This window comes from Rissa tridactyla, chromosome 14 (assembly GCF_028500815.1).
Source record: "Rissa tridactyla isolate bRisTri1 chromosome 14, bRisTri1.patW.cur.20221130, whole genome shotgun sequence".
In the NCBI taxonomy this organism is placed as follows: domain Eukaryota; kingdom Metazoa; phylum Chordata; class Aves; order Charadriiformes; family Laridae; genus Rissa; species Rissa tridactyla.
Genome location: NC_071479.1, coordinates 12,323,146 through 12,390,401, shown reverse-complemented (window position 1 = coordinate 12,390,401; position 67,256 = coordinate 12,323,146). Strand labels below are relative to the sequence as shown.

Genomic DNA, 67,256 nt, shown 5'->3' with positions numbered 1-67,256 from the left:
TTTATCCCAGAAGAAAAGGAAGGTGGGATGAGATGAGATGAGATGAGATGAGATGAGATGAGATGAGATGAGATGAGATGAGAGATGAGATGAGAGATGAGATGAGATGAGATGAGGTGAGATGAGACGGAGCCTTTATGGAAGCATGGACCACGTTTCTGACTTTGGATGTTCAATTTGCCTTCTGTCTTTGAGACCATCAGATAAACCCAAACAATACACCCTCAGGAGAGACAGCCGGGGTGCTGCAGAGCCTTCCATGCCCTCACGCTGGCAGACCCATCAGGGACCTGCCTGTCTGTTGGCAACCGTGGTCAGATCCAGCATCCTATGAAGCACACTGTCACCAAGTGCCTGCAGCCATGCACTAACAGTCTGGCACTCATGGAGTTCTTCCACAGCCGGGCTGGCTCTCCACGGCCCCACGTGCCAGCTGGTGGGATGGAGACCAGGTCTGTAAGAGACACAGAGGTGTAAGGAGGCAGATAGGCACGGGTGGGGTTCCTGTGGTGTATAGCTGATCCCAGCTGGTGTGGAGCTCCTCTGGAAACCTCATGTGGTGCCTATCCGCATGTTGGGGGCAGTCCCGTGGGAGGCCAGACATTGATTCTTCAGTGCTGTAGAGGTTAAGGTGCTCAGCGTCGTTGAATGAGCCTCAGGCTGCCAGCCCTGCTGGGGGAAGCGCAGGGCACCGCGGTGCAGACAGCCCTCCAGCCCTGACGTGCTCCTGCCACGCTCCCAAACACAGCCGGGTTCTTACACCCACAGGACCAGGAGCAGGGCAACCAGTCCCAAGGCAAGGGTGAGGATGATGAAGGTGACGGCTGCAGCCCACAAGGAAGGAACGTGCCCCTTCACCCGCGCCAGAGCCTCTGCCGGGATCATGTTGGTGAGGTTCAGCATGTACCCCAGCGTCCAGCCGATGCTGGCGCTCCCCGCCTGCCCGAGGAGAGAGGGGACGGTGAGTTAGCCCTGCAGGAAAGCCACACTGACGATGCAGGGCCACCTACTCCTGCACGGCCCGCCCAGTGCCACGCTGGGATGTGGGGCAGGCAGGGCTTTCCGACCATGGCTCTCAGCACCCCAGCGTGGGAAGCTGGCTCTTTTCCCCGGTGCTGCCTCTACTCCTGCCCACAGGCTGGGTTTGCTGCCTACCTTCATCTGGAAGAAGATGTTGTTCCAGCTGGTCTCGTTGAACTTGTAGGCATCGAGGAGGAGTGTGAGGATGTAATTGGCGTTGGCGCAGTATTTAGGCAGTCGCTCAGGGTTCTCTTCAGGGTAGCTAGAAGAGAGCTGGGGTGGGGACATGTTTGGGAAGGGAAGTTATTTGCAGGCAATTTCCATGCAGGGACAATGCCCTGACGACTGCTGCACAAGGGGCAATGGCTCCGCAGTCACTGGCATCCAGAAAAAGACTTCTGGACCAGGCAGGTATTTTGGACCTGTCCACACAGTGCAACTCCTTTGAGGAGGATTTATGCTCCACATGGAAACAGAGAGACGTATTGGAGATCCTCCTGGCCCAGGTTCTCCCATCTCAGCCTCCTCATGCAAGGGGCTCCTGCTCTCTGCCCCATGGTGCTCCTAGCACGCCTCTTGGCTTTACCCATCCCCATTTGACTTGTCTCCAGAATGGTGCCAGCAGCTGGCTCCCCTCTCACCCTCCTCCAGTGCTACAGATGCCCCTGCATGCCCAGCTCCTGTGCTGGAGAGGAGATTTTGCTGCCTTCACCTGCCCTGGCTGCCCCTTCCCCAATGTTGCATGAGCAAGGAGGGCCCCCAGGAGGGCCCCCAAGCGTGGGTGCAGGATGGTGCTGGCTCCCACTCCTCTTCCCCCACCCCAGGACGCCTTTGCTTGTGCAGCTTCCCCACAGCCTCCCATCCTGGGGAACGTACGTCTTCCCAGCTTCTCGTGCAGAAATGCTCAACGGTCTCCCTGACAGCGGCCAGCGACTGCCCCTCCGTCAGGTTGAGGAACTTGAAGTTATAGTAAAAGGCAGAGAAGGCCTGAAAGGCAAGAGGCAGAATGTTGTTGAGTTGCAGTGGGGACCCCTCCCACTCCCCGCCACACAGCTGCCCCCGCCTCCCTTGAAGCAGGAGGTAGGGTTTGTCCCTCACTGGGTTTGTCCCACCCTTGTATAGTCCCAGGGCATCATAGTCCCTGTCCCAGCAGAGATGACGTGCTGGGGCTGTAGGTGCCTGCTCATCACGTGCAGGCGGAGCCTTGTCTGAAGTCTGCTGGCTAAGCTGGTATTTTTTTGCTGAAAACTTGGTTTTTGACTAAGCACCTGTTTTATTAACATTTGGAGAGCTGGCAGGAAAATCAGATGGCAGCAATCCCTGGTGTGCCCCGGGGCGGTGGTAGTTTGGGAGCTTCTTGCCCCCGTTCTGCTGCAGGGAGGTGACAGTGCCATGGGACACACGGGGACACCACAGCACCGGGGGACACGCTGTGCCCAGGAGGTGGGAGGACGGGATTTGCCTTACAATGAAGTGCCCGCTGACTGGGGGCTGGTAGACGCCGTCGAAGGTGCAGTCCTGGCTCTGGCCACACGCCGAGAAGTTGAACAGCTTCTTGATGGCAGCCAGGCACCCGCTGGCATTGCCCCTGCCCTCCAGGGTCACGTTCCTGTCACTGAGGGTCAGGCGTGCGTCGCTCCGGTTGGTGCAGGGGCTGGTGCGGAAGGAAGACAGCGAGACGGTTTCATTGTAGTCTTTTGGGTAGCAAGGGTGATCGACTCGCGTGCTGGGGGACGACTCCTGGGAATAGCAAAATCGCAGGCTGCAGCCTCCTCCAAGCCCTCTTGGTGGGATTGCCGGGCAGCAGGGTTCACCCAGCGCTCCCCCAAAGCCACGGGCACAGGCATCTCCCACCTCCTCAGCAGGGAAAGACCCTCCTGCTGTTTAATCCTGGTCTTGTGGGCCATCTGCAGTCCCAGCCTGAGCTCAACAACTCTCGCTCTGCTTTGTCTCATTCCCTCTCCCATGGAGGCAGACCAATTTCAGGGACCCAGCATGTCTCTCCCCTGGCCAGCAGGATCATGATCTGGGGCATGGAAAGCCCTCTCCACCCCAGCTCTAGCTCTGTCTCCAGCTCCAGCCCCAGCCGGGGACACCACCTGGGACCTTCCTGGCTGTGCAGCATGAGCAAACCCTTCTGGCTCACCAAGGCTGCTTCCCCTGGCAAGGGGCAGCTCCACGAAGACCCTCTTCCACTCTGACCTTCCAAAAAATGGCCTGAGAAAGGTCTGTTGTTCACTTTTCTCAGGTCCATACAGTCAGAGAGTAGTTGAGGTTCGGGGGGAGCTATCGGGTCCCTCTGCCAAACCCCTCCTTAAAGCATGACCAGCTAGATCGGGTTGCTCAGAGCCTTGTCCCCTCAGGTTCTGAATATCTTCAAGGATGGTGACTCCACAGCATTTTTGGATCCTATTCTGATATTTCACCATCCTTATTGGGAAAAACCTTTCCCTTGCACCTGGTTGGAAAATTGCACATTCCAGCTTGTGACCGTTGCCTCTTGTCCTGTCACTTTGCACTTCTGAGAAGAGCCTGGTGCTGCCTTTTCTACACCCTGTGCGAGGAGCTGTGTACAGCCAGAAGATCTCTCCCAAACTTCTCCTTCTGATGCTTCCCATACTCCTCTCTGCATCTGCCTACCCGTGCTCCAAGGAATCTGTACCTGCTCTCAGTCCCTGCTGATGCCTCTCTGGAAGAGCGCTGCCTGTTCTTATTTTATGTATTAACAAGTCTGTGATTGGCATCATGAGAGCGGAGTCCAATTACCCCCCCAGTTCCCCTCTCACCACAATTAATTCCTTGGCCAGTCGCTTCAGCATCTCGTTCTGCCCGTAGCAGAGGTAGCTGTGCGTGTAGATGTTGTAGTCATAGCCATACAGCATGAACTTGGAGGCTTCATTCCAGTTTACCACTGAACTTTCAGGCATAAAGCTGATTTGAGTGGATGCTCCTCCAAGATCCAGCGCCCCAAAAATGTTGGCTGCCTCTGGACGAACCCAGGTGCGTGCTTTGGGGGAGTACTGCCAAGGGGAGACAGGAGAGGAAGAGGAGTAGTACATGGCTGGGCTTACTCGCCCTGAGCAAAATTCTCATCCCATTGAAGTCGATAGGGTTTTGTTACTAAATTCCACCGGTATTCCATTCAATTATTGCCATACGTGAGCCCCCTCCTGCCCTTCCCTGCCCAACCAGCCTGGCCATTTATCAGAGCCAGAAAAAACAGAAAAAAAGCCAGAAAAAAACTGTCTGATGGTGCCAACATGCTGTGGGCTCATGTGGCTCTGAGTCACCAGTCCCCAGATGGAAGTGCTGGTGGGCACCCAGCTTGGAGGGGCTGCCCTTCCAGATGAGCAGGCTGCAGAGGCCGCTGCAAGGGGAAGGACAGGAATCCTCCATCAGCCTGCGCAGGAGCCCAACGGCGCCAGCACCGCTCGGAGCTGTGGCAGTGCTGGGACAGAGGGTGGCAGGAAAGAGGTTTGGTTCAAGCTTCCTTCAGACTGGCACCATAAACCAAAACGGGGGCCTCACAGCGCCACACGGAGATGAGATGGAGCTTCTCAGGGCAGCGAGACAAAGCCTGGCAGGAGCACACCGTCCCCACTGGGCCGCACGGCCAACCTCGCTGTCCCCAAGAGACCCCGTGTCCACATGGCGTGGAGATGTGCCCTTAGCTCTTAACAAGGACACCTCCATTCCTGATTTCTCCCTCCTCTTTCACTGCAGGCAAGCCAGAGGATAACTGTCTGCTCGCCCTGGATCATTCCCAAAAGCTGTTAGCCCAGACCTTTCCTTCTGTGCTAAGTTAACTTGAGAAAAATCAGAAAAACTGTATTAGCAAAGGAGGAGTGGGTGTTTCACCGTTCTCCCACCTTAGTGAAGGAGTCCAGCAGGTAGTTGATGGTGATCCAGCCATAAGCCCCCTCCTCCTCTCCTGTAAGGATTCGTGCCCCTTTGAAAGCCACAGGGTACTCTTGCATGGTTTTAGCAACTTCGGCCAGGACTTGGTCTGCCGCTGAGCTGTTCTGTTCCCTAAGAAGGACTCAAAGGTGAGGACACACACCCAGGTACATCAATACTACAGAGGAAACCGAAGGAAACAGCCTGGTTTTTTTTCCCAGTTCCACATACTCCAGTTCTTGGCAACAAGCAGTTTGTGAGAAATGATGTCTCCTGCTACATAACTCGTCAAAGCTGGTCGTAAATCCCCGCTTGGCATCACAAATGTCTTCCCTCCAGTGCGGGCCGATCCCAGTCACATAAAGGTTTGCCAGGCCACCTTTCCCTACCTAAGTACCTTCATAGTGCTGGAGGCCAGAGGGCATTGTGCTGCAAACCCCAGGGTTGAACATCACCCACTGACGGCAGCAAGGCCAGGGCTGGCTGCTCAGCTCGAGTGGGTCTTTCGGGAAGGCGCCAGCCTGGTTCCAGACCTCTGAGTGGGAGAAGATATCTCGGGGCTGCTGGCATGTGCTCGCTCTCTGAAGCGAGTCACCTTCAGGCTATGACCCGGCTCCTTCCCAGGGAAAGGCTCAGATTGCCAGGGCACAGAAATGATGTTAGATATCTGCAACCATAAAACCGAGAACCATGAAATGAAGGCTGATATTTGAAGGGAGCTAATGTGGGCTGGAGAAAGGTAAGGGCAGGTCCCGCAGCACCCCATTGCCTCCCACCTCTGCTCCGCTCCCCCACCAGCACCCATCCGTCTGGGCAGATGACACATGCCCCGGTGGCATCTCAACTCCCTTGTGTTTAAGAAATAATGAAGAGCAAACAAAGAGCTCTGAGAAGCATTTCTTGCTTGGAACTGGGCATGCAGCACCGTCCTGGGACGTGGGGTCCCAGGATGCCAACAGACACCTCTGAGCAGCCTCTCTGCCACGGGGCCAACCACTCAAGACAGCTCAGCCACCTGGGTGTCCCCACCGGGCTGCCTTCTCCCCGCTCCGCAGTCCCTTGCTCAGGGCAGCATGAGAGAGCTGGGAGCTCCTGGCAGCCTGGCCCCGTGCAAGGACGCTGTGTCCTGGCAGTGGCTGCTGCTTGCAGCTTGGTCACTGCTCTGTCACCTCCGCACCCCACAGTGGTACCTCAGCAGCCTCATGCCTGCTGTCGCTCCAAGATAAGCTGGGATATCCCTCTGTTTTGCAGCAGGAACAGCCTTCAGGGCTTTATCCAGGCACTCCCTTAGGGAATCACCGGCTTTCGTGGGATTGTTGGCATAGCTTGATATGCCTTGCCCTGGAAGAGAGTGAGGCTGGAACAAGCTGACAGGAATGTCTGGGGACAGGGACGTTGGAGCAAGAGGCCACATGGCAATCAAGTCTGTCATGTCTTAGAAACAAAGGATGCTTTTCCAGGGTCCCCCTGAGACCTGACTGACCCATGCTTACGTTCCTCTCCTGTGGCTTCCCCGCGTCTCCCATGCTTTCAGCAGTGTTCCCAGCTCTATGGGTGAGACCTTTCTCGGCCAGGACAGTCGCTTGGGCAGCTGGGGGCGGTCCAGGGTGGAGGAATGAAAATCCAGAGCAACACCAAGGTGCTTAAATCCTACCAAACGTGTGGACACTACATGGTGCTGAGGGCCCTCCAACCATGAGCAAAGCCAGCGGGGAGTCAAGGACCACCCTGCCTGCAGCCGAGGCTCCCACCGTGCCAGCAGTGACAGCCCAATGGACGGAGCTCCCCAGCGTGGGCAGACCAACAAGAGGAAGGACCAGGTCATCCAACTCACCACACAAACACGTAGGGCAGCACCGAGCCCATGGCAGGGGGATACTTACCCTGGACATCACAGGACAAGGTCTGGCTGACCACACCAGTGTCATTCTCCTTGTCTGAGTCCCACTCATAGACAAACAGAGAGGTGTGGGATGAGCCTGCGTCAAACACCATCCCGTACTGGAAGGGAAAACCAAGACATCACACTAGTGGGAGGAGCAGCAGCCTGCCCCTGGCCCCACCATGGTCCTGCCAGGGTCATGGGACCAGAGGATGCCCCAAAAACCATCTCTCTAAGGCACAGCTATCTGCACCATGGCAGAGCAGAGCAGCGACAGTGCGTCGTCTCAGCATGGGCATTTCTCCCGGTAACTGAGGGACTTTTTCTTTCCCTCTCCAGAGGTCTGTGCCGCAATGCCAGCTCGCATAAACATTTTCTTGGTTGTTTCCTTATGCTGTTTTATTTTCTTTCTTGGTTACATACCTTTTGTGTCTACACTGGCTCCACCTTGGGGCCAGCAACTCTCCCGTCTCCAGTGCTCTCTGCTACCCCCATGGCTGCACCCAGCCTGGGCAGAGACTGGCAGGGCCACGCCAGCCCCAGTCCAGGAGCACCTAACCGAATGCCTCTCCCCCGTAGAGCCCTCCACCTCACCCTAAAACCTTGCCAACCCTCTTCCAGCAGCTGGGGTGGGATGCCAAGCTGCAGGGGAGGGACAGGGAGGGCTCCCTTGTGGCTCACAAGGCTTGTGCTGTCCTGTAAGCGAGTCAGGACAGGCTGGTGGGAGCTGGCAGGAACAAAGGCCATGTGGAGGTGTATCACTCTGCGGTGCGGTGCCTGGAGGGGCAGAGGGAGTGGGGCAGGGCTTTGCCCTACCCATCTGCCCCAAGGTAACCTCAAAAACCTGTCAAATGCTAGTGGCTAGTTTCAGAGGAGGCTTCCCTCCCTGACTTTGAGGTGGCTGGGCTGTATCTCTTCTGCCTGCACCTTGAGATGGGAAGAAAACACCCACCCAGCTACTACAAGACAGGTCCTACCGAACCCCGCTTCACCTCCTAACCCCGAAGAGAAGCCACTGTCTCTGAGCACCTGCCCAAGATGACTGATCTCTGCAGTGGTGCTCAGGTACCTCCTTTTGGGCTCACCTTGACCGTGGGTGGCAGAGTGACATCTTCAATCTTCACCAGGCTGAGAACAAGGGCAATGATGGAGAGTGCGACCAGCACCCCAACTGTGGCAGCGGTGAAGTGCTTCTTGTTAGCTAACATCATGGTGAAAGCTCCTGCAAACCCAAGCCCAGGAGAAAGGTGGTTGGACACGGCCAGCTGGACACAACACTAGTCAGTGAGAGCTGCAAGGACATCAGCTCCGAAAGCTGTCCCCAGGCTGACACTATCTCAAGCTGCATAACTCAGAAATCCCGGTGGATAATCAAATCTTTCCCTGGGAAAAGCAATATTAGGATAAAATAGGAGGGGTGGCTAGAGGAAAGGGGGGATGGTTGCCCAGCAGCCTGGCACAGCCGTGATGGAACTGCAACAGTCCTCCAGGTCCTGCACCCACTCCTGCTTGGCTCACCACTAATGGGAAGGATGAGGTCCAGGAGGAGCAAAAGGAACACTGCACCAAACAGAAGAGGGCGAAACCCCTCAACGTGAGATATTGTAGAAGGAGAAAGTGATTTTGGTTTACAAGATGTAAGTAAGGTCAGCTCACCTGCTGGCACTCCCAGACCTGTGCACCTAGCAGCGCGTGCCCAGGTGGGATGGCTCGGAGGTGGCTTGCAGGTCCTTGCTGTGGCTCTGGGCTCTTCCACTGCCTGCAGGAAATCCAGCTGGGACTTGCCGTCTAGATCCTTTTGAAGTGGATACTTCGTGTAAATCTTTTTTCCAGTATTTTACCTCAGACTTCATCAGCACTAGGCAAAAACTCTTGAATATCAGTTCTCTTATTCATCTTACAGGTGTATTTATGACTCAGCTTGGCATCTTCCTGACACCTTATCTTTGGCCAGTTACTTCCTCCTCCTCATTTGAATGAAATCAGACATAGGAGCCCTGCAGCAATTAGCACACACCTCTCCTTTTAACCCTTGTCTCCCTGCTTCTTTGTGCTTTCACACACATATATATTTCTGTTCTCTCTTTGCTTTCACCGGTCTTAATATTTCCATTACAAGTCTCTACAAAGTCTATAGGAGGTGAGAGTGATATTTCCAGTGTCCGATGGCCTGAAATCACACACAGAGTTGTAGGTGCCTTGATAATAAGTTTTATTCCAATGAGAAGAACCATCACATCAGAGGAGGAGGATGGCCCTGCCGAAAGGATCTCAGCAACACTTGCTGAGCTTTGCCAGAGGAGACAGGAGAGGCCACGAGGGCCAAGAAATCTTCACCGCCCGGCTGGGACTTTGGTCACTTCTTCCCCATGTGTGACCCAGCTTCCAGCTGCTCCTGGGCTGGGGATCCCTGCAGACACGGGGCCCTGAGGAGAACTGGGGGTGTGGGGAGGACACCAGACCCACAGCCCCCAGCTTTGCCAGCAGCCTCCCATCGCTCTGGGTGCCCTCGGTGGCTCAGCAGCGTGGGCAGGGTATCCCACCCCAGCCACAGAGCCCAGCAGCCCTGCCCTGGGACGGGGAGGAGAGGAGAGGAGAGGAGAGGAGAGGAGAGGAGAGGAGAGGAGAGGAGAGGAGAGGAGAGGAGAGGAGAGGGCTGGGGGACTGGTGGAGATGGGGACCTGCTCTCTCTGGGCAATACAGCAAAGCTACTTTCTGCTGATTCACATCCCTGATAAGAGGCTGCCAGGGCTACCACAAGGTCATCTCCATGCCTTATCTCAGCTGAGTCAAACGCAGTGATGCCAGAAGGGAAACGCATGCTGGGGAGCCCTCCTTAAATGTGACCTTCCCAGAGCACCTGTCTCCGCGTCCGGAGGGACAGTGGTTTCAGAGGTCCTGCTGTGTGCACTGCAAGTACCACCCTGTGAAATCGGGGGTGCAGCAGTCCCCTGGGGGCTCTCTCTCTCAGGTCACATCTGCCTGCAGCTCACACCGAGCCGGGTCCCTGTGCCATACCCTGCTGCCGGCCTGGGCTCAGACCTCCAGGCCACTCCCTCTCCCCATAGCAATCTTCTTTGCAGGGTCTCATGTGCTGGTGGGGTGGATGCCTGGAGCCCAGAGGGTGCCACCACTCCTGCATTCCCACCTCCACGCAACATGTAACCTTTGAACACCCATGGCTTTGCTGGAAGGGGGTGAATCAGTGTCTGCTACCTTCCCAGGTCTGGAAATGCCCTGCTGACTGCACAGTAGCTGGGGCAGGGCAGTCCTGAGCAAGGGGGACTCATCCCCAGGGGGACAGAGAGGCACCAACTGGCCCCGGTCCTGGACATGTGGCACTGCCCAGTGGCTGTGTGCACCCAGAGCTGACCAAACCCTTTGGCTCCTGCCTCCAAACCTGGGCTGAACAACTCTTCAAGTCCCTCAGGGATCCGTACTGGGACCGGTGCTGTTCAATATCTTCATCAATGACAGAGACAGTGGGATCAAGTGCACCCCCAGCAAGTTTGCCGATGACACCAAGCTGAGTGGTGCAGCCGATGTGCCAGAGGGACGGGATGTCATCCAGAGGGACCTGGACGAGCTGGAGAGGTGGGCCTGAGCAAACCTTATGAAGTTCAGCAAGGCCAAGTGCAAGGTCCTACCCTTGGGTCGGGACAATCCCCGCTATCGATACAGGCTGGGGGATGGCGGGACAGAGAGCAGCCCTGCGGAAAAGGGCTTGGGGGCACTGGTGGGTGAAAAGCTGGACAGGAGCCAACAATGTGCACTCGCAGCCCAGAGGGCAAATCGCTTCCTGGGCTGCATCAAAAGCAGCGTGGCCAGCAGATCCAGAGAGGGGATTCTGCCCCTCTGCTCTGCTCTGGTGAGACCCCACCTGGAGTGCTGTGTCCAGCTCTGGAGCCCTCAGCACAAGAAGGACATGGACCTGTTGGAGCGGGGCCAGAGGAGGCCACGAAGATGCTGGGAGGGCTGGAGGCCCTCTGCTGTGAGGACAGGCTGAGAGAGCTGGGGGGGTTCAGCCTGGAGAAGAGAAGGCTCCAGGGAGACCTTAGAGCCCCCTCCAGTCCCTAAAGGGGCTCCAGGAAAGCTGGGGAGGGGCTGTTTGCAAGGGCAGGTAGCGATAGGACGGGGGGCAATGGTTTAAACTGGAGCGGGGCAGGGTTAGATTAGCCATGAGGAAGAAGTTCTTTACACTGAGGGTGGTGAGACACTGGCCCAGGTTGCCCAGAGAGGGGGTGGAGGCCCCATCCCTGGAGACATTCAAGGCCAGGCTGGATGAGGCTCTGAGCGACCTGATCTAGTTGAAGATGTCCCTGCTGACTGCAGGGGGGTTGGACTAGATGGCCTTTAGAGGTCCCTTCCAACCCAACACGTTCTATGATTCTATGATTCAATGATTCAGTGATTCAATGATTCAATGATTCAATGATTCTATGATGCAGTTTCCTTTTCCTGATCCTTCTGTAGTAAAGAAGTAGTTCCAGAGGTTACGTGATAATATCTTAATTGCCTCTCCAGCCAGAAGGACAGATAATGATTTCCTAGCTGGGGGGGAGCTGCGATTTCCCTTGGCTTGCAGTGACTCCATCCGCTCATCCCAGGCAGCAGGACTGTCTGAGCTGCTGTTTCTGTCTCTGTTCCCAGGAATTTGGGTCTCTTTGCCAGGCTCAGCCATTTGCTAAACCTGCTGCGACCAGCCTGGGGCAAGCCCTGCTGGGAACAGCCCTGGTCCATGTGAGCACAAGGACAGTGAAGGTCAGACCTCGCTGGGACTAAGCTGACAGAGCAGCGACTGGCCATGGCCCATGGCAAGATCTCCTGGGCTACCAAAAGAAGGGATGGATGGGAGTGCCCCAGGTCTGCACCCGGCCTGGAGCTTGTCCCAGTAGGGAACTGGGGTGCAGCTTGAGCCACATGCCAAATACAAGCTTTGCAATGCTTTCAGGTCCACCACTGCAGCTTCTGAGAGCAAGGGACCCGTCATGAACATGATGAGTGGGACAACACACTCAGGACATGTGCCATCACAGGGACACGTGGCCCCATGGTCCCACCCATGGTCTGTGGCCCCATCAGGGGGGCCCGTCAGGGCCATCAGGACATCAGGGCATCCCCTGACCATCAGGTCAGATGCCCATCAGGGCATTCCCTCAGGGATACGGTCCCTCAAGGAGCTGTGTTCACTCCAAAGGGGCCTTGGAGCAGCCCCAGTGCTCTGGAGCTGCAGGAGCCCTCAGCTACCCATCTTCCACGGCCCTTGGCTGAGCAAGGGTGGCAGGGCCAGACTAAGTCCTGCTGCTGAGATGGGCACAGACCCAGATGGGCCAAAGAGAGCACCCTGTGGACACCACTGAGCAGAGCACAGACAACCATGCCCAGGGGTGCTTTTCTGGCTGTGAAAGCAGTGTTTGTGGTGCACCAGTTCCTTTTAATGTGGGCCGCTGTGTCCATTCCCTGCACAGCAGCCGCACACCTCGCAGCCATGAGCACGGCCAGGAGACATCCCCCATCCACTGGAGCCCTTCAACAACCTCCAGGGGTGCTGTACGTCCACCTTCCTCTTGGGAGGAAATGTGGATGTGCAAAAGCAGGAGAACCAGTTTTGCCAGCACTTTCCTTGAGCAAACAGCTCGTCTGGGTGCCGAAGGCATGGCAGGACTCGGGGCAGAGCTGCAGGATGGGGCTGTGCTCAGGCAGAGGGCATGTGGCACTGCTGGCTCTGGGCTGATGGCTCGAAGAAACTCTGGTTTCAAGGGAGCTCCTCCATCTGCTCCCCATGCCTGAAACCCAGTGGGAGCTGCAGGGCTCTGAGCTGCCCTGACCATTCTCCCAGCACCATCTTTCCTGGGGCTGGTCTGCATCCTACAGAGCCCACGGGCTGAGCTGGCAGACGAAGGCGGATACAGGGGTGGGAGCCAGGACAGAGGCTTTGCTGCGAGAGGTAATATTATCTATAAACAATTCAGCTAAAAAATCCGACAGAAGTTACTACTACTTCAGTTTACGCTAGATATTCCTGAGTCAAGTCACAGGTAACGGCTCAATAATTTTGTTGACAACATCCTCCCTGCAAAAACTTTAGGGCAACAGAAGGATAGCGCTGGCAGGAGGCCTGGCAAGCTGGGGGCAGGCAGAGCCCGTGAGCACTAACAGGACCAGGCGAAATGCTCACTGGAGAACATCTTCCCAAACCTCCATCGCGTCCCCAGCACACGGCATCGCACACAGCCCCTCTTGCACCTGCACTCGCTCCCTTCTTGGGCTCCCACAGGGGCCCCTTGATTAGCTAATTAGATAATTACCTTTTACCTCCTCCTGCTGAACCAGCTGAGCCACGTCCCCGTCTGCTTCCACCTTGGCACTCCAGCGGGGAGAAATCTGTTCCCCCTCGTGCCCGCGCCTGCCCCACGTGCAGCGCCCTGCACATCTCCCAGGTGATGCTGCCCCGGCTGGGCTCTGGCATGGTGACAGCACCCTGGCTCCCTGCCACACACAGCCCGGCTCTCAATTTTCTTCAGATAACCCCACCCAAAGGTGCGTCCGTCCATTAAAAGGCGGGCCGGGTCTCAGGGCGACGCGGTTGCCCGAGCGTGGAGCATCGCAGGACCTGGAAGGGCCACGGGGTGCCGGGCCCACGGGACCGCCCGCTCTCACGTGGCTCCCCTCGGGTCCTCGGTGCGGCCAGCCCCAGCCCTGTTTGCCTTCAGGGACGTGCTCTGGTGAGAGCTAAATGTGCTGTTTGCTCATAACTGAAAAAGGGACATAACTGTCTCATTCTTCTGACTGCAGGTGGACAAATCTGCTATGGAGAAGTATGGCTAGAGTACACACACACCCCTATTTGATTTGCTTTTGACATACGTTTCTTCATCTGTGGCCCTTGAAATGACCCTTTGAGACCCAGAGGGAAGTTGCCAGGCTGGTGCGGAGACTCTGCGGGGTGCGAGCCCAGCCATTACTGCCCGTCACTGAGATGATTGGTGTTTGTGAAATGAGATCACCTCCATTGCTAACATCTTCCCTGTGCCTTCTGGAAGGAAAGCACCCTGACTCAGGGCCAAAAGGGAGTCTCTCATTTTGCTGCCATTTAATTTCTGCACCAGGAGGTCACCCCAGCTCTGGCCGCGGGAGGTGCAGGCGGTGGCTCTGTGCAAGTCCCGTGTCTCTGGGTGAGCTGCACCGCGTGCTCCTACCTCCCGTTCCCCTTCCAGATGCACCCCGGGTCTTGCTGCGACTTGTCCCAGCAGGGACCAGCTCCAGCCCTCCCTTCCACTCCAATTCCAGCAAGACTGGTGGAATTGGGGCCATTTAAAGCTGCCTTTGGGATGCCCATTCCTGCTGTTGCAGCTGGCAAAAAGCACACCTGACCTTTCCTCCTCCCTACTGTGTTTCCCAGTGTGTATCATCAAACATGAGCCAGTTGCCCTGACTGTGACTGTCTCGGTGCCACCTCTCGGCTGTGGGTGCCCTGGGTCAGGGAGATGTACCTGGAGCCAGACCCCGTGCCAGCCACAGACACCCCTGTCCGTTCCCCTTCCCTGTGCACAGCTACAGCGCAGGGGGTGTTGGCCCTGGGGCAGCTCCATCTCCGACAGCGCTCGGATGGGGCTTAGCGCAACACCTGCATCCTCACAAGCTCCGTGAGATTAATGACATCCATAAAAAATACCAGTATTTTGATAGCAGCAGAGCGCCACACAGCAGGGAGCCTGGGGAATGAGCACCAGCTCCCTGCTGGGAGGGGGATGTGCTGCCCGATGCTGCGGTGATGGGCTCCGTGCGTGCTGGGATGGAGGGATGTGGTGGAGGGATGCTCCAGGAGGTTGAGGCTGTTAGCTGCTCACCCACCAGCGGTGTTGCCTGGGGGTGAGAGTGCCAACGTGGCAGGCGAGGTCAGGGTGTCTCGGATCGGGCTGGCAAGAGCCCCAGGCATGGGCTGTTCTCTGTCCTGGGCATCCTGAAGGTTTTTTCTTCCTGAGATCAGGGATCACAGGGAAAGGAGGATGAAGCACCCTTAGGGCAGGATTTTCTGGTGTCACGAGTGCTTGGGGACAGCACAGGAGCGAGACTGAGGTGAGCAGCTCTGGAGATGCTTTTTGCCTCCAATGCAATCAACAGGGCCATAAGGAAACAAGGCAGAATGTGAAACGGTGATTGGATGGAGGTGTCCCTCAGCAAATGCTGGAGGATATTTGCAGGAGACCAGGAAACCCTTTGGCTATGGGAGATCTCCCTTGAGCTGCCAAACTGGTTTGGACAAGGGCAGCTAGCACCGTGATGGAGCCAGCTCCTCTGCCTCAGCAGTGGGCGAGCTGTGGACAACCAGACATCCCATATTCCCTCATCCCTGGCTAGGTCATCTCATGTCACTGAGCTGTGGCACTCTGCAACACCTCTCTCTCCTCAAGGTCTCAGCAAAGCTTCTGAGAAGCTGCTCCAGGGCGGTCACTGCTGCTGCAGCCTCCCTTCCTTCAGCCTTTCCTCCTCCTTGTGCCCCCGCCATCCTGGCTGCTCCCCTCTGGGCTTTCAGCTCTTGCCCCACACTTCTCATCCCATCTTTCTGAGAGAGGTGACTCAAAATGGACCTGCACTTTCAACCACAGCCTTGCCAACTCTCTGTAAAAGTTACAGATGAAGCCCTGGGAACACCAGTCCTGAAAATGGGGGCTGCAGCAGCTCAGGGCACCTGTGTCAGGACACAGACTCATGTGCTGCGAAGGTGACATTTTCTTTTGCACGCATTGGCCATTAGCCAGGGATAACCCCAAACCACCTCTCTGATGAAGAAAGGCTGAGGGATTTGGGTCTCTTCAGTCTGGAAAAAAGACGACTGAGGGAGGATCTTATCAACGCTGATAAATACTGAAAGGGGGGGTGTCAGGAGGATGGGGCCAGGCTCTTTTCAGTGGTGCCCAGGGACAGGACAAGGGGCAACGGGCACAAACTTGAGCATGGGAAGTTCCACCTCAACATGAGGAGGAACTTCTTTGCTGTGAGGGTGGCAGAGCCCTGGCACAGGCTGCCCAGAGAGGTGGGGGAGTCTGCATCTCTGGAGACATTCCAACCCCGCCTGGACGCGTTCCTGTGCCACCTGCTCTGGGTGACCCTGCTCTGGCCGGGGGTGGGACTGGGTGATCTCCAGAGGGCCCTGCCAACCCTGGCCAGTCTGGGATTCTGTGATCCCACCTACCCAGCAGCTGGCCAGGCCACTCTGTGACCCTTCCTAAGCATGATACCTTGTGCTTGCTCTCTCTCATCTCCAGAGTGGCTGTCACCCGTAAAAGAAAGGTGTTTGATTGGGGTAGCATGGTTTCTTGACAAATCTAGACGAAGCACTACCTGCCTCGTCATTTTCTAGGTGCTCTCCAATAACTTTTTGACTGCTTGTCCCATTGTTGCCAGCAATTAGAAGCTGAGCCAAGAGGGCTGCAGTTTGCCATTGCCGACATGCAAGTGAGACATCCCTCTGACACGGGAGTTTATTGGGAAAAAAAAAACCCAAACCCAAAGCTAAATTATGAGGACTCAGGAAGAGCTGGGAAGCTGAACTGCTGGCAGGTCCACAGCTCCGAGGGGAGAACGTGCAGAGGCAGCCCCAGGCAGGGGTGACCCACCGCTCCCCTCCCCACGGGCCAGGCTAGTGGCAAGAAGGGCTAGTGGTTCTTCTTGGCAGGGCTGCCAGGCTGCTTTCGTTTTCCCAGCAGGAACAGCCTGGCACAGGCGGCCAAACCTCTTATCTTGGTCAAGGGAATTAGCTTCTGTGTGAGATAACCAGACCACGCTGTTACCACATCCCAGACCATGATTTGATGTCGGCACTCACCACATGAATCCTGTGTACTGCTGCTGGAGGAAGTCACCAGGGGACCTGCTCTACTGCAAACATTGCTTTTACCACCTCAAATCACCAGCCGGGCTCTCCCAGGACCAGGGATGCACCAGCTTTGGAAAATGGCATGGGATTGGCATTCCCATTGCTGTTCGGGAGCCCTAAATAAAAACACAAGAAAAGCAGCAAGGCACTGAGAGCACCGGGTGGCATGAGGACCATGCCAGCAATGGACGTGGTGGAGGTGGCCAGGGTGGTGGTCTGGGGGCAGAAGAGGAACTATGGAGGGAGACTTCTCCCTTCAAGGCACAAATACGCTGCTTGAAAAGCCCCATCCAGGGCTGCCAGGACGCTGCTGAGCCGCAACAGCCGCCTTCCAGCCCAGCCTTGCGATCAGGCTCACCCACCGCCCCCAGCAGCCCCAGCAGCCCCCAGCAGGGCTGAGGCACCGGGGGGCAGCTGCAAGGGGCAGGGACCCCGGCTACAGAGGGGTTTAGGGGTCTTGCACCACAAGGTACTTCGTAAGTCGTTGGAGTGATCCCAGTGTTAGAACCAGCAGAGAGGAGGCTCTCAGGCAGCAGTCATTTGAAACACGCTTCAGCCACTTTTTCAGCGCTAAAAATCTAACTTTCACTTGCGTGACTCAGGCTGTTTCCTAAAAGACGTGCCTGGGCGAGAGCTGGCTGCGGAGTTGGTGTTTTGGCTGTGAATCCTTACGGCACGTGGAAGTTATCAAAGACACATGGGCATGGGCAGCCTCGGCCCCTGGCGTGGCTGGAGCCCCACCTGCAGCTAGCAGCTTCCCAGCGGTCGCAGCCTCTCAGCCCCACCTCAAAGAAGGCTGCAGAAGCCCGCGCAGCTCATGTGAGACGTATTCTGGGCTTGCTAAAGTCAGCCACTGCTCAGGATGTCGTGTAATTCCCGATCCTGACACCTATATGTTGACTCTATGTCTGGCACAAATAGTAAACCAGAACGATCTTTTCTGATCTTGGTGTCTCACTGTTGACTCTACAGCCCTCTGAAAAATGCTGCATTCCCCCAGGTTTCCTTCCCTGCGTGTCTTGGGCACAGTCCCTGGGCAAAGACACAGGGCTGCAGCTGAAGGCACAGGCTGGTGAAGGGGGTGTAGGTGCTTAGAAAGCCCCAGGCGTGAGCTGGCAGGAGACCCAGGTGCCCAGCACACCCCACAGACATGCTGCATGGCCTTGGCACCATCCCTGGAGCCTGGCCAGGAGAAATACACTGTTTTCAGTCCTTGCTCAGCACTAAGAACTCCCTCTCTCCAGCTGCGCGACCTGGGAGATGGCAGCACGTCATGCCCTGTGCCCTCGGCACCGCTGGGTGGGTACCATGAGGTGACCACCTTTGCGAGACAGAGGGTTCTCAAAGCACAAACCCGGGCTCTGTGCAGAATTTCGGGGCAACCGAGGACAAATCTGCCTGTCTCCGCATTCAGTCTCCTCACAGGGACGGGTTACAGCAGATGATGTGCAGATATTTAAGATGGTCGTGCTCAGCCTTAAAGCCCAACTGAAATGAAGCCATTGGCTGGGGAGGTGTCGGGCGGCTCAAGTCCCTGGCACACAAACATGGCATGAAGGGACCTGGACTTCAACCTGCACCTTACAAAGCCTCATCTGAACCGAGTGACAGCTGCCAGTCATGACAACAGCAACAGCCAGTCCCCACAGCTGAAACGGGGCTGTGGCTGGCGTCTGTCTTGAGGGGCGTTTGGAGGCACCTTCCCAGTTCGGCAGGTTGTGACGGGCGCGCTCAGCCCTCGACCAAACCAGCACAGTTTGGTACGGGCTCCAAAGGAGGTAAACCTGAAAGGTTCCAAAGGAGGTAAAACTGAAGTATCCTCAGAAAACGAATGGAGTTAGTATAAAAATGAAACTGATGTTGATAAAGTTCTCCCAGGGAACAGCAGGAAAAAAAATTAAAATAGGATGCCAGGTGATCAGGGAATCCACCCATGAGAACGCAACAGAGATTTCTGTGCACAACATCACATCAAACACCGCAGACACGAAACGTGCCTCTGAAAGATTGGGCTGTCGGTACAATTTTACCTTAGTACAACCTGGTTTTGTAATCTGCCTCTGGGCTCACCGGGACTGTCATTTAAATTTAAAAAAGACATTACTGGGCCTAGCGCCGCAACATCCACCACTCCCCGCTTAACACCCGCCCCGCCTGTAAGGGTGTGGTGCCGCAACCCCCCGCTCTTAGGCCACTTGGTGCTTGGTGTGACGCCCCCCACCTGGGCCACACGGCAACCCGACATAGCTCGGGCATGAATTGCGAAAGGCAACGGACCAGAACGTTACGGCAACCCCTTAACGCACCTGGCTCCTGCGTCCCCCCCGCTTGGGAACTGTATCGATAATCAATCACCCCCTGATGGGACCTGGATCGTGGCCCAAAGGTGGCGATACCAGAACTTCAAAATCTAGTGAGCTCTGGGCAACCGGTGGAAAGTACCGGAGTATCCCATTGTCCGAGTTGGGCCAGGGTGGAAAAGTACCTGCTGAAAGTCAGTTATCTCGGACCCTATAAACAGAGACTCTAGCGAGACCCTTGGAGCTCTCCTGGATGGCAGCGGGCTGTGACCAGCATCTCCCCTGAGCTGGGACGCTGCGCAGGTAAATACCTGGAGGGTTAAAGGGCCGGGGCGAGTCAACGCTCTCGAGGCTCAGTTATCACCCGTTGAGGAATGCCAACACATTGAGTATTTACTCTCAACTCGAGAAGAGGGAAACTTTTAACTATAGGCTAGCCTCTCTCATCCACCTCTCTACCTATCTATGTGTTTGAAGGTACACATTTGCCTACATGCGTGTGTGTACCTATATATTTTACTGGCCCCAAATATTTCTGTCTGTCCAAAGGGACACCTGCCGGCTCACTGGAGTCACCCCTGAAAAGGGACCCTGGTCCGAGCAGCTGGAGGCTCCGGTGGTGTCTGCAACTCTTTGAATGGTGTCTGTCTGTATGTTTTGTGTTTATACATATATACACGTATCTGTTTTGATTTAGAATACTTTGTAGTAAAATAGTGTGAATCTTCTTTTTTTTGAATCCGCATTTAAGTCACTGTTTTAATTATATCTTACCGAATCACCTTGTTCATCTTTAAATTGTTTAATGATTAATTGCTGCTAAAATTTAACCTTTTGATCTACCTCAAATCATTAATAAATCTTAAGTTGTTGCTGAATCGTAACCACATCGAACATGTTTTCATCTGCGACAAAAGGGTAAGCAAACTCTGTCCTCGCAAACTTCTGAAATTGGACCGTATGTGATCAAAGATACAGGCCAGCAACGAGTGTTGTTTAATCCACCCTGGTCCCTCAAATGAGTGGGACTATCCATGCGGATCAATATCTCTGCAATCAAACCTACTTGCTCACTATTCTGAAGTACGGCCTAAGCAGGACGGTCAGCGTGGTTGCGTGGATGAACCCTCACCTCTCCAAAACCGTCAAGAAGGGATGCGACTGGTATCTCAGGAAGAGGATTAGAAGTATCAAACAGCACGAACACTGGAGTTTTAGCAAACAAATTATAAGCTCAGCAACAAGTAATTTCCACAAATTAAAACGTCCATTTACAATCTCCTCCATCGGCATTGGGAACTAATCAATGGCGCTTATCTGACATATCACCCCAATGGCAAAGAATTAATGAAAATGACCACCAACTAATTGTGAATGCACTACTTGCAGCCCAAATTAATGTCTCTCACTCTTCGTTATATTCACGTTCAACTGCGGGTACAATCTACTGTGGTGGTGATTATAAGAGAAGGTGAAAAGGGCACCTTACACACTGAAATTTGAAAGGTAATCTGGGGTAATGCAACTGCGTTTGAAAGGGAATTCCAATCCTGGTGGCATCTAGTTAATCCCTCTTATAAGCCCACTGACGGTAAAGCCACAGTTTTTGTTTGGCAACACGCGATGCTTCGGTGTACGCCATATACCCCATCATTGCGCTGGGATTAAATCCCCGTGGAACTGTCCTTTATCTCTCAGAACAATAAAAATGGGAACAAATGGCAAACTATTGATGTTGATGCTTGATGTTGATGTTGATGTTGATGCTTGTTGTATGGGAACAACAGGGATTTGTTTGTGAAAATAATACCATTAAGGCCCAAGACATCTGTCTTGACACTGAACAAAATGTTTGGCATTTTGAAATACATCCTGATGAAACCCTTGAAACTGCACTTGTGTATGTTGGAAATAGATGTGTTTGTGTGAGAACCCTTCTGTATCTACAGGCGACACCCCTATAGAGACATATAATCACTCAAAATCTGTATTGGTAATTTTACCAAAATTATGGGACGCAACTTTAACCAGTCAGCTCCTGTCACATCCCACCAACTGCTACAATCTCTGCGCTGTACCAAGATTTATTGCCTACCCCCAGTGGAGTGAATCTCTGATGTGTAAAGAAACTGTTGCAACATGATGACCTGAGTCAATTGAGAATTTGGCATAACGGCCAAAGAACCTTGATTACCATCCGTCAGGACGCAGAGTAGGTACACTGTGTCCTGGAAAGAGGGAAGAAAGATGGAGAACATCACTGGTGGGAAACTCTTTTTGGATGGTCACCAACAGCAGCTGGAATTTTGAATTTGATGCTGCATCCAATTGTAGTTTTGTTAGTTTTGACCTCATTAGGTTTATTGCTTATAATCATTCTGCATATCAAAGTTTGGCAAAAGACGAAACAAATTATGTCAATCCAACATGTAAAACACATACAATCAATTGACTCTGTATGTGAACTCACATGTAACTAACATTAATCCTGACACTTAAACTAAACATCCTATCAAATAATTGGACTCTTACCACTGGTCTGCAACATGCCACGTATTTATGACGTAGAGGCAAGAGGTAACCGTACTACCCACTCTATGAGTGATAAAGCGGATTGATTGTAGTCACGGGGTGGAGTGTGATGGGTGCGTTCAGCCCTTGACCAAACCAGCGCAGTTTGGTACGGGCTCCAAAGGAGGTAAAGGCCTGAGCCATAGCCGGGCCAAGAGCTCCCCTAGTTTCAATCTGTTCTCTGAAAACCCACAAAGGAACAGAGTGACACGGTGAGCATCGATGCATGAGCTTGGGACACGGATCATGCAATTAACGCACGAACAGGGGGTGGCTTTTCCAAGCCTCATTTGTCGAGGAACAAAGCAAGCTGTGGGTACAAGGAGCCTCATGCATACCTTTCCCATCGCATGTACTTTGACTACAAGCCAACCACTTCATTCCATAAATATGACAGCCTAAGTCAGCCTTCTTTGAGCTCTCCCTGCTAAGGCAGTGTGGCTGCACGGCGGTGACCTCCCCGTGAGCTGGGACACCTTCCACCAGTGATCCTTGAGGCAGAGACCTTTTACCAATGGCAGATCTTCAGTGAGCGACCAATACCGTGCATAACCCTGTAGTGTGGTAACTTGTGGCTCGGTAACTTTGATTTTGTCCCGGTGACTTTGATTTGTGCCTTGGTAGTTTTGGATCATCGTTGAAATTATTGTGCCATATAGTGACAGGGTGAACCTTCCCATCGAACTCTGTTAAGTCGCACTTTTACAACATCATATTGAAAGCACTTTTGCTAATACCTTTGACAGTGGTTCTTTCAGTGACCTAAATCACCCATTCACGACACAGGTTTTTAGTCCCAGTAGGAGAATTTGAGGCAGGCACAGGCTGACCAACTGCCCATCGTCGTTCCCTGCCCCCCTGACCCTTCCACCTGGACTTGTGGGTGGTGAGCTGCTGCTCCCAGTTAGGGCTTGCAAGACTTGGCTTTATTGTTGAGGCATTTCCAGCTATCTCTGCATGACAGCACCACTCTGGAGACACAGCCCACCCCCAGGTCCCAGGGCTCAGCTGCCAAGCCATGGCACCAACTGTGCCACCCAGTCCAGTCGCTCCACATCTCCCAGCAGCAGCTTGTCTGTGCTGGACAAACAGAAACCCCCAGCCACGTCCTTTTCTCGTTCTCGCCCACCATCCTTTTCTCAGCCACCCCTGGGGATGTGTGGATGTTTTTCTCACAGCCGTACCCTCAGCCAGTGGCTTCTGTTCCCACGAGCCCTGGGCAAAGCAGGACACTGCCCGAACTGTGACGCCAGGGTCCTTTCATTGATGCAGCTCCCATTTCCTCACTGGGAGCCACCTACTGCATCAGGATGCTAAAGCCACCACCATGCCGAGCAGGTCGCATGGTCGCCAGGTGCTGCCCGCGTCAAGATGCAGGTGGAGATGGAAGTCCCTGGGACCTCCTTTAGGAGCCCTCATGTCCCTGTGGTAGCTCAGGTCATGCTAGATCCTTGTCATTCCCGTGCATGAAGCCCAAGCTGAGCTGTCCCCGGCTGGGCTCTGCGCTGGAGGTGCCATATGGACATGGCAGCACCAGTTTAATCTCCCTCCAGTGTAGCCATCCCCAAATTCAGATGTCTCTCCAAGAGCTGCCCCTGTCCCAGCAGGAGCTGGGACACACGGAGTGGGGTGACAGTGGGTACCGACCCAGGGCGATGCTGGTTCGGCACCTCCAGTTCCATGCACGGGGCCGGGAGGAGGCCGGGCTGTGGGGAGGCTCATTCCCCACGGCCCCGGGGGTTTGGAGGGGCATGGGGCTGGGCACCTACTGGGCTCCATGGTGCCAGCACAGGGAATCCACGCTGCTCCCCCAGCATGTCCGCAGGGCCAAGCCTCCAGCCGGGAGCGAGCCGGGGCACTCCCCTAACACACGCTTTTAGCTGAGGAGCTGCCATTGGGTTTGGGAAAGGCCCAGCCGGCAGCAATGTCCAACTCACCCGCCCCAGCAACAAAAATAAACCCAGAGGGGAGATTTTTATCTTTGCCAGAGTATATTCCAGCATGTAAAAGAGTCTGTTGTGCCAAGATTTGAGGAGACTCCCTCCCATGCCAGGAAGCACCAGGGACCCCATGGCTCGCACCGGGCAGGGGACGGGTGTCAGGGGCTGTCCCCTCAAGCCCTGCCAGCTGGCAGAGAGTCCAGCAGGATTTCACCGAGGGGGATGCTCCCAGAAGGAGTTTTGTGTGGCCACATTGCCCCGGCCACAGGCTGGCGTGCCGGAACCGCACACTGCTGGGGTGCGAGCAAGTTTTGTTGCAGGACTTGGTGGCCCTGGGCAAAGCGGGTGACTCCTTTGCACGTGGAGCGAGTCCCGGGAAGGGATACAGCTCGTCCTGGCTGCCAGGCAATCCCCACCGCCCCTAGCCATGCAGGCAGCCCTGCATCCCCCTCAGGGCAGCACCCCGTGTGCCGCAGTTTGGCGACGTGCCGCCCCCGCGTCCCCAAAGGCAGCCGGGAGCCTGCCTTACCTCGGAGGAGCAGAGCTGGGAAACGCCGGTTGCTGGCTCTTCCCAAGGCGGCTGCAGCAATCTGGAAAAGCCGTTTGCTGGCGAGCCCGGCAGCACGCAGGTGACTGTGGCATCGTCCCTCCGCGCCCAGCACCACGCCCCGGTGACACGGCTGTTTGCTTGGTTGGGGCTGACGGTCCAGGCAAGCCCCGCGGGGGCCCATCAGCAGGAAACGGCCCCGTTCCTCTGCAAAGCGTTGCAGCGAGGCTGAAGGATGCGTTCATTTGTTTGATCTTATTTTTATTTTTTTCTTGGTTTGCCCCTTCTTTGGTTTAATTAGCCGGGTGGTTGGGGAGCTGTGGGAGAATCCAAAGGCACTGATCAGTCCCCAGGGCAACTCAGTGAGTGTCCCCTCCTGACTCAGATGCTTTGCTGCTCCTCCTGCTCCTCTTGCCTTCACTGTTCGTGTCCCCCACCCTCTGTGGCTCGGGTTCTTCATGCCTGTCAGCAGACACTGGCTGTCCCCCAACACCACCCCAGCCTTGACCCCCTGCTCCTATTGTCCCTTACCCCAGCCCTCACCCTCCCCAGACCCACACCAGTGACGCTGTGGCTGCTGGTGACATGACACCTGCATCTGCAGGTGATGAATCATCAGTGGTCTGGGCACTCAGAGAGCAACCGGGCGCCTTACGGGCACAACCATGGTATGGGGACACCGAGAGCAGGGATGAACTCACACTGGTGTGAGGTGGAAGTGGACAAGGAGCAGTTGGCCACCCTCCTCCCAGGTGACGTGTCCTTGGTTTGCCGTAGCTTGGCTCCTGTGAGCAAACGGCTGACTCCAAGCGGACAGACCAGAGGAACACCTGGGGAAATTACGGCTGCACTTTGGTGTGTCACCACCAAAGCCCTGGAAAACCACATCACAAGCAGAATAGCTCCTGTAAGGCAGGTCCCAGTGCTCGTGCCCAGCACCACCTAAGGGTGTGTGCAAGGACCGAAGCAAAATGGGTGCTCCTGTCCTGTACTTCCAGCACCAGACCCTGACACCAGCCCAGGATGGGCCATCTAGAGTCACAGGGGACACTGAGCCACGGCTGCAGCCAGGTGCCACCTGAACAGAGGCTGGTGGGGAGCAGGTCACACCACACATCGGGGGCTAAGCCCCAGTATGGCCCAGTCTGGGCTAAATCTGTGTCAGCTTATGGATCCTGCCAGACCAGGCTGCTGGTTCTCCCACCGCCATTCCGTGACAGCCAGGACAAGCCGGCAGCAGCACGAAGGGACAACCATCATCACCTACAGGAAACTTCCTCCCAGTGCCCGTCCACTTGCTAGGGAGAAAAGGAGCAGCCACTCATTTCATTGTCATCAGAGCATTTCATAGGGGAGATCAGACCCACAAACACGTTCCTGGTGCTCCTCAGGCCTCTGCTACGTGACTGAACTGGAGAGCCGGTTATAGAGCAGTTCTCCATCTCAAGATCCTATCTGCATGAAACAGATCATAGAATCACAGAATGGTTTGGGTTGGAAGGGACCTTAAAGCCCATCCAGTGCCACCCCCTGCCCTGGGCAGGGACACCTCCCACCAGCCCAGGTTGCTCCAAGCCCCGTCCAACCTGGCCTTGAACCCCTCCAGGGATGGGGCAGCCACAGCTTCTCTGGGCAACCTGGGCCAGGGGCTCACCACCAAGAATTTCTTCCTGATATCTAATCTAAAATCTCCCCTCTTTCAGTGTAAAACCGCTCCCCCTCATCCTATGGCTCCCCTCCCTGCTCCAGAGTCCCTCCCCAGCTTTCCTGGAGCCCCTTTAGGGACTGGAAGGGGCTCCAAGGTCTCCCCGGAGCCTTCTCTTCTCCAGGCTGAACAACCCCAACTCTCTCAGCCTGTCCTCACAGCGGAGGGGCTCCAGAGCTGGACACAGCACTCCAGGTGGGGTCTCAGCAGAGCAGAGTAGAGGGGGAGAATCACCTCCCTCAACCTGCTGCTCTTGCTTCTTTTGATGCAGCCCAGGATATGGTTGGCCTTCTGGACTGCAAGCGCACACATTGCTGGCTCATGTTGAGCTTTTCATCAACCAACACCCCCAAGTCCTTCCTTCTCAGGGCTGTTCTCGACCCAGGAACCCAAGTGCAGCAGAGGAGGGTGGTACCAGGAAGAGCTGGGTAGATGCGGCAAAGACAGGGATGGGCCAGGTAGCAGCTGAGGTTGGAGGGGAAGCCCTGGCTACCAGGAGATGTTTTTTCAGAGTCAACATCACCGGTAGAGTACAAAGCTCTGTAAAACCCGGTGTCAGAAGGAGACTAGTCCTCTGGGCCTGGGCTCCAAAGCAACACTAGACGTCTCGCAGAGGTGAGCAGCAGATCCACCGTTCGCAACACCCTCGTGGTGGGAGCTGAACACAAGTGACGCCAAGGTGTCTTTTGCACTGGGAGTTCCCTGTGACAATGGCATTTAACTCACTGATCCCCATTTCCCCGAGGAATACTGCACTACTCAGGCTTTCAGGAGGTCTGAGGACAGTGTTTCACACCAAAGCTGAGGTTCAGTGAGACCCCCCCGGCTCCTCACAACCAGAATCGGCCGTGCACACTCCTGTCCCCGTGCCTCGCCCTCCCGACACCCCTATCTTGATATTTAGGGAATGGATTTGAAATACAAAGAAAAAAAAGCCACATTTCTGTTCAAAAATATACACATCAGCTACCTCTGGCTCAGAGTGTGGCCCCATAAAACCCTGCCAGCACACTGAAGGCATGAAGTGAGAGGACAGATGAAAATAAATTAGCTTTGCTGCCGACACCAGCGCACAGTTACAGGTGTGGCCTCGGACAGGGCAGAGCAGGCGTGGCAGCAGCTGCGGCGCTTCGGACTGGCAGCAGCGTGGGGTGTACGTGGATATCGACAGCAACCACCCCAGCTCCGGGTGATTCCCCTTCTCCAGGCAGCAGTTTTAAGTACAAATGCTTTCTAGGGAAAAAGAATTTTATAAGTTAAAACTAATCCTTCTGTGCATTTTTATTTCAAAATAAAATAACCAGCATATCAAACAGTGCTTGCAGGGCAGGATACTTTAAGACTAACACAAGAGCTGAGTGAACTGAAATGCGGCACAAAAGGATCTTTCGAAGAAATACGATGCTATACAACACAGCAGCGTGCTTAATTACAGCCCCTTCTTCTCGTAGAACTGGACCTGTGCAACCTGCCACCCACCACGATGGGGAAACGCCCGATGACCGTCGCTACGAGTCCAGATCTCCCCGGTGAGGCAGGCACGTCCCCGGCCAGGGTGAGGGCAGCGATCCGGAGCCCGCTCCCTCACCGTCAGTTCACCCGGCAGGCTCGGATCATGAGCAGCTGGAGGAGGATGAAGATGGGCGACATGATAAGCCCGTACCAGAGCTCCCGGGTGTGCTCCACCAGCTTCTGGCACAGCAGCATCTCGAAGACGAACTTGAGGCTGAGGATGGTGAGGATCCAGAAGAGCCGCAGCACGGCCAGCCGCTTCTCCCCGTCCTGGAAGAGCCGCACGGAGACGATGGTGGTGAAGTAGGTGCTGAGGCCGTCGGCGGCGAAGAAGGGGACGAAGACGACCCACCAGGAGAGCGCCGAGGCCTGGCCGTCCACCTTCAGGACGAGGAGCACGGAGAAGGCCAGCAGCGCCAGGCCGTGCAGGAAGATCTCGAAGGTGGCGAAGCCCAACCACTGCACCAGCTCCCGCAGGGAGAACAGCATCGTGGCGGCGGCCGCGGGGACATGGGCGCTGCCGGAGGGGGACACACACACCCCCCGTGCCCCCGGCGCCTCAGCCCGCGGCGGGCCTCCTCGGCGGCGCAGAGTGATGACGTTGAAGGGAGGCGTCGCCCGCTAGTGACGGAACCGGAAGCGGTGGGATGGGGAAGGGGAACGGTGAGGGCATGGTGGCACCTACGGTGAGGCCGGGTCTGGGTCTCGGGGCCGGGTCTCGGGGCCAGCCAGGGCTTAGGCCGGGGGCTAGGGCTTAGGCCGAGGGCCGGGTCTCGGAGCTGGGGGCCAGCGGTTAGGCCGGGGCTGGGAGCCAGGGTTTAGGCCAGAGCCGGCTCTCGGCACTGGGGGCTAGGCCTTAGGCTGGAGCCGGGGGCCGGGTCTCGGGGCTGTGGACCAGCGCTTAGGCCGGGGCTGGGGACCGAGACTTGGGGCCGGGGGCCAGGGCTTAGGCCAGAGCTGGGGGCTAGGGACCAGGGCTTAGGCCGAAGCCGGAGGCTGGGGCTCCCAGCCCCTCATCTCCTGGTGATTTACACTGTTTTTATCTCTTTGCAGATGGCAGAACGGAAACTCCTCATTCTTTTCGGCAGCCAAACTGGGACGGCTCACGACACAGCTGAGAGAATTGGCAGAGAAGCCAAGCGCCGGCATTTCCAATGCAGGGTAGAGGCACTGGACAGCTATGAGGTGGTGAGTGGGGAGGCAGAGGGGGGTTCCAGGCACTCCTGGTCTTGCTCCATCTCCACTGACCCCGTTTCTGGTGCTTGGGCATCCTTCACCCTCCCTGTGACCTGCTGTATTTCACCAGACCCTGGTTCTCTGCCCTTTCTGAGGGCAGCTTGTGCGAAATGCAGCTGAAAACATGTGAAAACTGAGCGGTGACTCTTGGGATAGAGTTCTGTCCTGGTTACAGCTGGGGCAGAATTAATTTTCTTTCTAGTGGTTGCTGTGTTTCAGACTTGGTATGAAAGGAATGTCAGTAATGCATATTGTTTTAATTGTGGGTAGGTGATGTTTATACTAGTCAAGGACTTTTTTCAGCTTCCCACGGAAGCTGAGAAGGAGCATAGACAGAGCAATGGAACGGCCAATGGAATATTCTGTACCATAGACACCATGCTTGATATATAAATGGGGTTATCTGGGGGGCAGGTACTCGGGATTGCTGCTTCAGAAGCTGCCAATTTCACCAATTCACCAACTGGCAAGAGTGACTTGTGTCATTATTATTGTTATTTTCCTTTTTTTGTTATTGTTCTATTAAACGGTCTTTATCTCAACTCATAAGGTTTTTTGTTTGATTTTTTTTTTCTCCCTCCCCCCTCCTTTTCTCCCTCTTTTCCGTACCCTTCTTGAGGGGGGAAGGGGGAGTGAGTGAGCAGCTGCATGATCCTAGTTGCTGGCTGGGGTTAAACCATTACAAGTCCGTGTTAGATGACAGATACACAGGCATACCCTGCAAGGCGAGGAGCACCAAGCAGCCGATGGCACCGGCAGCGTGTAGGCAGCACATGCTGCTGCAGAGCCTCTGGGGGAGATTTGCCATGCGGGGCTATGTGTTTCGTTCTGAGCATGGTCTGTCCGTGAACTCTATGTGATGTGAGCAGCTGTGTCGGGACAGCCGGGACACATGACCTCAGTGCCCCTTTCCCTGTCTGTGCCCGCAGGCCAACCTCATCAATGAGCTGTTGGTGGTTTTTGTGTGTGCAACCACCGGCCAGGGTGACCCACCTGACAACATGAAGGTAGGATGTGCTCCTGTCCATGTTGCTTTTATATTCCTGGTCCAGTGAGTGCATTTCTCTCTTCGAGCAGCTTGAGCACTGGTTATTTTTGAAGTGGGGAGCTTTGGAGCAGCACCAGTCACATCTTGTGTTACTGATGGGACACGGGCAGGGAGCTGGTGGGGTTTCAGCAGCTAAACAGCTGAGAGGGACCCCACCGTCACAGGAGCCTTGGGTTTGTGGAGGGCTCACAGAGCATCATCCGTCTGGTACGTAGCAGTGGTGGCTATTTTCAGGGGTCACCTCTGCAGGTTGCTGTGCTCCCCACTCTGTTGGGATCCAGCAGAGGGCAGGAGGGTCCCAGTGGGTGGGCAAGGGGGGAGGTAGGGACAGGCAGGCAGGGAAGGCTTCTTTGGCAGCAGCGTGACTCCACAGCTGTGTCCTTCATAGACGTTCTGGCGGTTTCTGTTCCGGAAGAACCTGCCACCCAGTTCCCTCTGCCAGCTGGACTACGCCGTGCTGGGCCTTGGTGACTCCTCCTATCCCAAGTAAGCAGCTCTGCGGCTCCTTGGCTGCCCGCGACAGCTGCTCCTCAGCTCCGGCTGCAGGCGAGACCAGAGTGGCTGGAGAATGAAGGGGATATGGGGAGACAGATCCTGACTCTAGAGCAGCAGCTCAGATGAAATGTAATTCCCACCAGCCTTAAAAATCCTTGCCGTTCCAGCCTGTGTCCCTCCTAACCCTCAGGAACTGGGCTTCTACCCATTTCTTTCCTTGTCTGTTCAAACAGGTGCTTTGCCGCAGTGTGTCAGACATCATTTTTCAGGCAGTTATTACAGCCATGCAGTTCTCTGTCTGAATTGCAGGAAAGCCTGTGCCACAGCACTTTCAGTGGATTAAGCCCACAGGCGACATGAAACAGGGCAGCCAGCCCTGTTAGTCCCAGTTCTCTCCCAAGACAGTATTCCCATGTGCCTGGAAAAGCTGTAGTGGGGTGGCGGGGAGCATGTCTGAGCTCCGAGGGGCAGAGGGAAGGAAGTGTTTCTCTGCCTGGGGAACAAGCTGCTCTGAAGGGAAGCTTGACTGCCTGAGTCCCTTCTGGGAAGCTGGGCATAGCCTGTGTGGCCCAGCAAGTGGCAGCCAGCTGCTTCTCTGAGCTGCCTCAGGATGGAGGCATAGGCTGGGCAGGGCACAGGGCCAGGTTGGTTCTGGCCTCTTGTAGCCCTGGCAGCCTGTGCTGGCTCATGTAGCCAGTGCCTGCTGTCCTGCTGGAGCAGCCCTGCCCTCTGCAGCCACGGTTATTCTCTGCTTAGGTTTAATTTTGTTGCGAAGAAGCTGCACAAACGGGTGCTACAGCTTGGGGGCAATCCTCTGCTGCCAGTGGCGTTGGGAGACGACCAGCATGACTTGGGGTAAGAGCCCAGTAGAGGGGTGGCGGGGGGGGAGCTCTGGGGTGCGCTACAGTTTTGTCCTCGGGCTGAGAGCAGGGCTGTGTGTGCTTTACCCCAGCCTTGGGGACAGCAGCCTGCTGCTCCCACCACGGGGCTGCTCCTGTGCCCCAGACGTTACCAGCAGCCTGCTGCTGCTCTCTGTGAATGTGCTGGTCTCTGCTTGTAACTTTCCTGTGTCAGGACCTGTGTCACTTGCTTCTCCAGGGTGTCCCATGACCTCCAACGTCTCCTGGCTCTGCCCCAGTCCTGTTCAGACTAGAGGACGGCTGTGTCACACAGACACGTACCTGCAGGTGTTACAGCAGCCTGAGCTGTGCTGCTGCTCTCGCACAGGGCAGAGGTTGTGTGTGGCTTGGGGGAGTCGGTGACTGCCACCAACTGGGCTCAGGGGGTTGGTTGTTCTGTTCAGATGTCAGTGGTTACGCCCTGAAAAGCGGGTGGGCGCTTGGAGTCGCTGAGACATGTTTCTGCACCTGAAGCTGGAAGGGAAAGGCATGAAGCAGCTGCCTGCACCGTGGAAGGGGAGCTGAGGTGGTTACCCAGGGGTGGCTCAGCGTTGTCTGGGTGCACAGTAGCAGCACTTGAGCATGGCAGGATGATGGGGGAGTCACAGGTTTGCTGCAGCCCGAATTTTCCCCCTTGCAGGCCAGATGCAGTGGTCGATCCATGGCTCCTGGCCTTATGGGACAAGATCCTTGCCTTGTATCCTCTCCCTCCTGGCCTTGAGATCGTCAGTCCAGATGTACGGTGAGTGCAGAGGGTAGGCAGGGACTGCTGGAGCTGGCTGGTGTGAAATGCCATGCTTCCTTGGCTGTTCTCCAGGATGGAGATGTGCCCTGCTTTGACCAGGAGGCCTTCCCGCACAGCTTCTGGTGTCCCAAGTATCCCTTGGACTGTAGCCACAGGTGGCTCATCTCTCTCTGGATGGGGTGTCCCCTGGGTGTGTGTGTCAGCTGCCCCAGCAGAGTTCTGCCCCTCCTGCTGTCCTGATACGCCTCTGCCCTAGGCAGACCCGCCAAGCTTGTGTGCCCAGCCAGCCTCCCTCTACCGGTGCTGGAGCCTTTGGGATCTCCTTCTCCTGGCAGTCTGCATTGCATTCCCTTAGCACAGGCCAGCCCCAGGGGAGAGGGACGATGGGTGGTGGATACGGTGGGAGACTTCACACCACTCCCTGCCTCCAGCTTCTAGTGCTGTGACAAGCAGAGGAGCTGTGACATGGAGGTAACTGTACTGCATTGCTCTTCTCCCCACAGCCTGCCCCCAAAATACACCCTGCACTACCTGGCTGAGGACTCCCCGCATCCCGATGGTGGCCTGCTCCAGCCGACAGCACCCAGGACTGTTCCCTCCGAGCTGCATCCTTTCCCTGCCCGGATGGTGTCCAATCAGCGGGTCACAGCAGAATCCCATTTCCAGGATGTCCGGCTCATCGAGTTTGATGTCGCGGCCTCAGGGATCATGTAAGTGTTTTCCTGACTCCCACAAGCTTTGCTGTGCAGAATTGGGTGTCCCATAGCCTGCCTTCCTCTTCCATTCCCCTTCTTCTGTAATATCTGAGGCTGCAGCCTCATGGATGTGGTCCCTGCTGCACTGTCCTCCTCCATGACAAAGTCAGGGGTGTATGGCAGTGTGGGTCCTGCCCACGGACCAGCTCTCTTTGCCTTGCCAGGTTAGAGAGCACAACGTTAGTGACACTGGAAATGTGTCTCAGTTGTGGGTTCTCCCCTGCTGCGGGTGCTGGTCGGGCTAACGGTGCCGTGCCCGTGGGCCTGCCTTGTGGCTCAGCTCGTCAGCTCCCACTGCATCTGCAGGTTCAATGCAGGGGACGTGGTGATGATCCAGCCCCAAAACTGCCCTGAAGACGTGCAACAGTTCTGCCAGCTCCTGCGTCTAGATCCAGAGAGATGCTTTGTGCTGAAGCCCACAGAGCCCGGTAGGTCTTGCCCGCCGCTCCTTTCCCTCCCTGCTGGGACAGGGCAGCCCCCTGAGCTCTGCCCTAGCCTGGAGCTCTGCTTTTCCTTTGCTTTAGACCCGGGAGGTGTGATTGATTGATGGGTAGAGGACCTCTGCCTGTCTCACAGCGTGGGGGCTCTCCTTCCCTCCCAGCACTCTGCGTGCGTGGATCCTGCATTAGGGCTGGTGCCAGTGGGAGGATCCCAGCGGTGTCCAGGCTGCACCCACACCTTGTGTCTTTGCAGCCCCCAGCTCAGGACCCCAGTCGGGTTGCTCGCACTGCTGCCCCATCCTGGGGGATGCCAAAGCTGTGGAGGCAGCAGGCAGGCGGTGTTCAGGTGTCGTGCCCTGGTGCGGGCGCTGAGCTCTCCCCCCTGCCTTGCCTTGCAGGTACCTCCCTCCCTGCCCTGTTGCCACAGCCCTGCACCATCCGGTACCTGGTCACCCACTACCTGGACATCTCCTGTGTGCCGCGGCGCTCCTTCTTTGAGCTCTTGTCCTACTTCTCTACGAATGAGCTGGAGCGGGAGAAGCTGCAGGAGTTCAGCTCTGCACAGGGGCAGGAAGAGCTGTACAGCTACTGCAACCGGCCCCGCAGGACCACTCTCGAGGTAGGGTAGAGCCCACTCCGTGAGGGCTGTGCCACGGTATAAAGCACCCAGGCAGATGACAAGCTGTTAATTTCTTGGCTGGGGAATTTTGTCTGCTTCACATGCTTTCTGAAGTGTCCTTGGATTTCCACTGGTGATTAAGAACTGCTCCACATCCTTTTGGTTCTGTCTGTGGTGGGCCCTATGCTGGGGGGCAAGGGGAGAGCAGTGGGATGGGGCAGTTGGTGCCTTTGGTCAAGGGCAGCGCGGCACAGCAGCGTGGCACAACCTGTGCTGCCCTGAGAAGCAGGCAGGCTGCCCTCTGGGGTGCACTGCGTCCCACCACCCTTTGGCTTTGCAGGCCCTCTGGGATTTCCCTCACACCACGTGTGCCATTCCACCCGACTACCTGCTCGACCTCATCCCTCGCATCAGACCCCGCGCCTTCTCCATCGCCTCCTCCATGCTGGTAAGAGCTCAGCCCTTTTTGGCCTCATGTCAGGCTCTGAGCAGAAGGTCTGGGCAGAGCCAGGACTGACCATCGGTGCGTGCATGCCGCAGATGCTCAGACTATACTCCCAGGCCCTCTGAGCACCCATGACCTACCCAAACCCCAGCTCTGCTGTGAGCATGTGGCAGGCCGACATGCTGGATGTTAACCCCAGGGCTGTGCCAGCCTTCGTATTAGGGCGCTTGCTCTCCTGCAGCCCTGCAAGTGCTGGGGCTGGCCCAGTGCACTGCAGAGGTCTGGTGTTGTCGTCGCGGGGAGCGGTGGGATGTGGTGTCGCAGAGGCTGTTGAGCATCCCTGGGTGGTGTGGCCATGGGAGGGGGGAGTGCTGCTTCCTGCTGCTGCCGGGAGGTGGCAGTGGGACCTGGCCCGGGTGGCGTGGCAGATGTCAGCCCATGCACGGGGTGGTGCTTACCCTCCATGGGGACCACAAGGGTTGGACATTCTCTGTTGCTATTGCCAGCTGTGCAAAGTATTCCCACAGCTGTGCTTCTCTGGGAAAACCCCCTTCCCCATTGGAAGGTTTGGGCAGGGATGTGCTCCATTCTATGTCTGAGTGGCTGTTTCAGGCTAGGACAAGTGTTGCAGATGCCCTGGCAGGAGCTGGGCACAGGCTTTGTCACTGGAGGAGGCACTGGGCTCTTCCTGCAGAGCCATGCTGGGTGTCTTCTCATTTCTCGTGGTTCCTGTCTGGACACAGGCTCACCCTGACCGGATCCAGATCCTCATGGCAGTAGTGCGGTACAAGACACAGCTCAGCAAACCCCGCCGTGGTCTCTGTTCTACCTGGTTGGCCTCTCTCAACCCAGAGCAAGGTAATCGCTTGGACTCTGTGAGAACCCTGTGTGCTTGTCACAGCACACAGAGCTGATCCCATGGGATCAGCTGGCCACGCGCTGGAGCTGCTTGGACCATGGGTGGAGCACCACCATCACCACAGGGAGCTGGAGCACACTGGCTTGGCAGGATGGGCTGAACTCAGAGTAGCCATCCTTCCTCACTGCTGCCATTCTCTTCCAAGAATGGCATGGTCCTCTAGCTTTCCCTGAGTACTCTGAGCTCCTGGTTTTCTTCCAGCTGCTTGACCTTCCTGCTCCCAGTGCCAGCATGCCCTGCTGTCCCATAGTGCGCTGCTCTTGGTGTCCTGGAGCTGGCAGCACTCTGTCTGTTGGACACCTCCAGCCCCATAGCACCAGCTCTGGGAAGGATGGTCCTTCCTTTGAGCACATCCATCCTGTCCTATGAAGCCTGTGAGTGCTGCTCATCTGCTTTAACCACAAAACCCCTTTAGCTGGGTCCCTGAGCAAATGTGACAAGCTCATGGGGTCTCCCTGCTGTGGGATGGTAGAGCATTGCTCTGTATGACTCCAGGGCAAGATTTGGGTGTTCCCTGAGTACCGAGATGGGGATCTTCACACCTCCTCTGGTTCCCAGAGGAGGAAAGTTTGGCCCTCCTTTACTTGACAGCCAGGTTGAGATCTCTGCTTGTCTTCACCACTGTCTTCCCCGGCACCACCGATATGAGGAGAAGGCTGTCCCACAGCCTATGTGCTGTAGGGCTCTTGCCTTGCTCTGGGGTTCCCTCAGGTGCTTGCAGAGGCCATGCTGAGATGGCTGAAGTGCTTTTGATACACACATAGTGTCCCTGTGGCACCAGGGGTGCCTTGGTCCCAGGGTTGTGGTAAGCCAGATGCTGTCCATATCTTTGGAGCATCCTGGAAGAGCTGGATGCGTAGCTGGCCCTCTGCGGGGTGTCACAAAGGCAGAGGTGGTGGGGTGATGCTAGTCAGTCTGTTTGTTTTGCAGGTGATGTTAGGGTGCCTCTTTGGGTGAAGAAAGGAGGAATGAAGTTCCCAGCTGACCCTGACACCCCCGTGATCATGATTGGCCCCGGCACAGGGGTGGCACCTTTCCGAGCAGCGATACAGGAGCGGGTGGCACAAGGACGTAGAGGTGAGGGGTGGTCCTGTGAGGGACATGGGTTGCCCCTTGCTGCAGGCAGGTCTGCGTTCAGCATATGGGAAGGTGGGACTTGGGGCTTCTGAAGGTTTGGACAGGCCTGGCCTTTGCTATGTTTGAGTGGGAGCAAGCTGGGCTCTGGAGCAGGTGAGGACCAGAGCCTGGTGTGCGCAACCTGTGTGGTTATTCACAGGCTGCACTGCAAGGCTGCTCCCTGGGTCAGGGCAGGGCTCTGCAGAGGCTCTTTCTTGGCTCTCTGTGAGTGGAGATGGGTTGTTGAACTCGTCTTCTACTGCACAAGAAGTCGTGCCTCTGCTCTTGTCCCATCGTCGTTCCCCTGGCTCAGCTACGGGTCTCAGCAGGAAGCTGAGGCTGGTCGAGGGGAACAGGCAGCCCTGGAGGGCTCTTCTTGCCCTACCTGCCCCTGCCTCCCCAGCACAAAGGGGCCTCTGGTTGCCACAAGCCACCTGGCTTAATGGTCACACAGTTCCTGAGTCCTGGTCCTTCCAGGTCAGGGCTGTAAGCCAGGCCTGGCAAAGAGGTGAGAGCCTTGGAGCTCTGTGGCACCAGTGGTCCCCAGTATTCACAGGGCATTTGGTCCACCCATCATGGCCCTTCTGGTCTGCTCTCTGCAGGGAACTGCTTGTTCTTCGGCTGCCGCCAGAAATCCAAAGACTTCTACTGCCAGGCAGAGTGGGAAGAGCTCGTGACAAAGGGCTTCCTGACACTCTTCACGGCCTTCTCCAGGGACCAGGTTAGTTCCCAGAGGAGAAAGGAGGATACAGAAGCATCTCAGGAAGCACTGGTAGGACTCTGCCAGTGTTTCTGGCCCCTGTACCTGTTGGCATGGCGTGCGAAGGGCCTGGTGGGGTGGCACAGTGCTCAGCTCGCTCACTCACACCACCTTGGTGCTGGCCAAGATCCCCACCGGCACTGCAGTGCAGCTGCTCAGCCGGGACGTGTCTGGCTGAGTTGAGCTAGAAAGATTGCTGGGATGGGGCTGGTGAGTGCCGAAGCAGATAAGGCATTAGCCAGCTTTGTTTGGCTGGACCACATGAGTGATAAAGGCTCCCAAGCCTCTCGGAGGGGTCACCAGGCAATAAACTTTCTTGGTTGAGTGCCACCCTCCCCACCGTGTTTCTCTGATCACTGGCTGAAGCTGAGGAGCTTGGCTTCCATGCCAGCTCTCCCCGAGTCTCATCCGTGCAGGAGAAAGCTCCCCAGAGATACAAGCACCCCCACAATTCAGTCCCTCACTTTGCTCCCTTATTTCCCAGGCGGCGTCTTTGGTGGGCAGCTCTCAGCCCCTCTCTGGGCTGCGGGGCTTTTGATGTTGCCAGACAGGCTCCGTGAGCTGGGACTCTGTTTCACTGTTTCGCCCGTTCCCTTGATGGCACTGAAAGCTCACCCTGCCTTTGAAATAGAGAGATCTGATAAAAAGGGTCAGTGAGAATGGGTATTTCTGTGTAGCTCAGCTGCCCCAGCCCTTTTCTCCTGGCTGTGTGCATGCGTTGACATGAAGCCAGCATCTTCTATCCAGTCACTTGTAAGGCATGAGTTGAATGCCACTGTGAAGGCTTTCCAAGCCTTTGATGAACGGGAGCAGCACTGCAGAGGTTTATTGGATGACTAGTTTGTCTGTCTTCTGGTGGCTAACACAGTGAAAGGGGACCTGCTGCTCCCCAAATCTGGAGAGCAGCCCCAGAGCCTCCTCCTGCCCTCATAGATGCTGGAGGGACGAGACTTGCATCAGAGTGTGCCTTCTGGCCTCCCTTCTCTGCCTGCTTTGTGGGGGGAAGCAGTTTGTCCTGAGGGTCTTCTGCCACCAAGTCCTTGCAGTGCTGTAACAGGGAGGCAAGTGGGGGCGCAGCCAGGTAGGATGTGCCACATTGGGCCATTGCACCTGCGCCTCTAGGAGATACCACAGCTGTTAACTCATCAAAAATTTGTTTTCAAGAACTGGCAGGAGCTGGGACACCCCACAGCTGAGGAGGAGTTCCCTCTTCTCTCTGTAAGGTCCCCTTTGCAGTGACCTTCTGTCACATCACGTCTGCCCCGTGGTGCAGACTGACTGATCCCAGCCTAATGCGGCTGTCGCTAATTCTCAGCAGGATGCCCTGGGGTTTAGCTGAGACATCGTGACCTGAGTTTGTCACTGGGGTCCTCTGGTTTCTAGGTAGCTGCTGGTCCTTAAATGACCTGCTCGGAGCCCTAACCTCGTCGGCAGAGCCTCTGTCAGCACTTAGCTGATTAATGGTAATGATGCTGAAGCTGAGCAACCAGCTGGCTGTGTTGGTGCTTGTGACGAGCTTGCTTACCTCCTGCATCGCCGGCAGCCGGGTCGGAGCAGTGGAGCTGTGCCCGGGGGTGACCTGACTCTCCAGTGCAATGCAACCAGTGGAGCTGCGTGGGACCTGCTGACGCGCGGTGACCAGCTCTTGTGACAGCCGGGGCTGGGGGTTGTTCCCACGCACACCTCCAAACTGCAGCCCACAGGGAGCCTGCGATGCAGCAAGAGCCTTGCTGCCTTTGGGGCTGACGGAGGGAGGAGGACATGGGGAGGGGGTTGTGCCCGCAGCTCAGCTCACTGCTGTGCAGAGCCCAGCGTGCTGGAACACGCGGCAGAGGGCCTGGCCTCCATCACACTGTCACCTTTGTCGTGGAGGAGCCATCTGGGCCGGCAGTGAATTCAGGCACGTTAGCAATGGTGTTCGTCTTGGGCAGGAGCCAGAGCCGTAGGCAGTTGCTTGAATGCGAGAAGTCTTGTGGATTAACCCTTTGGGAACTCTCCTTGGTTGGGCTATACTGTGCCAAAAGCCAGGCGTATCCAGTCCCTAAGTTCAGCGGAGGGGCAGGGAGTGGGACCAAGGCTGTCTCTCCAAGCTTCCTGCCCTTCCTAGCTGCTTCAGGCCTCCAGCAGGTGACAGGGCTGGGACCGGCAGCCAGGGGTGCGGGGAAGGGTCTCTGACCTGCGGCAGCCCTGGCACAGGGGGGCCAGCGAGCCTCCTCTGCCCATGCAGGGAGAGCAGAGGAAAGGAGGGGGAGCCCTTGTGGGGACTCCCCAGCTCATGGTCCACCAGAGCTGGAGCAGGCAGGGGGCAGACAAAGGATTCGGGGGGGGGCTACTCACAGCATGTTCCTCATTGAAGGTCCTGCTGCTGCACCCATCTCCCCCAACCCATCCCAGTGCACTGACATGAGGTGTGGGGATCCCCTTCCCTGTGTGAGAGTTGATCCAACTGCTTCTCCCAGTGCCCCCCTATGCTGGGGGGCTGTGCTGCCCTGAGCTCTTGCAAAGAGCCCCTGAGGACAGTCCCCAGGGGCCGGGCAGGCGTGCTGGGGTTGGGGCTGGGGCCGTGGCCAGGGCCGGTGGGCTCAGCGCCGTGTTTCCCTGCAGGAGGAGAAGGTTTACGTTCAGCATCGCATCCGGGAGAACCGAAGGCTGGTGTGGGAGCTGCTGAGCAGTGGGAGCGCTCACGTCTACCTGGCTGGGTAAGTGAGGTCCCCACGCAGGGACTGGGGGAGCGGGGCTGCACATTGCTGCGTCTGCATTCCCTCGACTCATCACCCTCCAGAGCGAGCACACCCTGCGTGGTGGCAGGTCTCTGGGGGCTGCACTGACTGCCGCAGAAGGTCCTGCTTGTTCCTTCTCTCCGTACATCCTGCTCCGCAAGCCCTGGGCTGAGAGGGCTGTTTCTCCCCTACCCTGTGCTCCGGTTAGGAGGGGCAGAGCTGGCACGGCGGGAAGGGTGCTCCAGCCGACCCCGTGTGCCCATCCCTCCAACTGCCTGTGACTGGTGTCACCTGAAAGCAGGCAGCCTGGCCCCTGACCCACGGCAAATCTATACACAGGAGAGCTCTGGCCTCTCTTTACACCCCTCTCCTCCAGTGGGGCTTGGTGAAACCAGAGAAAAAGGCTTGCGTAGTTCCTGTGGCTGCTCAGGTGGGCAGGAGACTTTTAAAGCACAATATACCAGCACTCCACTGGTGCTGGGGCTTGTGAGCAACAGCTTTTGGGACCCTTGGCGCATTCTGGCTGACTCTTTGCACCCACATCTGCCTTTCCGGGGTAGGGACAGGCCATGTTGCACCGAAGCCTGCCTCCTTTGGCAGCACAGTTGTTCGCCAGGTGGTTGTTCACCTTAGGCTGGTAGAGAATCTCAAACCAAAAGCAGGGTCTGGCCTTTGGAGTCAGAGCATCTGCAACTTTGTTCGTGGCTCTGTGTCTGCTTTCCTGGGAAAAGCCCTTAACCTGCCTGCCCTTGTCGCTGCCTGTATGGCAGGGAGGAGGCTGCTCACCCGCTGCCTGGGGCGAGCGTTGTGAAATGCTTTTGGGCTCCTTGAGCTGGCGAGAGGCTGGCGATGGTGTTTGTCGTGCACCCCATGACCTGGAAAGCGCTGTGCAAACCTGTGCCTTGCTGTCGACACGAGCAGCAATTGCAGGAGGCTCTTTCCTGCCTGTCCCGCACGAGAGCAGGAACTTGCCCGGTGCCTCGCAGAGCGAGACTGGCCTTGCTGCATTCCTGGGAGAAGGAGATTTTTGTTTACTGCCCAGGAAGCGGAGGCCAAGCCGCCCACCGCCCTGTTCACTGCTGCACCAGCGCTGCCGCCTGGTCTGGCATGCCTCGCTGCATGGCGGGGCTTTCTGGGGCACTTACCCCAAACTGGTGATTCCTACCCACAGATCTGGGGTTCAGGTTTGGTTTCCTCCATCAAGCTGCACCTGGGGCTTGGGCTTGTGCCTCCAGCCACAGCCCAAATGCTGAGACCATTGGGCAGCTGTTGGGTGACCACCGGGCATGCTGTCCCCATGGCTCTGTCCTCTCCTTCCATCCTCTTTGCCGCTTTCTGGTCCTGATGGAGTTACCCTGGGGGCTGCCAAAAAAGGATCAGTGTCTTGGAAAGAGCAAGGCTTGCACAGCTCTCCCCATTGCAGGATTTTGGGTTGGCCATGAGGGTGGTGTTTTGGACGTTGGGGTTGCTCCAAGACCCGTCTCGCTGGGGTCTTCGCCCCTGGCACAGGGTGGCCCTCAGTCCTGATCAGGCAGGTGGGATCCGAGCGCCTCGTCCTCCTTGTACAAGTGGCAACTGTCCTGTTTGCAGTGGGCACTTGCCCACTCCTGAACAGCCCACACCACTTGTAAGGACGCCTGGGATCACAGTGCCCCTCCCTGGCCCGCAGGCTCTGAGCTGCCAGTGGGGGGCCAAATAGGAAGGTGTAGGTGAGGTAGCCTGAAAATGGCCTTTTTTTCCCCCCTAAAAGTAGTATTCCCAGTTTCAGCCATGCTAGGAGAAAGATGGGGAAAGTGAATCCTGGGCTGCGTGTCCCGGAGCAGCAGCAGCTCTGGGCCATGTAGCACGGTGTGTCTGACTTCCCGGGCCCTTGCTGGCTGGGGCAGGGGCTGGGGGGCCAGGGCTGTGTCTTCTCTCTGATTGTGCCCGGCTTATCTTACCCAGGCCCATAAAGGTTGAAAATGTCTTTCTCTTTCTGCTAAAAAGAGATATTTGACATGTTTTCCATCACAAGCCCGGCTACATTATCTTGCACTTGCATATCAGTGCCTGACTCAGAAACGATATGACTCTTCCAAAAAAAGAAGACCTCCTTTCTGTGTATTTTGGGATGTTAATCAGCTTCAAACGCAAGTCAGAATTCTGCCTTGTACTTGGGAAACAGCAAGGACGTTGCCAGATGCTCGTGCCAATTGGAGCAGCCTGGGAAATTTTTTATTAGTTGGGGTTTTTTTTTTTTGTTGTTGTTGCACAGTCAGTTCACCAAATGAATCTCTCTCCAGGAAAAAGTCTGAATTTCTTATTTCCCATAAGAAATAATTGCGCTTGGAAGTGTTGAATCCTATTTGGGTATTTTCTACACAGGAGCTCATGTTTTCTTCACCATTTCTGTTATTTTGAGGTTTGAGCTGGCTTTGGTTACAAATGTCACCATCAAAACAATCATTTCGGGTTTCATGAAAGGCGGCAGCGGTTGGGCGGAAGCGGCTGCTCCTTCACAGCAGTCGTCTTACCCAGCTCAGGATCAGACACGTTTTCCATCGAATGTTTCCCCTGAGATGAAAGGACGGTTTCCTGCCCTCCTGCCGATAAATTATGACTCGTGCATATTCCCCGTGTCCCTCTAATAAGCGTGATGGGAAACGGAGCGATACAGGGGCTGGAGTTAGGGCTACTGAGCTGTGATGCTCCTTTGCCAGGGACTGGCCACCAAGACCACATCTTTGCCTGAAAAGCCCTGCGTGGCTAACGGCGCTGCTCTCTAGGGAGTGGTAGGAGCTACCTCTGGAAGCCTGTCATTTACTCAGCGCCAGGCGGGCTGTGTTGCAGGGTGAGGCAGGTTCCCACTGCCCCGGTGCGGCAGTAGCCCACGCTGTGTGCCAGGGGCGGTAGGTTCGGCCGCAGGGACCACTGCCCCGCCGATGAGCTGTAGATAGGCCTCCGTTTTTCCTACTCGCCCTCCATCTCACCGCCTGCTCTCTCTTCCAGGAATGCCAAGCAGATGCCAGCGGCGGTGGCCGAAGCCCTGCAGTCGGTGTTGCAGCTGGAAGGTGGCCTGTCGCCCTCCGAAGCAGAGGAGCATTTAACAGCCCTGGAACGGTCCCAGCGCTTCCAGTCCGAAACCTGGTCGTAAGCCTGGCTCCCTGCCTCCCCCTTCCCCACGAACTCTGCCTGAATAAAGGAGCCAGCCAAATGACACCTCTGGCATCATCCTTGGCCTGAGATTATCACAGCCAGGAGAGGGGCCTGGCAAAGGGGGTGGATTTACCCAACCAGCCCTTCCCTGATGGCAGCAGGGCCATGGTGGGCAGGGGGAGCCCATCTCCGGGGGAGGGTGGGTTTGGCGTGGGTAAAGCCTGGCTCCCCATGCCCGCACCACGCCAGCGTGGAGACGAGAAGTCTCTGGGGTGGGATGCTGCTGGCTGGCTCCTGCCTGGGACCGAGCTGCTGTCCCACGTGCTCCAGCTCCTGGGGTCCCCATGCTGGGAAGCAGCACCCCGCGGGCATTGCTAGAGCTACAGTGTTGGCAGTGGCCGTTGTTTGTGGTAGGACCTAGAGGAAGTGAGCTGTTGCATGGGAGTCTCTCCACCCTGGCATTAGTCAGCAGCAGCAGCAGCTCTTGCTGCAGGAGGCTGCCTTGACAGACCTGTTCCCCCTGTCTCCAGGGGATGGGCGCAGGAGGAAGCTTCGGTCTCTGTCTCTGCTGCCAGTTCATCTTCCAGAGCCTGCCTGATGCCAAGGTCTGAGCTCCCCGAGTGCCAGTTCCCATTGAGTTATCCCATTCCCTGAGTGCCTGCGCTGCTGGACTCGTTCTTCACCCCATGCTGGGAGCTGCTTCCAGTTGGGGCCGGGCGAGCCAGCGGCCTCCAGCCCTTTCCCTGGCAGCCTCGGGGCTGTCTGCCCTCCTGGCCCGGCCGCTGCCCCAGTGGTGCCAGTACCACCACCTTCCTCCCCCAGTTCAGCGAACTCGGTGCCGCTGTGTAAATAGCAATTAGGGCCCAGGGCATGAATCAGCCGGGGACGGTCCCTGGGAGCCGGCTGGGACAGGAAGGGACAGCAGTGCCACACCACCCCTGTGACCCAGCCATCCTCCCACGCGCCGGATCATGGGGTCCTGTACAGGTGAGCAGTGCCCTGGGGCATTGCTGGAGCTACAGCACTGCAGTGAGTGGAAACGGGGTGCTTTTTGGGTCTCCCCACCCCGCTGCTTGGCCAGCGCTGCCTTGCTTTGAGGAGCTGTTGAACCTGCAGTCCCGGGCTGGGTTGGGTGTCTCCACACCCCAGGGACAGCCCAGGGGACAGCGTGGAGCTGCTGCGTGGCAGTCCTCACGTTGGTGACACCGTCCCCTTGCATACGGGGCACTATCCAGGCTGCGCTCTTCCTCCCAAGCCCTGCAGGCTGCCCATGGGGCAGGGCAAGGAGAGGTGGCCCCAGCACAGGGACGGACCTGGAGGATGGGGGTGGGCTGTACTGGGGCAGCGCAGGACCTGCCCTGGTGTGCTACATGGGCTGTGAGCTGGGGGCTGGACTGCGAGCAGAGTGGGAGCCGTGTTATTGCGCTTATACTGGGGTGTGAACTGGGGGGCTGTACTGGGAGCAGGGCAGGGTCCATGCTGGTGTGGTGTACAGAGGTCTGAGCTGAAAGTGGCTGTGCTGGGGCAGCGCAGGGCCCATGCTGCCATGCCCCACGGGCAGCGGCGTGGGGAGCTCTGGCCGCAGAGGTGGCTCCATTTTTGCTGGGCGAGGAGAAGAGGCGGCCGTGGGCCCAGCTCCTCCCCGGCTCCCACGGGAGCTGATTGGTGCGGGCACGGCTGCCTGCCCCGGGCTGCCTGCATTTGAGCCGCTTCCAGGAGCTGACAAACCAGACTGGTTAGAGCCAGGCTCGGCCCCAGCCCCGCCTGGCCCACAGCAGGCAGCGGCTGCCTGCGCGGGTGCCTGCCACCCCTGCACCCCTTGCCGGCACAGCGGGCAGCGCCCAGCTTGGTGCCCTCTCCTCTGGACCGTGGTGGGTCAGTACTGCGTTGGAGCTCGGGAGGAGGAAGAGGAGGAGAAAGTGGCTGCTGGATGCGCACGGTGATGCCCCTCTTGGGGTGGCTTATCGGTGAGGGTGATGGGGACAAACCCCTCTTCAGGGGCTCCTGACCCATCTGTCTGGGAGGGCGTCCCAACCCACGCCGGAGGGATGACGGGACTCTGCGCAGATGCCGCTGCCTTTAAAGCCTTCTGACAGCCATGCTGAAGGCCACCTCCTGCCCTGGAGCAGCACCCGCATCCCGCACTGAGCCCCGAGGGGACTCGGGGGTGGTGGGTGAGGGGGGTGGCCGTGGAGCAGCTGCCCCCATGGAGCCGGCAGCAGGCGAGGAGGCAGAGCCCGGCACCCAGCCGGTGTGGGCAGCCGGAGGGGAGGGCTGTGCTGGGCAGCAAGGGGAGAGGGAGACTGGGGGACTGGGGGGCCCTGGGGAGCCGCCCCGGCTGTGCGGAGAGGCGCCCGCCACTGCCTGGGGCTGCTGGAACGCGCCAGCAGTGGTGGAGGACGCAACCAAGCTGCTGCTGCCTGGGCATGACGAGCCGCCTGCCCATGGTGCCTCCCTGCCCGTGGGGCGCGACCCTCCCGCTGCTGCTGCCGCCAGCCCCATCCTGCCCCGCGGGGAGAGCCCAGCACCGTGCAGGGGGTCATCCAGCCTGGAAAGCGCCTCCAGCTCCACCCTGAGCCTCTCTGGTGAGGAAGAGGAGACGTCGAGTGATGAGGTGGCGACGGAGGCAGAGCCGTGCCGCGTGCCGGCGGGTGGCGAGGACGAGTGCCCCATCTGCACGGAGCCCTACGACGACGAGGGGCACAAACCGGCCCTGCTCAACTGCAACCACGGGCTGTGCCGCGCCTGCCTGCGCGCCATCATGGACACAGCAGCCAGCGCCGAGTTCGGCCGCGTACGCTGCCCCATCTGCCGCCAGAAGACACCCATGCTGGAGTGGGAGATCTGCAAGCTGCAAGAGGAGCTGCTCCTGCTGCACGCCCAGCCCAGCTCCCCCAGCACCCTGGCCACCCCCCGGCCCCCAGCCCTGCCACCGCGGCGCCCGGGCCTTCTCGGTGCCCTCGAGCATCGCTTCCAGGTGCGCTTCCACACCAGCCGCATGTTCGGGTGCCTGCCCTGCGTCCGCTACCCGCCCTGCCTCATCCGCCGGCTGGGGCGGCTGGAGCGGCACTGCCGCTGCTGCTACCTCCTGGTGCTGGCACTGCTGCTGGTGGCTGAGATGCTCAGCCTGCTCCTCATCTTCCTCCCCATTGTCCTGATGGTGCTGCTTTTCCTCATCCTGGATAAATAGCGCTGGGTTTGTGCCTCCAGGCTGGGCCACGTGTGGGGAGAGGAGCCCTGCTCCCACTTTGCCCCTGTGTCTGGTGCTGGGTGGTGATGCCGGCCGGGGAGCGAGCCCATGAACCCCGGCACCTGGCATGCACCGGCGCTGCTGGTGAGCCCGCAGTGAGCGAGGCAGCAGAGGAACCGGGGCAGGCAGCAGGGGGAGGCGACCCTGGAGCTGAGCATCGCCTGCATCCCACCGGGCCCCGGGTGACACGTGGCTGCAGCAGCGAAGGGGCGGATGGAGCGGGAGCCCTTCCTGCACTGGGGGCACGGGGCTGGGAGCCGGAGGGGCTCTGCGGGCAGAGCGGGGCTGTGCCGTGGGATGTGCTGTCCGTGCCCAGGACAGACGGACTGAGGTTGGAAATACAACTTGCATTTGTACCATGGTGGTGTCAGGCTGAGTTCAGTGTCTGGTCTGGCCTGGGCATGTCCCTTCAGGGCCCAGTGGTGACACAAGCAGGGGACAGGGACAGCCCGTGGTCCCCAGTCACCCTGGGAGAGGGTGCCCGTCCTCACTGTGGCACCTCCCAGCCCTGGCCAAGCGGTGCCAGCCTGTGCGCGCCCTGTGTGGAGATAAGAGAGCAAACACAGCTCTGTCCCTGTGGCGTTGCACTGGCAGCACCGAGCAGGACGGGCTGGCGGGGCCCCGGGCACCCGGCACCCTGTGCCTGAGGACAGGCAGGTTGGGCCCCAGCCGGGCACCCCAGGCAGAGGAGCTCACGGCACCGGGGCTGTGCCCATGTGGGGCCTGCCCACGGCTGCGGCGGGCAGGAATAGCTCAGTGCGGAGCGGGATGCGGGCTCTGCTCCTTACTTGGCAGCCGGCTCCTGCGGGGGCTGCGTCCCAGCTGGGCTGCCGCCCTCCCAGAACCTCCCCGTGCGATGCCCGCGCCATGGCACGGCTCCTCTGCACCCTGGGTCCCCCCCGCGCTGCAGGGCAGGGGGCTGGCAGCAGATTATTGGGGACACCAATACCCTGAGGGGCAGGACGTGGGGCCAGCGCCGGGCTTTCAGCCACCTTTGGGCTGGCAGTGGGGGGCAGGGAGGCGTCAGACCCCCTCAGCCCCCCCAGGATCCCATCAGAGGGGTCAGTCTCCTGCAGTGCTGACACCCATCGTCGCAGCCTGGGGTGTGCTGCTCCTCGTTCACCCCTGCCAGCCTCCTCTCGGGGCCCTGCCAGAGCTCTGCACCGACCCTGTGACAAGTTGCCCCCGTGTGCTGTCACCCCTCTCCGTCCCCACCCTGCCTGTCCCTGCCGAGGGGCTGGCTGTCACCGCTGTGCCCCCGTCCTCCTGCCCGGCCGTGCCGGGGTTGTGCAACCCACCAGGTGCCATGGCTTCACCCTTCTCTCCCAGAAAGGCTCCGCGGGTACACGGGCTACCAACCCCCTCCCTCTTCCTCCTGCAAAGGGAGCCAGGCCGGCGGGGTGGGGAGCGAGGGAATGCTCCCCTGCCCTACAGCCCTGCGGGAAACCCACGCCCTTGTGCCCACGGGGGCAGAGACGGGGGGCCGTGGGCTTTGCTGGGGCTACTCTCGGCATCGGCGCTGCCGGGCTTTGCTGCGGCAAAGCGCCGGGGCGTGGGAGGCAGCAGCAGGAGCAGGGCACCCCGAAACGGGTCAGGCCGGCAGGCAGAGGCGGGCAGGTCCCCCCTGGGCCCCCTCGCACCGAGGAGTATTTATTTATACCAAGTGGAGCAGCTCCATCAGGAGCTCGGCCCTGGCCGGGAGCATTTTCAGCTGGATGGGGCCTGCGGGGAAGGGGGGGCTCTGACACCTGGGGGGGCCCTGCCACCGCTCGGGAGCCTGGCACGTGTCCCCGCTCTACATTACATGGAGGGGGGATAACGGTCTTTTGGGCAAACCAGGCCAGAGCCGTCCCCGGGGTGTGGGGGGGGACACGCGACACAGCACAACGCACCCTGCGGCGCCTCCGCGCTCCCCTCGCCCGGCTGCCGGCCCCTCTGGCTGCTACAAGCGGGAGAAGGGCAGACGAACCCCCCCGCCCCGGGGATGGGGTGCCTGGGGGGCTGCGGGGTTGGGACCGAGCCCATGGGGATGCCGAGCCCGGCAGTGCCGCGGTGCCCGGGCGCGCTGGCAGGGCTGGCGGCGGGGGCCGGGCTGCAATGTCCGCTCGCAAGGACTGGGTTATATTTAGCGCGCCGAGATAGCGGCGGGCGGCACGGCGGGTGCAGCACGGCGAGCGGGGGCCGGGGACGGCCTGCCAAGAGCCACGGGGGTCTGCGGCAGGGCTCCGGCTGCTGGGCACCATCATCCGGCACAGCCCCCCCGAAGCCCCCCACATACAGCCTTTGATCCCTCGCAGTCCCCTTGTACCCCCAACTATGCACCATTCCCCCCCCCCCAGCAGCCATATGCACCCTGTCTCCCCATGCACGCCCCACTGCAGCCCCCAGCTCCTCCGCGCACCCCAGTCTCACCACACCGCCCCCCCCCCGTGCAGCCCCGATCCACCCCCCAGCTCTCTTTGCTGCCCACCTTCACCCCATTGCAGCCCCCCAACCCCTCTTCCCCCGCCCTCGGACTCCGGCACAGCCCCTCAAATCCACTCCATCTCCCCCCACCTCCCTTGCAGCCCTCCATGTCCCCTCCCACAACCCCCCCCGACACCCCATTGAACCCCAAATACTTTGTCGCATCTCCAGGCTGCTGGCACCAGGAGGGTGACGTGGTGTCCCCTGGCTGGTGGCGTGCCTGCCCCCATCCCTGCAGGACCTGCCTCTCGGGGCTCTGTGGGGCCGTTTCTCTCTCCTGCCTTCTCCTGCTGAAGCCCAGGTGTCCCCTCAACCCGGGTCCCCAGCCATGCGTGGGCGGCAGTGAGGACATCAGCAGCACAGGCAGCTTCACACATGCACCGAGTGCGCCCGGTCTCAGCCACGCGGGCAGGTCAGGGTTGGGGGCGGGGAGTCAGGGGGTTGGGGCGTGAGGGGACGCATCCAGCTCTGGTCGGAGCCATCCCCACCCCTTTTGTACCACAAGCGGCAGCAGCACCTCCCCTTCCCCGCTCAGCCCCCACGCTGGGGACACGCCAGTGCTGTCCCCATCCTGCACCGGTGAGCGCGAGGCCTGAGGGACAGCGGGGATGGCACGGCAGCGGTGACACCCTGGGAGCAACTCCTGCACCAGAATCCAGCCTTGAACATGAAGCCGGGGTGGGAGCGTCAGTGGGCGCCTGTGCCTGTGGGCAGCCCTTGCCGGGATTTAACCCCAAGAAGGCTCCCGAGCTCAGCAGTTCCTCCCCATCTGCGGGCCACCGCTGGCCCTGGGGACCTGTCACAGCCTCTTGGGCTCTGTGCCACAACCCATTATCTTCTCATCGCGGGGTTACACCTCATTGTGAAAGCCAGGCGCTGGCAGAAGCCGTTGCAAGCGGCTTCCTCTCCACCGAAACAGCCATTTCGGGTGCGTGACCGCCCCACACCGAGGTTACGAGGCTGCGTGTCCCCAGGGAGGACACAGCCCTGATGCTTGGCCACCTCCTTCCCAGCCTGGCATCACGCTGCCACGTAGCCCGGTGCAGCCTTTGGCCCCTCGGCCGCGCTGGGGCCGGATCCTGCCCCCGCTCGGCACCAGCGGGGAACTGGTCCCGTTGTGCAACCCCCCGGGCAGGGCAGCGGGGCAGGATGGGGACACGCATGGGGACCAGCCTCGCATGGGGACCAGCCTCGGCGCTGCCCACCCATCACCAGTAGGCGCGCAGAGCTGCCCCCAGCCCGGGGTGACCCCCAGCACCAACCAGCTGCAGGAGCTGGTTTTGGGGAGAACAGCTGGGAAACGCCACCTCCGCAACCTGTGCCAAAGGCCAGCCCCAAAGTGGCAGAGAGCTGCCCCTTCCTGGCTCTTCCCAATTCTAAACCAATTGGAGGCATTTGGGGAAGGGTCACCCCCAGGAGCCGTTTATCCTCCCTGAGTCCCCCCTCCCACCCTGGGCCAGCCTGGACACCAGGAGAGCCCAGAGCTTCATCCCAGCCCGGGACAGATGTAACATCAAGCAGGAGGTTTTAAAAACAGCTCGTCTGGGAACTTCGTGAGCACCTTTGCTGACACACACCCCAACCTGCCCCCACGGCCGCATCCCGGCCACGTTTGAGCAGCGGGTGGGACATGGAGCGCTTTGAAAACCCAGCTTGGAGACACAGAGCTCGGCGTGGCCACAGCGGCCGTGGAAGAGTTTCGGGGCTTGGGATGCCGGGGCGGCTTTGAAAGACTTTGAATTCACCTGCAGCCCCGACGCGAGGGCTGGCACCACCCCGCCGTCCCCGTCCCCCACTGCACACCCCGGCCGCTCTTCCAGCGAGCGCTTGCTGGAGGTTAATGGGGCTGGAGAAATGGGCTGGCGCCCAGCACCTACTCCTGAAAGGCCCCATTTCTTCCTTAATTGCAACTCAGAATCAAATTAGCGGTTTTAAATTTACTCTGTGCCCAAGAGGTACCGGGGGGGGGGGGGTGGGGAGGACGTGCTGTACCCTTCCTCCTTATGTAATAAAAAGGGCAAATTCCTGCTTTGAGGGCAAAACTGCGGCCACCTCTGCCCTGGCTGGCCCGTTGCTTCGGTGTCTTTGGGGCTCTGCAGATGGAGATGCTCGTCCTGGATTTGGGATGAGTCTTTGGGGCCATGGATGGAGATGCTTGTCCTGGATTCGGGGCTGCCCCAGCTCCCCTGAGCAGCCACATCCTCGGGCTCGCTGGGGGATGCTGAGACAGCCAGATGCCCCCAGCACTGCTGCCAGGGCTGCCCGTGCCCCTCAAATCCGAGGATGGCGGGGATTCGGATGCAGGGCTGGGGAGCCAGGTCACGGCCGCGGTGCGCTCGGGGCCGGGGATGGCACCGGCTGCATTATTGATGCTGTAATTCAGCACCCATGGACTGGGACGTGGTTTCGTTTTCCGGGGACAGAAACGCCCCTGGAGGGGGGGAGATGGCAGCCAAGGACAAAGGGTCCACAGCCACCCCTCAACCCCTGCGCCCCCCGGGGCTGGGAGCTGCCCCCAGGGCTCGGCCGTGACCTGGGACGTGCCGGTGCTTTGGAAGCGGCTGCTCCGCGGTGTCCCATAGCAGAGGGCAGAGGCAGCCGCTGCTCCCAGAGGAAGGAAATTGGGGAGGCAGCGCTGGGCCAGCGGGGCTGTGCGTGCACGGAACGCCTCAGTGTGCGCACACACGCACCCCCCGCTGCGCACACACATGCACACATGTGTGCACACGCCAGCCTGGGCGCACAGCTCACGCCCGGGGAACCGCGCTGCCGCGGGAGCATCCTCCCACCTGCTTCTGCTGCAAATTTCTGCCTCTCCCAGCTGGAGTGTTGCCATCACGGTGACGCCGGGGGCCGGTCAGTGCAGGCAGAGGGTGCTCCCCACCAATGCCATTTGCCGGTGCTGCCGGGTGCATGCCAGGCACCGGGGCAGTCCCGGTGTGCCACTGGGGATGGTGCGGAGAGGGGCGCGTGGCAGGACCGATGGGTGCGTCTGCCTCACCGGAGGGGGCAGCGGGAGCCCAGCACGGCCCGTGTCCCTCCCTGGCTCCCTTTTCTAGTGGGTGCCACCTGGACCAGGCTGCCAAATCCCCTTCCCAGTCACTCCGGGAGGAATGGGACATCCCAGACGTATTTCGGAGCCCTTGGTGTGGCTGGGGACCGCTTGCCAAGGTGGCCAGCATACCCCCACAGTGCCCAGCCGTGTGTGGTGGGACAAGGGACTGGGCAAGGTGGGGACCCAACCATGTCAGAGCCGAGAGCCAGGGCGGAGGAGGAGGTGTCAGTCCCGGAGAAAGCCCTTCCTTTGGGTATCTCCCCCCCAACTTGCCCCACAGACCGAGCGGGGCCGGGGCACAGCACCCCCGCAGCAACGTGCCTCCCCAAACGCCGTGTCGCTGTTCGTTCCAATATAATCTTTATTGGGGAGACTGATGGGGGTTAGAACAAGGCCGGGTATAAAACATGATCATCGTCACAACCAGCAGCGGGAGGCATTGGCAGAGCAACACAGAAACGGTATCGGCCGCGTTCTCCGCCAGAGCAGGATGGTACCCGGGGCTGCGCCGGTGGCATCGCCTGCTCCCTCGGGGTGGCCGGGGGGGACGGTTCGGCCCCTCTCCCTGGATGGATGCTGGGCTTCGGCCAGTGCTGGGGGCTGCTCTTTCCTCCAGGGTGCGGGCTCTGCGGGGCCCCCCGGCACGCCCAGCCCCGGTGCCCTGGGACCGGGCAGCATGTGCCCCTGGTGCCGTGGCCGTGCTGGGTTGTGGTGCTCAGCCCTGCAGGAGCACCCGCAAATTATGGCTTTTTCTATATTTTTTTAGGTTTGTTTTTTCTTTTTTTTTTTTGCTTTTTTGGCAGCAAACTTACCTCTCCAGGTGCCCTGGAGAAAGCAAGACTGTGCACAGGGGGCTGCCGCCCTGCCCGCCCCTCCGCACAGGGCTCGGAGCAGAGGTGCTGCTCCGGGGAAGGGACCGTGGGCAGGAGCCAGACCTCTGTCCCCCTGCAGAGCCAAATCCCCTCGCTGGAGCCGGCAATGTGGGGTACCGGACGCCGTGATGCCCCCGCAAGCCATCCCATGGGGCATCGATGCAGGGCCCCGCGTGGAGCAGCAGAGGACGGGCACAGCTCAATGCCTTTGTGAACGTGTAGCGGCCTGAGATGGGGCGGCCAGGGACGGACTGGGAAAAAACAAGAATCCTCCAAAACGAGGATAAAGTGGAGCTTTCCTCAAGGGCCTGCGGAGGAAACGGGCCGCGTGTCTGCTCGCAACCGAGGGGCCAGTGCGGCGGCGTGGCATGGCTACAATGACTCGGGCGCACGGCGGCTTGGCCACTGAGATGAAAGCTTTGGCAAATAACTTACAGAGAAGGAGAGGGGGAGTCCAGGGACCTGTCCTTGCCTCCCGTGCCAGACAGGCGACCCAGCACGACATCAGGCACCTCCAGGGCTCCTTGTGCCGCCGCTGCTGGCCGCGGGGCGATGGGGAGGGTGTCGCTCCGTCCAGGGACCAGTGTCCGCTCTCGGGAGCCGCAGGGAGAGAGGAGGGAGAAAGTGCCCAGGGATGGAGCGTGGTGGGATGCTCGATGCACAGCGGGGGCTCCTGCCGCAGGACGGGGGGAGCCGGAGCCCCTGGATGCGCTGGTGGACATGCTCCCCATCCCAGCGTCCCTCTCCCTGGGCACCAGCAGGGCGTAGGGGGCTGCCGTACGGTCCCAGCGTCCCCATCGCCCCCCACCAGTGCCGGCGAGGACGCCGGTCCCACGTCCTCGGCCACGGCGAGCGTCCGAGCATCCCCGGGCTGTGCCGCCGGCAGAGAAGGGACCGGTGCCACGGTGCAGCGCCGTCCTCTCGCACCCGCCGGCCGCCCCGCCGCCGGGAGGTGGGGGCAGGGCTGCGGGGCTCACATGATGGTGCAGGACGACAGCGGGTTCCGGATGTGGCAGGTGCAGGCAGCCCCGCAGTACTGGCGGAAGGTCTGGTAGCAGCTGCGGTCGGTGTCGCTGCTCCACTGGACGGGGTTGGCGGCCAGGGCCTCGGCCGGCAGTCTGTTGAGGATACTGGTGTTGACAGCCAGCGCCGCCAGCCCGTAGTCGGTGAAGAGGACGGTCTCCCGCTTGCAGGTGGGGCAGGAGATGAACTTGTACTTGGGGCAGGACTCGTAGAGGATCTGCAGGCACTCCTCGCACACCGAGTGCAGGCAGGAGAGGATGCGGGGCCGCTTGTTGGTGAAGTTGTACATGTGGCCGCAGGTGGGGCACTCCAGGGGCTCGCAGGGCGTCGAGGGGTGCAGCACGTACTGGTTGACGATCACCTCGTCCGACGGCGGCTGCCGGTGGTAGCAGACCTCCGAGCTGCCCTTCCGCTGGCTCTGGTACCCGCGCTCTCGCCGCGGCAGGGGGGGAGTCCGGGGCAGCGGCAGGGGGCCGGGGGTGGCATCCAGGGCGGGGATGTCCCCGCACGCCTGGTTGACGATGATCTCGGACTCGGAGGGCCACGCGCGCTTGGCCACGAGGGGCGGCTCACGGCGCGGGGCTGGCGCGTAGCGCGGCTGCGAGGCCTGCAGCTCCGAAAACTTCTCCGGGTGGATGATTTTCATTGCCTCCATTTTAATGATGACCTGTTGCCCTTTCAGACACGACATGAGTATCGTTTTCACATTACTGTCCACTGCTCTGGGGTCTCTGAGGGACGCCTGCATGAGGCTAAAACATGCCGGCAGCCTGCTGAGCTTTCAACCTCGGTCTGGCCGCGGAGCAGGAGCACGGGGAGCAGCCGCTGGCGTGGAAGAGCATCCTGGGGAGACGGGGCAGCGCCAGTGGGCCCCGCGCCCCTCTTCTTCGGCCAGCCCCGAGGGCGCTGGGCGCGAGGCCGGGGCGGGCAGGGGAAGGCAGGGCTCACAGCGACATCCTGCCCGCCTTGGAGGATGCTCTCGGGCGGGTGATCAAAGCGTCGGCTCCCCACAGCGCCACGCTGGGATGTCAACGTGACATTGGCCGTCACTCGGCAGCCCCCCCTTTGCCTCCGCTGGCACTTCTCACGCCGTATCAGCTGCAGTCCGGAATGGTAAAGTGGGGACCGTGGTGCCAGGCACTGCCTGGGACAGGTGAGTCCAGGGGAATCCCACAGGAACAGGGGGCAGCCCCCACCTTGCCCAGGCTCCCACCTCCACAAGGCCTTTATTCCTGTTTACTTGCCGTGGGGATCCTCGTGGCGCTGAAGAATGTGTTTGCAAATTCCTTTGCTCTGACTTCCCGGCTCTCCCTCCTGCTGTCACCGGCAGCTCCCGCGGGGCAGGGGCTCAGGGAGCATCCCGCGCCGGAGGGCAGCTCACCTTGGCCGGTGCCGGGGCTGCCACACGCCTTTTCCCCACCGTCCCCGGCACCTCTGTTCCCAGCTCAGCTTCGTGCTCGCTGGAAATGAAAAGCAAGAGGGGGTTGGATCCAAGGCCCTTCAGGGATCTGCCGGCTGCCAGCGCTCCCTCGGGATGCGTGCCCGCCTGCATCCCGGCAATTTGGCAATTCAGCCCTGCAGGTCCCGTCCATCCACCTGCGTGTTTGGGCCGGCGGAAGTGGGAGCCAGCAGGTATTTCCCCCCAGGCATCTCCTCAGCGGCCCTGAGGTTGGGGTCCCGGGTCCCCCCTCTGCCCTGGGGGCCAGCAGGGCAGGTCTCCCTGCGCCCCGTTGGGATGCAGGGCCCCTCCTGGGGGGGCTCCCCCACCGGCCTGCCTCTGCTCAGGGTTTTCTCTCACGTTTAGCCCCTCCTCTGCTCGGTGGATCTATTTTTACCTCCATCGCTTGCTCCTGATCTGTCCCTGCTATTATCCCTCCCTCCAGCTTCCTCTCCCCCTTCCCAGCTCCCTGCCCTTGTCCCATGGCTGCTGGGGAGGACAGGCCACGTTTGAGGGCAGGAGATGGGGGGCAGGCAGCCAGCCCGTGGCCATTTTCTGCCTCAGCAGCCCCAGCGACAGCCTGTCTCTCCTCCGAGAAGGGCGAAGGCGCTCTCCTCCATCACGCTGCAAATCCTGTTAGAGGGATGCCTGCTCCCGCCGAGCCCTGCCAGGCCTGACGGAGGGGGCCCGAGGGGGCCATCTGGTTGCGGCAGCAGCCCTTGGGGACGGCGAGAGGCCACGGGGGGGTTCAACCCCGGATGCCCGAGAACCGCGGGGGGCTGGATCCCTGCCCGACCCCAGTGGGGGTGTCCCAGGGGGCTGTGCCCTGGCGGCACTGGGGTCCTGCAAGCATCCTGCGATGCCTGCCCTGAGGAAGGAGGCCTCGCGTCCTGCATCCCCCACCACGGGCCCACATTCTGCACCCCACATCCTGCACCCCACACCGCACAAGCATCTTATATCTCCCCCCCCGCCCCCACCCAAATCATGCACAACAGCAGCCCCCCAGGGGCTCTCTGCCCGCAGGTCTCCCGCAGACACTCACCCGCAGCGCACCGACGGGCAGGGCGATCCGCATGGACGGGCAGCCGCCGCACACAGCCACCGCGTTTCCACGCTCGCGCCGTCACACCCCTTCATGCACAGCCCTGGCGCAGCACCCCACCAATGCCCCGCATCCCCGTCACCCCTGGGGAGACAGACCCCTTCCCAGCACCCCCCACCACACGCAGCATCCAACCCCCGCTGACCTCCCGCCGCAATCCCCAGCCCCACGCACCCCTGCCCCACGCCGCGCTGGCACGCTCGCAGCCCAGCGGTGCACACACATGTGCACACCCGCACACACACACACACACACACACAAACACACGCGTCCTCACGCCTGCGCGCCCGCAGGGTGATGCCCCCCGGGCAGCCCGGCCAAAAGGACGGTCCCTGCCACTCGTTACCTGCATTGGCCCGCCGTGCCTCGGCCGGGGGATGCCGTGTCCCCAGTTCAGCCTCCAGCCCCCCGCTCCGTCCCCGGCGGAGGTCTGGAGGCCCAAGCGGCTAAAGGTTATCTGAAAGGCAGAGGGATGCCGGCGCTGTCCGTGCGATGTCCCGGCTCCCCGAAGAGATGCTGCCGGGTCCCCGCCGCCTCTCCCGGCCGGGCCGCGGTTCCCGGCCCCGCTCCCCGCCGCCTCTTCCCACAGCTCCCCCGGCGGCGCGGGGAGGGCACCGGGCACAAAGGCAGCGCTGGCGGCGGCGCCGGGCTCCCGCCGGCTCCTCCGCCTCCGGATGCTCGGCGGGGACCGGCTGCCGGGGCGGGGGGGGGTGCGGGGGGGGGGGGGAGGGGGGTTGGGGAGGCGGCAGGTAGCGCCGCCGCCGGGGAGGCACCTTCCGCCCGCTCTCCCTCCCCCGGCTCCTCCGCCGCCTCCTCCGGCCGCGGAGCCCGGGGCTGATGCAACACTCCCCGGCCGACGGCGCAGGCTGGCTGCTGGTCGGGGTGGTGGGGGTGGTGGTGGTGGGGGGGTGGGCTGCGGCTGGGGCGCCCCCCGGTCCCCCCCCCTCCGGCAGGTGCGGGCGGGCGGGCTCCGTCCGCGCTGTCCCGCGGGGCTGGGCGGGCGCGGGCGCTGCCTGCGCGCTGCCTGCGCGCTCCCGCCCGGCTGCCGCCCGCTGCCCGCAGTGCCGCCGCAGTGGTGCAGCCGCCTCACATTTCTCTCGCTCAGCAGCGCCGGGGCCCGCCGGCCCGACGCCCCGCACACACACGCACACACGCACACACACACACACGCACCCCGCACCCCCTCTTGCCCCCCGCACCCCACTCCCCGCGCCCCGCACCCCCGCTCCGGTCCCGGCGCGGTGTTTCTGGGGGGGGGCCTTTGCAGTGACTCAGCAGCCGCCGCTGGAAACGGCTCCGCTGCGCGGGCTGGGAGCGGGGGATGCTGCTCCCGGGGGCAGCGGGTCTGGGGGCAGCAGCAGGGAGCGGGGGACAGCGGGGGGGGGGGGGGGGGGGGGCCAGGCCGGCAGCCCCCACGGCTTTCGGGGCTAGAGAAAGGTCATAACACCAGTAATACCTCCCTCCATCCCTCCCTCCCTCCCGACTTTTTCCCACTGCCGAAACAGAGCCATGCACCCCACCGTGTCCCAAGGGACCCCCTCCGCCTGATCCTGACCCACAGCCACCCCGCGGGAGCGGAGCAAAGGGGTTCCCCCCACCCTGAGGTCAAAATCCAATGGAGCATCCCGATCCCTGCTGAGGTCTCAGGAGGGGGGTGCAGGGCACAGGGTCTCGCTGGCCCCAGGGGGATGTGGTGGGCCCAGCACTGTGCGCAGCGGGGTCACGGTGCCACTGGGTACCAGCGATGCTGTCTGGTCCCTGGAGAGCACTGGGGAGCACCGCGCCATCGCCGTGGTCTTGCTGTTTTGACCCCCTTCACTGGCACAGGTGGACAGGAGCCCACAGGCCCCACGCCGTGCCCCAGAAGGACAACTCCTGCTCTGTGCTTCCCGGCTCCTGCTGTACCCTGACAGATGGTAGAGGCCAGGCTGCCCTCTCCCCCCGCCATGGGTGTCTCCAGTGTGTCTCCATGTGTGCTTCCAGCCAAAACGGACAACCAGCCCCATGAGGAGCCCCCCAATCCCCAGCCACGCTCGAACCCAGAGCTCACAGACAACCCCCCCAGTGTCAGTGACCCTGGGCACCCGAACCCAAAACACGCCATCCCTCCACCCCGCCTGGGTGCCGGTGGCGGCTCGCCAGGCTCCTTTGGGTGCTGCTGGCGTTTCCCTGCTCGTGTCACCCACTGCCACTTTTGAGCTCTTTATGCTCCTCAGTTGGCCCCAGGATTTTGCCCGGATTTTGGTGCCCTCTCCCTGAAGTTCACGCTGTCCAGACCCTCCAGCCTTGGGGCAGCAAAGACCCGGCCACCGCTTGCCCCTGTAACAAGGGCTCTGCGGGGGCCTGGGGCCGCGCTGTGACTGCACAGCCACATCGTGCTCACGCCATCGCTGTCCCCTGGGCCCTCCATCCGTGGGACAGACGCAGGAGCTGGAGCTCACCCGTGTCACTGAGCAGCGCTGCGTCCCCCCTGTCAGCCCGGAGGAAAGCTCAGCCCCACCAGGCCTTACACATCCCATAGACGATCCGGCCATCCAAGCTCCAGGCAATGATGCTAAAAATCTCACCCAGCTGCCTGGCCTGGAGGAGATGACCAAACCCACCCTGTCCAGGGGGATCCCCTGGCCCCCGGTGGCTCAGCCGTATCCTGGACCGACCCCGGAGCGTGGCTTCCCCCGGGACCACGCAGCTTCACCCACCAGCTGCCTCCGCCTGGAAAGCCATGCTCCCCTGTTGACAACGTGAGCTCTTTTATTTTCAATCTTCTCGTTTCCCATTGGATAAGGGATTTTGTAACAACTTTACCTCTAGTCCCTCTAAGTGTAATTCTTTGATCTGCTCACCTGCCGAAATCCGCGTGAGGCCGCTGCTGTCTGGCGCCCTAACAATGCTAAACAGGGATTCCCTTAATCTTCCCCATCCCCTTGGTGTCAGTTTTTGCTTACTCTCCTGCTAATGCTTCTGGATGCAGATAGCAAGAACCGATATATTATGCTTGAACTCACAGAGTAAAGGAAATTGCAGGAAGTGAGTGAGCATGAGCCATTTTTTGTTATTAATTCATATGGCATCCCCGTGCTGACCCAGCTCCACGGCGTTATTACGCTGCTATTCCATGAGTAAAGCAACAGCTCTATTTAAAAATAATCATAAATGATATCAGGCACCTTTTCTGCTGAATAAGAGTGTGTTTGTGCCAAGGTGCTGGGGATCTTCCTGCTGCCCTGATGGCTCTGCCAGTCTCTGCTTCATGAGCTTGGTGGACGTGGCACCGCATCCTCCCCATCCCGGCCCAGCAGCGCTGCTCAGCCTCTGCTCCACCTCTTCAGGTACTCGTGAAGCAGTTTGCAGCTCGAGCCAGTCTGGCACTTCTTTTTCTCCTAGAGCTTGCGTTAGGCTTGATGGGATCCTTGGTGGCGCGTGCCAGTGGTTAAGTCTTGTGCAAGGGAGGCTTTGGCCCCAAGTTTCCATCCCAACGTGTGAGTGCTCAACGAGACTGGCAGAGCTCTCCCAGGTTGGCTTTTGGAGGTGCAGAGTTTTCCCTTTTCTCTGCTGAGTTGGACCGCCAAGATCTTTGCTTTCCACCCCAAACTGAAAATCATCTCATCCTTCAAAGCCCAGTCCCTTTATCTCCGGCCAGACCAGGATGGCCACGCCATCAAGTAATGTCCCTACCAAATCCCAGTCCCTATGGCCGACTCTGCCCTTTGCCTTGGGTCTGGCCATACTCTTATTCCTGGGTTTAACACCTAACTTTGTCATATATAGATCTCTGCCACGTTATCTTTCATAAAAACCTGTCGTATTGTGTGCTATCATAAATGTACATCGTTATCCTGCATGTGGATATCCTCAGCATGTCTCTGAGCGGTGGTGATGCGGTATGGCATGCTTTTTCTGGGTTATACAAACAGCACTGATTTATTTGACCATTTTCTGAGACCTTTCCAAGCAGGCCGAGCATGCCCTTGGGTTCGGAGGGAGCTCCTAAGCTCAAGCGCCCCCGCCGTTCCCCATGTCCTGCCTCCAGCTCTACTCAGACAGACACGCAGGAGCAACTTTGCCAGTGGGTTTGCTTCTTGCCATCCGGAGAAATGAACGTTTGCTTCCGTAATCAAGTGGTGGCTGTTCCTTGGTACCCTGCGTGCGGCCACAGCTCCTTTCTGCAAAACTCATTACTCTCCGGTGTCACAAATGGATCATTTCTAAACCTTTGGTTTACAGACGCACCGAGAGGCGTAACACCGCTGGCCAGTCTCTGCCGCAGCTCTGCTGAGATGAACCGTGATGCTAGAAGATAATTTGACCCTAAATTTCCTCCTCATCATCTGCATCAGCCATCATCGGCTCAGTTGTCCAGCTGCACGCTCAGGATTTTATTGCCCCTCTGGATTTATAATGCTTGTGGAGAAGCACCAGCTCTAGCAGGATGTTTTCCTCCTCGCCTGGCACTGACCCTGCGCCGTGGCTACGCGCGTGTCTCTGCTGTCCACCCAACCGAGGGACGCAGCAGCTCCATGTCCCAACCGTCCTGCCCTGCATCCCGGATCCCATCTACTGCCTGCAGACCTGGCGCTGGGCTCTGCCCTCCGTGCCTCTGGCAGCAGCACCTGGGGTGCTTTCGCAATGACGCACACCGCTTTTATTTACTGCTTGCCACTCTCGTTACAGAGTTCGTTTGACCGGGTCCGGCACACATCCACAGCTCTTTCCAAAATCCAGCCTGTTTCTTGCAATGATCTTGTTTTGCGCTGGTGAATCACTCATCACACAGTTAATTCACCCACAAAAAAATGAGCTCATCTTCAGCTTTCCAGAGAGCGGCTTTATCACCAGGTCTGCAGTGGGGCAGGCACCGGCGGCAGCGCCTGCCCGACTGCTCCGCGGCGCCGGAGGGACGACCCAGCCCAGCGTGGCTGGGAGAGATGCAGGTGTGGTACCCACGCTCCATATTAAGTCTTCATCCTCCATGCTCCACCGTGCCACGCTCCGTCCCCTCAGGATTGTCTCTCCTTCCTGGCACAGTGCATCAGGAGAAAGGACGACAAGTGCCACAATGGCCACCCTCCCAGGCTGAGACCCTCCAGGCCTGGCTGAGGTGGTGTCAGGCCCGCCATGGCTGGCACAGACGCCGCCAGCAGGGGAAAGCAGGGCTCTCACACCGCGTATCTACCACACGGATCCACCGAAACTATGGCAGGAGGTGCCTGCAGCTCCTGGGGTGTGCAGCTTGCCCAGGCAGCGCAAACACCATTTTGAAGGAGGGATGCTATTAAAAATCTGCCAAGAAACCAGCAGAATTGCTTGTTGCCAGCTGGTTGCTTAAGGGTGCAGCCAGCTGCTGCAGAGCTGGTTGCTCTGGTTGCTGTTTGAAGCAGCAGAAGTGTGTGGGTTGGTGGTGGTCAGGACCTGACCACTGTTGCTCTTGCAGTACAGTCCTAACACCAGGATGGGGGTTTGAAAGTGGTTGTTTCTAGGCTTGCAGCCCTCTACAGAGACTCCACCATGAGAAAAATGGTGCTCAGAAGATCTGCAAAATGATCTAAAGCCTGTGGCTCTTCCATATGCTACCACACACAAACCTTGACATGACGGGAATCATAAGCTCCGTGGCACGGCAGGCCCACACGCATTGTGGTCTGGCCAGTTCGAAGGGTATGGGTGTTCCTAAAGCCCCAGGCAGATCCAAAGGGGTATAATCATTATTTTTACTATTCGTTCATTCTAGTGATTAATAATGTGGCCACTTCTGGGAGCCCTTGGTGTGAAGTGAGCGCCCACCTTGTTGGTGCTGCACCGATGGCAGGAGGGCAGGGAGGAGGAGGAGGGATGCACGTGGGATGGGGGGAGATGAAGGCAGCAGGGCCAGAGACCATCTCCTCTCTCCTTGGATGCGGTGACCTTCATTCCCCTTCCCACCCTGCAGACCTGGGGTTGCTCAGCTGTCAGAAAAGAAGATTCATGGGAAACTCATTGCTCTTCACCGCTATCTCATGGGAGAAGCAGGAGAGGATGAGGATCAGCAGCCACAAGCTGGGAGGCGAGAAATTCCAGCTGTATTTCCCTATAGCTATGTAGGGAAATTCTTTTTCACTTTGAGGGTCAAACACTGGACCAGGGCACAGAGAGGTGGTGGGATCTCCAGCCTTGGAGAAGTTCAAAGCTGCCCTGTGCGAGGTCCAGAGCAACACGCTGGCCATGCTTTGAGGCAGGGGTTGGACTCCGCTATGGGGCTGGGACCAGTCACAGTCCCCACGGTGCAAGTGGGGTCCCCCGCTCCCATCAGAGTCCCCTCCTTCATCTGTTGACGGCAACTCCCCCAGCCCCATGCGTGCACAGTCTCAGGGACTCCCGAGACAAGGAGGATATTTCACATCTTGCTGGTTCCACAGCAGCAGCGCGGTCGCATCAGAAACTGCCCCCTGCTCCTGCGGTGCTGGCAGGGGCCGACGGGGAGATGTGGAGCTCCTGCGGGGCTGCTGGCTTGGGCAGGGGACGGCCACAAAGACCCAGAGCCGCATTTCAGGGGTGAGAGGGCGCAAGGAAGACCCACGTCCTTTAGAAAACACCTTGTGCCCAGGCAAAATGGGACAGGGATGGCCCAGAAACAGAAATGGCAGCTCTGCAGAAACCTTGCCCCCTCCCATCCAGCCCTGCTGATGCCGGGTTTAACAGAGCCCGAGGGATCTGAGGCTCAGCAGAAACCAGAGCACGCAGCAGCGCGGGGGTACGGCCGCTCTTCCCAGCCCTCCTCCGCCGGGTCGGGCGGGTGCAGAGCTGGTGGAGCAGCTCCGGTGCTGGCCGTGCTGGGGGCTGAGGCGGACGCTTTGTAATTGCGGTGACATTTAGCGTTCGCTTTGCTGGCTCCCTGGGAAAGCCCGGCGCTGCCTGCGCTTGTAACCTGACAGCGCTGCTCGCCTGGATGCAGCGGAGACACAAACTGGGTCAGGGAGAAGGAGGCGGCGCGGCGGCCGCCTGTGCCTGCCAGGGGCCCGTCAGCAGCGTGGCGGGGCAGGGTGGTCCTGGTTTGGGTGACGAGGTGCCCAAGCTCCTGTTCATCCCTCCCCAGGGCTGCAGGAGCAGGTGCTGCCTTCGCTGGGGTACGGCTCCAAAGAGCAGCCCAGCATGGAAGCAGCAATGTTTTTTTGCAGCAGAATTTCATCTTTTTTCAGGCAAATTTCCCCAGTCGCGGTGGGCAGGGCCCGCTGAGCCCTTGCCCGGCTCCTGGACAGGCCCGCTGCCGCCCCTGCCTCTGAACGCATCCCGCACACGAGGCCATGGCTGTGCTTCTGGGGGGTGGGATCCCGCTGTCCCAGCGTGGCTGTCCCGGGGTCCTCAGCAGGGGATCAGGGGGCACAATGTGTCCCCCCATCCCTGCTGGCAACATCCCCTGGCTCTCCTGCCATCCCTTCTCCTCAGCTTGGGCAACCGATGCTCTTACATGGAGCACCACGGTTGCATCTCTAGGTCAGCTGGGTTAATTTGAGTGTTGACCCCAGGATTTTGTTTTCCCTGGGTACCCGTAACGCTCCCGGGGAGCTGTGTGGGTGCGTGGGAGCAGCTCCGGTGTGGCGGCAGTTGCTGCGGTAGGCGGCTGTGGGCGCGGGGGCTGCGGAGCCGGAGCTCCTCCGCTGCGGTGAGAGCGCCGGGAGCTGAGCTGCTGCCTGCTCGGAGTGTGTGGCGGGGAGAGCTTCAGCTGGGGAAGAGCAGCGGCTTGCAGATCTGGGGAGAGGCGGCTGCGAGGGGGAGGTAGGGGGGGTGGAACAAGGAAACGCAGGAGCTGGTGAACTCCCTGACATCGCCTCGGGTGGAAGCTGGGAGCCGTGTAGAGAGCCCTTGGCAGAGGGTCCGTGGGAGGGGGCTGCATCCCATGGGGCAGGGATGGTGTGTGGTGCTGGCTGTTGGGGACGTTTCCTGGGGGTCACAGCATCATCTGGCCTTGGGTTTTCCATCGTATCTTTCCTCTCCTTGATTACTTCAGTCCTCCAAGGGCCTGATTTATTCTGTGCCCGGAGCCATCCTGGGGTGCTGCAGGAGGACCCCGTGGCCCATCTCTCCCTGCGCAGAGGACCCCCTGCCTGGTGCCATGGCTGGGGGGGACCCCTGGGAACAAGGGGGTTGTCACAGCCTGGTGCTCCTGTGCAGGCTGCGGGGAAGGGAGCCAGATCCATCCCGGGCGTGACACGGGGACGAGGTCTTTCCATGGAATGGAAACCGCTGCTCCGGCCTGGAAGGGGACCCAGCATACCCGGTCTGCTGGGGGAGCCACTGGGACCCCATTGAGGTGGCACAGTGTCCCCAGGACATGACAGGGATAACCAGAGAGATTTGTACCGCCCTGATCAAGTTTCTGCCTGCTGGGGGCACGTATGGCTTTACGGGGGATGGAAAGCTGTGCAGGGCACCGAGCACCCGCGCAGCCCCCAGGATGCTCTGGAGCCATTGTGGTCCTGTGGATGGGGAAGAAAATGCAGTTTTGGGTGCAGGCTCGAGGACGAGGGCCATGCCCAGAAGGGGTCTCTGGGGAGCCCCGCAACCTGCCAGGGCTCACCCAGGCCCCGGTTCTCTGCAGGATCTTGATCTACAGGCGGGGGTTTGGGGCCGGCAGATGCGGAGGAGGATCTGCACCCGCGCAGGGGCTGCCTGCCCGGCGGCTGCCCGCGTGCCAGCGCGGAGCTGCCAGGCTGTGCGAGCCCGGCGCTCGCATCCCTCAGCAGCACGACAGACACAAATGGGAGCAGACATGCTGGCTCGAGCAGCAAAGATCAAACCCCGGGAGCCCGGGGCTGCTGTCAGCGCGAGACGGGACGCTCGGAGCCATCCCGGGAGCAGCAGCCCCACCGCTCGCCCTGCCTGGTGATGCCCCTACTGAAGTGCGGTGTCCCTGCATGGCCGCAGCGCAGTCCTGCAGGCAGAGTGCGGGCAGGAGCCTGCCAGGGGGCTGCCCACGCTGCCTCCGTGCTGCGGCCACCGTGGCAGGGGCTGGCCATGGCTCAGGACCATGCCATGGGCGGGGAATATGGGGCTTTGCCTGACCTGGATCTCAGATCCTGGGGGATGTACAAGCCACTGCCAGGGTGCAGGAATAAATGGCCCCGCTCCTCCCGCTGGGGTCTGCCGATGGGGATGCTCCTGCACCCAGCACCTCCCCAGGGGCTGCACCCCGGATGCTCCGCGGGCTCAGGAGGGCAGAAGGTGGCCCCAAAACACAGCTCTACTGGGAACCGCTGTGGAAAGCCCCCTCCGTGGGGCCATACGGCAGCCCCAGCCTGTGTCAGCAGGTGGAAACTTCAACCGCCTGCCTCAGGCGCTGGCTGAGCCGGCAGCCGTGGGAGGACGGTGCCGCGGCAGTGGCATGTGGGTCGTGGCTTGCAGGAAGCCAGCTGGCTGCACCCATGCTCCCCGGGCAGCGAGGCAGGGGGAGCACCCCGCGCGGCTGGGGCAGGAGGGGCAGCACCCACCAAGGTGATTTGGAGGAGCAGAGGCAGACGCCAGTGGCACAGGGCTGGCACCCCGGGACCCCAGAAGTCCAGGCACAGCTTCCTCATCCTCCTCCAGTCCCAAAGAGGTTGCAGAGAGCTCCAGGATCCAGCATGGGCCCCAAACACCTGGATTTCACACAACCGCCTGTTTCCCACCTGGGAAGCCGACAGCCATCGCCCTGGTGCCCATGTCCTGGTGGCCCAGAGGTGGGTCCTCAAGGGCAGCAGTGTGACTGCCACCGGTGCGGAGCAGGAGCGACGAGGGTCCGTGGTGCGGCTGGGGAGCAAGGAAAGGGCACAGCTAATTGGGATAATTGCTAAAGCAGGCGAGGGGCGAGCGGGGAGGGAGGCGGCGAACAAGGAGCCGTTGTGCACAGGCGGCCCAGGCATGTGGCCCCAGCTCCAGCCGGCAGCGAGAGCCAAACAAACGGGGACTGTTTGAAGCAAGGGAGGACAAGCAGACGGCAGGACAGAAACCAGACCTCCGCTGGGAGAGAGCCGGAGCCAAGGGCTTAGCTGGGATCTTGGTGCTGTGCGGGGTCTGCCCGCTCCCCGCAGGGAGAGCATCCCCGGGCTGCCACAGCAAAGCCTTTGCCGGGGGTAGGGTAGTGCCATCCCCAACCCATCCCCAGGGCAGGGGACAAAGGGGGGAGGTTGGCAAAGCGCTGGGGATGCTCTGGGACAGGAGATGGGTGGCAGCCCTTCTGCTGCAGCCGTCCCTGTGACTGGAAACTTTCAATTGCAGAAAAATAGCAGGAAATCAGCCCCTCATCCTAAAAAAAAAAATAAAAATCGGCAGGTGTAGGCACTGCACGAGATCTCCATGTGGTCACAGCACAGCGGAAGCCGCAGCATCGCCCAGCGCGGCTGTTTGCAGCGAAAGCAGAAGCGGTGCTTGCAGGGAGCCCGGCGGACGTGGGTTCCAGCAGCTGCCCCCACCTCGGCCCGGCTTCTTCCTCCGCAGGAAGGAGAAGTGACATTGGAGGAGGGAAAACTCTGGCTGTGCATGTGAGCTGCCCAACCAGGTGTCCCCGGCTGGGGCTCTGACAGCCCATTTTCCAGGTCTCTGCGTGCGAGCCAGTGTTAAGCCTTGGAAGACATCCCAGGCTGTTTGCTGCTGCCTGGCTCTGAGCGGGGAGCTGCAGGCTATGGCCCGTTGGACCCGAATCCTGCAGCATCAGCCTGCCGTGGGTGCTGGGCTGAGGATGGCAATGGGCGAATTGTCCTTCCTAAAGTCCCTGTGCAATGGCACGAGGCCGCCCCGTGCCGACCCTTTCCCTGGGGCACATCACAGGTGAGGAGATGCTGCTGGGGTGCGGAGGCAGACAACTCCTCTGCGCTGGCCCGGAGGCTCTGCCCGAGTGGGAATTTTGCCTATGGGTAGGACAGAGGTGGGGGGTCAGATCTGGGCACTGGAGGATGGTGTCAACCAAAGCCCCCCAGCTCTGTGCTTGCTGGCACGCTCGGCGGCAGCTCCGTGCAGGGGCAGCCTCTGTCTCCTGGTCCAAAACCCGTCTTCAGCCCCAAAGCACTCGGCTGCTGGGAGGAGACGGGAAGGACTTGCTCCAGGCCAGGAAATCCTTGCTTTCTCCTCCAGCCGGGCCGCAGTGGGCAGCCACAATGCACGCTTCCCCCACGCCGCTGCCAAGTCCCGGCGTGACCCGGGGGCCGGCCAGGCTGGGGAGCCGCAGGGGAGAGGGACAGAGGGTGAGTGCGGGAGGGCGATAAGGAAGCCGGCTCCTCTCCCGGTTCCTGCGGCCGGTGCGAGCCTGAGGAGAGGCAGGCAGCAGGCCAGGCACCGGCCGCCTCGTGCGATGCTGGCTCCGGCCATGCCAGCCCCAGCGCTGGATTATTTGTCCAACTCATTATTGCCGAGGAGTGCAGTGTCCCCCTGCCAGGGCAGAGCGGGGCTTAGACTAGAACGGCTTCGGTCTCTGCAGCCGCAACTCGAGCGTCCCCGGTGTGCGTGGGTGACGTGC

At 59.5% G+C, this 67,256-nt stretch overlaps 4 protein-coding genes across 9 annotated transcripts; 1 reads left to right on the top strand and 3 right to left on the bottom strand.

The window, feature by feature from the left end:
- Positions 1-756: 756 nt before the first annotated feature.
- LOC128917503 (ectonucleoside triphosphate diphosphohydrolase 8-like) lies at positions 757-8,007 on the bottom strand. Its single transcript, XM_054220697.1, has 9 exons — positions 7,885-8,007; positions 6,801-6,918; positions 6,108-6,258; positions 4,890-5,049; positions 3,807-4,040; positions 2,488-2,760; positions 1,897-2,007; positions 1,156-1,293; positions 757-939 (listed from the first exon to the last, which is right to left on the bottom strand). The coding sequence occupies exons 1-9, from the start codon at positions 8,005-8,007 to the stop codon at positions 757-759; spliced, it is 1,491 nt and encodes a 496-aa protein (XP_054076672.1).
- An 18,982-nt stretch (positions 8,008-26,989) lies between these two features.
- TMEM203 (transmembrane protein 203) lies at positions 26,990-27,862 on the bottom strand. Its single transcript, XM_054220694.1, has one exon. It carries the CDS (start codon positions 27,741-27,743, stop codon positions 27,333-27,335), a length of 411 nt encoding a protein of 136 aa, XP_054076669.1. The 5' UTR covers positions 27,744-27,862; the 3' UTR covers positions 26,990-27,332.
- On the top strand, positions 27,859-42,647 carry NDOR1 (NADPH dependent diflavin oxidoreductase 1). Of its 4 annotated transcripts, none has more exons than XM_054220690.1 (15): positions 27,863-27,917; positions 28,308-28,442; positions 29,420-29,497; positions 29,927-30,024; positions 30,790-30,888; positions 31,573-31,674; positions 32,181-32,387; positions 32,739-32,860; positions 33,271-33,491; positions 33,832-33,939; positions 34,680-34,794; positions 35,786-35,932; positions 36,574-36,692; positions 39,336-39,430; positions 42,440-42,647. In XM_054220690.1, the coding sequence occupies exons 2-15, from the start codon at positions 28,308-28,310 to the stop codon at positions 42,582-42,584; spliced, it is 1,791 nt and encodes a 596-aa protein (XP_054076665.1). In that variant the 5' UTR covers positions 27,863-27,917; the 3' UTR covers positions 42,585-42,647. The 4 variants fall into 4 exon arrangements, with proteins under 4 accessions (XP_054076667.1, XP_054076665.1, XP_054076668.1 ...); XM_054220691.1 differs by having other exon boundaries at positions 27,873-27,940; XM_054220692.1 differs by lacking the exon at positions 35,786-35,932 and having other exon boundaries at positions 27,859-27,917.
- Positions 42,648-51,744: 9,097 nt separating this feature from the next.
- RNF208 (ring finger protein 208) lies at positions 51,745-56,447 on the bottom strand. Of its 3 annotated transcripts, none has more exons than XM_054221134.1 (3): positions 56,142-56,447; positions 54,634-54,712; positions 51,745-54,515 (listed from the first exon to the last, which is right to left on the bottom strand). In XM_054221134.1, exon 3 carries the CDS (start codon positions 53,998-54,000, stop codon positions 53,203-53,205), a length of 798 nt encoding a protein of 265 aa, XP_054077109.1. In that variant the 5' UTR covers positions 54,001-54,515; positions 54,634-54,712; positions 56,142-56,447; the 3' UTR covers positions 51,745-53,202. The 3 variants fall into 3 exon arrangements, with proteins under 3 accessions (XP_054077109.1, XP_054077111.1, XP_054077108.1); XM_054221136.1 differs by lacking the exon at positions 56,142-56,447 and adding an exon at positions 55,736-55,872; XM_054221133.1 differs by having other exon boundaries at positions 51,745-54,712.
- Positions 56,448-67,256: the final 10,809 nt, after the last annotated feature.

What these genes read in the sequence shown, in the direction of transcription:
- LOC128917503 (XM_054220697.1), bottom strand. Translation starts at nt 8,007, where the DNA reads ATGTTAGCTAACAAGAAGCACTTCACCGCTGCCACAGTTGGGGTGCTG. An exon ending in CAGTCAGCGGGCACTTCATT is followed by an intron (nt 2,008 to 2,487) that starts GTAAGGCAAATC and finishes CTTGCCTTTCAG; the next exon opens with GCCTTCTCTGCCTTTTACTA. An exon ending in GCACGAGAAGCTGGGAAGAC is followed by an intron (nt 1,294 to 1,896) that starts GTACGTTCCCCA and finishes TCCCCACCCCAG; the next exon opens with CTCTCTTCTAGCTACCCTGA.
- TMEM203 (XM_054220694.1), bottom strand. Translation starts at nt 27,743, where the DNA reads ATGCTGTTCTCCCTGCGGGAGCTGGTGCAGTGGTTGGGCTTCGCCACC.
- NDOR1 (XM_054220691.1), top strand. Translation starts at nt 27,902, where the DNA reads ATGGGGAAGGGGAACGGTGAGGGCATGGTGGCACCTACG. An exon ending in GCTGAAGCCCACAGAGCCCG is followed by an intron (nt 32,861 to 33,270) that starts GTAGGTCTTGCC and finishes CTTGCCTTGCAG; the next exon opens with GTACCTCCCTCCCTGCCCTG. An exon ending in CGGCCTTCTCCAGGGACCAG is followed by an intron (nt 36,693 to 39,335) that starts GTTAGTTCCCAG and finishes GTTTCCCTGCAG; the next exon opens with GAGGAGAAGGTTTACGTTCA.
- RNF208 (XM_054221133.1), bottom strand. Translation starts at nt 54,000, where the DNA reads ATGCAGGCGTCCCTCAGAGACCCCAGAGCAGTGGACAGTAATGTGAAA.